A 72,089-nucleotide genomic window follows, 5' to 3' on the forward strand; every position below is an offset into this window, starting at 1 on the left:
CGTTTGCTATGTGTATAATGCATGAACGTGAACTGGGGAAAAGAAATATACACTGATGAGCCAAAACACTGCTTAAGAGCTTGATTATTCGTCTTTGGAACGAATTACATCACTATTTCTGAACATCACGGACTCGACAGTTTGTTGGTAACTTTGTGGAGGTACTATGACGGTACAGTTGTTGTTGTTGTGGTCTTCAGTCCTGAGACTGGTTTGATGCAGCTCTCCATGCTACTCTATGCTGTGCAAGCTTCTTCATCTCCCAGTACTTACTGCAACATACATCCTTCTCAATCTGTTTAGTGTATTCATCTCTTGGTCTCCCTCGACAATTTTTATCACGCTGCCCTCCAATACTAAATCTCTGATCCCTTGATGCATCAGAACATGTCCTACCAACCGATCCCTTCTTCTAGTCAAGTTGTGAAACAAACTTCTCTCTCCCCAATCCTATAAAATACCTCCTCATTAGTTATATGATCTACCCATCTAATCTTCAGCATTATTCTGTAGCATCACATTTCGAAAGCTTCTATTCTCTTCTCGTCCAAGCTATTTATCGTACATTTTTCACTTCCATACATGGCTACACTCCATACAAAAACTTTCAGAAACGACTTCCTGACACTTAAATCTATACTCGATGTTAACAAATTTCTCTTCTTCAGAAACGCTTTCCTTGCCATTGCCAGTCTACATTTTATATCCTCTATACTTCCACCTTTATCCGTTATTTTCCTCCCCAAATAGCAAAACTCATTTACTACTTTAAATGTCTCATTTCCTAATTTAATTCCCTCAGCATCAGCCGACTTAATTCGACTATATTCCATTATCATCGTTTTGCTTTTGTTGATGTTCATCTTATATCCTCCTTTCAAGACATCATCCATTCCGTTCAACTGATCTTCCAAGTCCTTTGCTGTCTCTGACAGAATTACAATGTCATCGGCCAACCTCAAAGTTTTTATTTCTTCTCCATGGATTTTAATACCTACTCCGAATTTTTCTTTTGTTTCCTTCACTGCCTGCCCAATATACAGATTGAATAACATCGGGGAGAGGCTACAACCCTGACTTACTCCCTTCCCAACTACTGCTTCCCTTTCATGTCCCTCTACTCTTATAACTGCCATCTTCTTTCTGTCCAAATTGTATATAACCTTTCGCTCCCTGTATTTTACCCCTGGCACCTTCAGAATTTGAAAGAGAGTATTCCAGTCAATATTGTCAAAAGTTTTCTTTAAGTCTACAAATGCTAGAAACTTAGGTTTGCCTTTCCTCACGTGTTCCAATGTTTCCACGGAATCCAAACTGATCTTCCCCGAGGTCGACTTCTACCAGTTTTTCTATTAGAATTCATGTTAGTATTTTGCAGCTGTGACTTATTAAACTGATAGTTCGTTAGTTTTCACATCTGTCAACACCTGCTTTTTTGGGTCTGGAATTATTATATCCTTCTTGAAGTCTGACGGTATCTCGCTTGTTTCATACATCTTGATCTTCCCAGACTTCGACTCCAATGCTTCCACGGAATCCAAATTGATCTTCCCCGAGCTCGGCTTCTACTAGTTTTTCCATTCGTCTGTAAAGAATTCGCGTTAGTATTTTGCAGCTGTGACTTATTAAACTGATAGTTCGGTAATTTTCACATCTGTCAGCACCTGCTTGCTTTGGGATTGGATTTATTATATTCTTCTTGAAGTCTGAAGTTACTAGATGAAAATTTCTACATGGTGCGCGATTCGCGAAAGCGCGTGGCGCGCTCAGCGCAGAATTTGCAATGGTCGGTGGGACGCCTGTGTCGCCGGGCGGCCACGTGGCCCGCAGCTTGGGGCATTGTATGGTTTTTCGCGCATTACGCGAAAACTATGTAACTTACGGTGAAGAGCGATGCGGCAGTGGATTGTGGTCAGCAGTATTCACCTTCTGAGGATATTGAAAGGGTAATGCAGTATGTAAAGGGGGACGAAAATCGAATAGTCATGGGCGAATGGTTACAGTTGTAGGGGAAGGAGTAGAAGAAAAGGTTACAGGAGAATGTGGGCTTGGGACAAGGAATGAAAGAGGAGAAAGACTAATTGAGTTCTGTAACAAGTTTCGGCTATTAATAGCGATTACGCTGTTCAAGAATCACAAGAGGAGGAGGTATACTTGGAAAAGGCCGGGAGATACGGGAAGATTTCAATTAGATTACATCATGGCCAAATAGAGATTCTGAAATCAGATACTGGATTGTAAGGCGTACCCAGGGGCAGATATAGACTCAGATCACAATATAGTAGTGATTAAGTGTAGGCTAATGTTCAAGACATTAGTCAGGAAGAATCAATACGCAAAGAAGTGGGATACGGAAGTTCTAAGGAATGACAAGATACGTTTGAAGTTCTCTAACTCTATAGATACAGCAATAAGGAATAGCGCAGTAGGCAGTACAGTTGAAGAGGAATAGACGTCTCTAAAAAGGGCCATCACAGAAGTTGGGGAGGAAAACATAGGTACAAAGAAGGTAGCTGCGAAGAAATCATGGGTAACAGAAGAAATACTTCAGTTGATTGATGAAAGGAGGAAGTACAAACATGTTCCAGGAAAATCAGGAATACAGAAATACAAGTCGCTGAGGGATGAAATAAATAGGAAGTGCAGGAAAGCTAAGACGAAATGGCTCCAGGAAAAATGTGAAGACATCGAAAAAGATATGATTGTCGGAAGGAAAGACTGAGCATACAGGAAAGTGAAAACAACCTTTCGTGACATTAAAAGCAACGGTGGTAACATTAAGAGTGCAACAGGAATTCCACTGTTAAATGCAGTGGAGAGAGCAGATAGGTGGAAAGAATACATTGAAAGCCTCTACGAGGGCGATTTGTCTGATGTGATAGAAGAAGAGACAGGAGTCGATTTAGAAGTGATAGGGGATCCAGTATTAGTATCGGAATTTAAAAGAGCTTTGGAGGGCTTACGGTCAAATAAGGCAGAAGGGATAGATAACATTCCATCAGAATTTCTAAAATCATTAGGGGAAGTGGCAACAAAACCACTATTCACGTTGGTGTGTAGAATATATGAGTCTGGCGACATACCATCTTCCTTTCGGAAAAGCATCATCCACACAATTCCGAAGACGGCAAGATCTGACAAGTGCGACAATTATCGCACAATCAGCTTAACAGCTCATGCATCGAAGCTGCTTAGAAGAATAATATACAGAAGAATGGAAAAGAAAATTGAGAATGCGCTAGGTGACGATCAGTTTGGCTTTAGGAAAAGTAAAGGCACGAGAGAGGCAATTCTGACATTACGGCTAATAATGGAAGCAAGGCTAAAGAAAAATCAGGACACGTTCATACGATTTGTCGACCTGAAAAAAGCGTTCTACAATATAAAATGGTGCAAACTGTTCACGATTCTGAAAAAAAGTAGGGGTAAGCTATAGGGAGAGATGGGTCATATACAATATGTACAACAACCAAGATGGAATAATAAGAGTGGACGATCAAGAACGAAGTGCTCGTATTAAGAAGGGTGTAAGACAAGGCTGTAGCCTTTCGCCCCTACTCTTCAATCTGTACATCGAGGAAGCAATGATGGAAATAAAAGGAAGGTTCAGGAGTGGAATTAAAATACAAAGTGAAAGAATGTCAATGATACGATTCGCTGATGACATTGCTATCCTGAGTGAAAGTGAAGAAGAATTAAATGATCTGCTGAACGGAATGAACAGTCTAATGAGTACACATTATGGTTTGAGAGTAAATCGGAGAAAGACGAAGGTAATGAGAAGTAGTAGAAATGAGAACAGCGAGAAAGTTAACATCAGGATTGATGGTCACGAAGTCAATGAAGTTAAGGAATTCTGCTACCTACGCGGTAAAATAATCAATGACGGACGGAGCAAGGAAGACATAAAAAGCAGACTCGCTATGGCAAAAAAGGCATTTGTGGCCAAGAGAAGTCTACTAATATCAAATACCGGTCTTAATTTGAGGAACAAATTTCTGAGGATATACGTCTGGAGCACAGCATTGTATGGTAGTGAAACATGGACTGTGTGAAAACCGGAAAAGAAGAAAATCGAAGCATTTGAGATGTGGTGCTATAGACGAATGTTGAAAATTATGTGGACTGATAAGGTAAGGAATGAAGAGGTTCTACGCAGAATCGGCGAGGAAAGGAATATGTGGAAAACACTGGACAGGATGATAGGACATCTGCTAAGACATGAGGGAATGGCTTCAATGGTACTAGAGAGAGCTGTAGAGGGCAAAAACTGTAGAGGAAGATAGAGATTGGAATACAGCAAGCAAATAATTGAGGACGTAGGTTGCAAGTGCTACTCTGAGATGAAGAGGTTAGCACAGGAAAGGAATTCGTGGTTGGCCGCATCAAACCAGTCAAGAGACTGACGACCAAATTAAAAAAAAAAAAAAAGAAAAAGAAAAAAAAGGAGATTTTGTACAGCGCAATGTGTATATCGCTATAGATTACGTCTAAAAACGGTGCTATATGCATTTCTATGTTAAAACTTTGCAGCACAGATGTCAACAAACAAATTTGCGCTAAGTGCAGAAATTTTGCAAAAACTGAAACTTGATTTACGGGTTTTAGAATAATCCTAGTGATTAATGTAACATAGTAAATAAGGTGTACTTTTTAGCGCTGTTCCGATGGTGTGCTTATTTCTGTCGAGGAATGTATGTATCAAAATTTGTAACCTTAACTTGTGAGATTGGTACTTGCATAACCAGGGGGTTGATGCCCGAGCCTATATAAGCGAGCGGCCATCATCTCTCGTTGGCCAGTCGTTTCGGAGGGTGGGTGGCGAGTGAGCTCCACTTGAGAGTGCCCCATCTGGTCGTTTGAGAATTTCTTCTCCCGCCGATTTATTTCGACAAAGAGTATTGTTTAATAGTGCAAGGGTGCAAGCGTATATTTAGTGAACTGGAAGTGCTACGATTATTTGTGTGAGTGCGAATTACGAGGTGTACATTGGCGTAAGTGAACATATGGTGATTTGTGATTTCGCTCCAAAACTGCTAGAACAAAGAGGACATTGGGGCTTGTGTTTGTGTTAGAATTATTGGAATAAATTTCGTTTATAGCAGCATACATTACTACTATTGGTGGCACGGAGGCAAATTATTATTAAAGTAAAACTGTAAACCATCACACCAGAGCTAATTTCATTGTGTGGAAGAAAAGGACAACGCCAATAAATGGTGATTGAATTGTGTCGTGAAAAACTGATTTTGCTATAATAATCGCCAAATTTTTGTTCCCTAGCATAAATTGTACTCGTGTCTGAGTGAGTAATCAATTCAAAACTTATAACAAATGCGAGGGTGTGGAACAGTGTACTAATGCACCAGGTATGGATATCATCCCCTGAGACTTACGTGAGAGCCAAAATTTGCAATAACATTTTAAACAACATTTGTATATGCACATTTCGTGTGAAAACGCTTCAACCGTACATCTTCTTTATTTACCGCCCCGTCGCAGTACGTTACGTTAGATAACTTCTCGCAGTTCATATAGTGTGCGTAGATAACGGGCCACTGATTTGCGTAAGCGGTGGTAGCGCACGATACCGACCCTGATGGGTTCCATAGTATTTACATGAGCCAAACTTGCTCGCCGATACATGAAACTGAGTTCACGATAATGCTCTACAAACCACAGTAGCCTGTTCTGGCTCAGAGGCACAGACAATTTCACTACTGAAAGTGTCATTGCCGTCAGAGAGAACATCAAGCATGTAGGAATGCAGATGGTCTGTGTGTCAGAATGTCTCCCACAGCACACTGCTGTGGAGCTCCATGTTCAACAATGTACGGTGAATGAAGTGCTCCGAAACACTTGTGCGTGCACCAGCATTCTGCATAATGTATCCTACATTTCAGAGCAGACATGCATCCAAGACTCGTGGACGTCCAACCATTTAGCGCCTGCTGCTTGTTCCACTGTGTTTCTACCTCTTCCAATAGGTACTCATGACAGTAGCACGTTAACATTCCGCCAGTATAAATTATCTGTCCCTTTGGAAGTCACATCTGGAAGCTGAAGAGATCTGTAGAGATTGAATAGGAGTCCATTCTTTTCACCCACCTGTCATCTTCTGAAGTTGTGTCAAAAATGGCTCTGAGCACTATGGGACTTCGGTCATCAGTCCCCTAGAACTTACTACGCTGTCAGTTGAAACCTGTGATTATGCTTTCTGCGGGATGCCACTGGCTCAGATTAGTCTCTGTATCTGCAGAGGGCAAGATCTGTAGTACTGACAATGATGGTAGGCAACACGTCTCATTAATGTATTTCGTTTGGTTATTATTCAAATATTCACACATTTACGTTATCTTTTACTTGATATAGGGTGTAGAAAAATTTCCACTACCGGTCACAGTAGAAGGTTATTTATTTGTCACACAGCCGGTTTCGAGCTTGCGCCCACCTTCAGGTGTTTATACATTCATGTACATGTTTATATGCTAGAGATGACTGTATAAATACAAAAATATTATTTGCTGGTGACTAAAGAGTTACAAGTGGGACAATTGTAAGTGGCAAGGCAACATTTGTCGAAAATATATCTGTACTTACATAAAGATGAAGCATCATTATTATAGTTACGCTGTGGTGACCGTTTTTCCACTTAGTTACATACTTATTATCATTTTCACGTCCATATTTCAGTTTGACAAACTGCAGGATTCACTATTACGATGTGCACTCGTGAAATACACTGTGGGCATGTAGGCTGTGGTCAAAGAAACTATATGCAGCAAGCGTAAAGATGTTGCTCATACAGAAACGTGTAGGTTATGGTCAAAGAACTTAGCCACAGGAAGTACAAGGGTGTTTCACGTATAGCAACTTGAAAAGCTATTATAGTCTGCGAAGTTTGTTGATACACATTATGAAATTTTTTGATCCACATTTTTGTTGGAGAACTTAGAGCTATATAACTTGTATAGTAACTTTTCCACCCAAATTTCGAAATATGATACACGTTTCGGCTCTCCGGTACGCGATAGACTGAGTTGAGTAAGTTACGCCCGATATAGGGTACAACATGTTGGGTTCTGAAGAACAACGGAAACAGAGTGACTTAAATATTCACATCTAAGTAACGCACGATACTGAGATACGTGTCGGACCATCTAGAATGCCCGAAACGGAGTGACCAACGCAGCCGAAGTACTTCGCCTCCCGGGCGCTCCAAAGTGACACGAAGGTGTCCAAAGCACTTCGGTTGCAATATCGTTACACTTATGTTTCTCAAAACTAGTGAAATTTGATAAACAAAAACGATAGACGTAGGGTAACCATGAGAGAATGTCATACTAAAAACTGGGTTAAATACAATGGAAAGTACATTAATAATTAATAAGAGAATGTAGGCGTTTTGGCGCTTGGCACACGGACGTGCCGGCCAAACAGAAGCAAGTTGAGTACTCTCGCTCGGGATTGGTACGTACTGCACCATCTGTCTCTCGTACCTCTCTCCACGATAACTGTGTGCTACTTCAAGTGTATCAAACCGCATCAAGGCGAGATACTAGCAAAATAAAACACTGGTGGCCACACCCACAGTGGAACTCGTGGTCCCAGCGGCCAATAGCGGCGCCCCGGTTGTGTATTTAAGCGCCTGCCTCTCGCTCAGCCAGTGAGTCTAAACGTTGCGTGAGTCTTGACATGTTGTTGTTGTTGTTGTGACCTTCAGTCCTGGGACTGGTTTGATATAGCTCTCCATGCGACTCTATCCTGTGCAAGCTTCTTCATCTCCCATTACCTATTGCAGCCTACATCCTTCTAAATCTGCTTAGTGTATTCATCTCTTGGTTTCCCCCTGCGATTTTTACCTTCCACGCTGCCCTCCAATACTAAATTGGTGATCCCTTGACGCCACAGAACATGTCCTACCAACCGATCCCTTCTTCTGGTCAAGTTGTGCCACAAACTTCTCTTTTCCACAATCATATTCAATACTTCCTCATTAGTTATGTGATCTACCCATCTAATCTTCAGCATTCTTCTGTAGCACCACATTTCGAAAGCTTCTATTCTCTTCTTGTCCAAATTATTTATCGTCCATGTTTCACTTCCATACATGGCTACACTCCATACAAATACTTTCAGAAATGACTTCCTGACACTTAAATCTATACTCAATGTTAACAAATCTCTCTTCTTCAGAAACGCTTTCCTCTCTATTTCGACCATCATCAGTTATTTTGCTCCCCAAATAGCAGAACTCGTTTACTACTTTAAGTGTCTCACTTCCTAATCTAATTCCCGCAGCATCACCCGACTTAATTCGACTACATTCCATTATCCTCGTTTTGCTTTTGTTGATATTCATCTTATACCATCCTTTCAAGACACTGTTCATTCCGTTCAATTGCTCTTCCAATTCCTTTGCTGTCTCTGACAGACTTGCAATGTCATCGGCGAACCTCAAAGTTTTTGTTTCTTCTCTATGGATTTTAATACCTACTACGAACTTTTCTTTTGTTTCCTTTACTGCTTGTTCAATATACAGATTTAATAACATCGGGGAGAGGTTACAACACTCCCTTTCCAACCACTGCTTCCCTTTCATGTCCCTCGACTCTTATAACTGCCATCTGGTTTCTGTACAAATTGTAAATAGCTTTTCACTCCCTGTATTTTACCCCTGCCACTTTTAGAATTTGAAAGAGAGTATTCCAGTCAACTTTGTCAAAAACTTTCTCTAAGTCTACAAATGCTAGAAACGTAGGTTTGCCTTTCCTTAATCTTTCTTCTAAGAGAAGTCGTAAGGTCAGTATTGCCTCACGTGTTCCAGTATTTCTACGGAATCCAAACTGATCTTCCCCGAGGTCGGCTTCTACCAGTTTTTCTATTCGTCTGTAAAGAAGTCGTGTTAGTATTTTGCAGCTGTGGCTAATTAAACTGATAGTTCGGTAATTTTCACATCTGTCAACGCCTGCTTTCTTTGGGATTGGAATTATTATATTCTTTTTGAATTCTGAGGGTATTTCGCCTGTTTCATACATCTTGCTCACCAGATGGTAGAGTTTTGTCAGGACTGGCTCTCCCAAGTCTGTCAGTAGTGCTAATGGAATGTTGTTTACTCCGGGGGCCTTGTTTCAACTCAGGTCTTTCAGTGCTCAGTCAGACTCTTCACGCAGTATCGTATCTCCCATTTCATCTTCATCTACATCCTCTTCCATTTCCATAATATTCTCTTCAAGTGCATCGCCCTTGTATAGCCCCCTATATAGTCCTTCCACCTTTCTGCTTAGCCTTCTTTGGTTTAGAAGAGTGTTTCCATCAATGGTCTTCATATCCATGCAAGTGGTTCTCCTTTCTCCAATGGTCTCTTTAATTTTCCTTTAGGCATTATCTATCTTACCCCTAGTGAGATAAGCCTCTACATCCTTACATTTGTCCTCTAGCCATCCCTGCTTAGCCATTTTGCACTTCCTGTCGATCTCATTTTTGAGACGTTTGTATTCCTTTTTGCCTGCTTCATGTACTGCATTTTTATATTTTCTCCTTTCATCAATTAAATTCAATATTTCTTCTCTTACCCAAGGATTTCTACTAGCCCTCGTCTTTTTACCTACTTGATCCTCTGCTGCCTTCACTACTTCATCCCTCAAAGCTACCCATTGTTCTTCTAGTGTATTTCTTTCCCCCATACCTGTCAATTGTTCCCTTATGCTCTCACTGAACTCTGTAAAACCTCTGGTTCCTTTAGTTTATCCAGGTCCCATCTCCTTAAATTCCCACCTTTTTGCAGTTTCTTCAGTTTTAATCTACAGGTCATAACCAATAGATTGTGGTCAGAGTCCACATCTGCCCCTGGAAATGCCTTACAATTTAAGACCTGGTTCCTAAATCTCTGTTTTACCATTATATAATCTGTCTGATACCTTTTAGTATCTCCATGCTTCTTCCATGAATACAGCCGTCTTTTATGGTTCTTAAACCAAGTGTTACCTATGATTAAGTTGTGCTCTGTACAAAATTCTACCAGGCAGCTTCCTCTTTCATTTCTTTGCCCCAGTCCATATTCACCTACTACGTTTCCTTCTCTCCCTTTTCCTACTACCGAATTCCAGTCATCCATGACTATTAAATTTTCATTTCCCTTCACTATCTGAATAATTTCTTTTATTTGATCATACATTTCTTCAGTTTCTTCGTCATCTGCATAGTTGGCGTATAAACTTGTACTACAGTAGTAGGTGTGGGTTTCGTATCTATCTTGGCCACAATAATGCTTTCACTATGCTGTTTGTAGTAGGTTACCCGCATTCCTATTTTCCTATTCATTATTAAACCTACTCCTGCATTACGCCTATTTGATTTTGTGTTTATAGCCCTGTAGTCACCTGACCAGAAGTCTTGTTCCTCCTGCCACCGAACATCACTACTTCCCACTATATCTAACTTTAACCTATCCATTTCCCTTTTTAGATTTTCTAACCTGCCTGCCCGATTAAGGGATCCGACGTTCCACGCTCCGATCCGTAGAACGCCAGTTTTGTTTCTCCTGATAACGACATCCTCTTGAATAGTCTTGACATATCGCCTCGAAAACAGACAGCGTGTTTACAGTTCCTTGTTTTCATTACTAGCGGACGTCTCGGATTCGTTTGGTTGTCTCTGTCACCCCGTTGCTTCTTGCGTGTTGTCGTCGGAAGCTCTCTCTCTCGATCGTCCGTCGTTGTTTCGTGTCCGTCCTTTCCGTTTGTTTGTTCGCAGGCCGCTCTCCGTTTGTTCCCACCGCGCTTTCTCGGCCACCCCGCAATCGTTCCGGTCACGGTTACAACACTTCTCTCAATGGAGTTACCCATTTGCAGCCCATATCTTCGGTAGTGTGTTCCCCCGTCCATGCCTACTCCTCATGCATACTTTCGTTTGTGTCCGCAGCGCCACCAGGTGACAACGAACGTCGCGGTGGGCAGTGGTTCAAATGGCTCTGAGCACTATGGGACTTAACATCTGAGATCAATAGCCCACTACAACTTATAACTACTTGAATCTAACTAACCTAAGGACATCACACACGTCCATGCCCGAGGCAGGATTCGAACTTGCGACCGTAGCAGCAACGCGGTTCCAGACTGAAGCGCGTAGAACCGCTCGGCCACTTGCGGCCGGCCGTGACTGTCCATTCTGTGGATATATACGTATGTGACACACGGTTAGCACTTCCATCTGCCGACTCTCAAACAGAGTCTGCCACAGTGCCAATGCGTCTCTAGATTTTCTAAGACGTGCGTGCAGCGATAACAAATTTGTCACTCTCCGTGCATTATCTGTTCCTCATTTGCTGTCCTGCTTTCGGCCCGGCGACATTCAAACATGTTATCAACTTTTACGTACAACGAGACAGTCTACGAAGACGTAATCTAAAATGATATTTTTACAGAAGTGTAAAAAAGACGAGGGATGTTTGACAAAAGTATCAATGATCGCTCGGGCATAAATATGAAAATTAAAGGATTGGAAGAAATCAGACGAATAATATTTTAAAGTGCTTGCGACAGTTCGTGTTCAAATGGGTCAGACAATCTCATATTTGCATTTTTATAAGTTAATACTAGTACAATGGGGAACAATAGATGGTTGGTTGGTTTGTGGGATTGAAGGGACGAGACTGCTATGGTCATCGGTCCCCGAAATAATGGATCAAAACTTTCAATATTTATTCCAAAATACTGAAAAAAATTATTTCAATTTTGTCGAAGTTTACAAAACATTCTGTGTAACTTTCCACTTACTATACTACCACACCTAATGGGGGTGCCAAATATTCTTTTTCATGAAAGTTTCATCTACGTTTCATCAGTGTGCAAATATTGACCGTCTCTTAAATGACGATAGAATTTCAAAAAAAAATCTTTAGTGACTGTCAGCCTTCATGAGCACACTCTACCTCGACAACATGATGTGACTGTATTCGCATCCCTTAGCGTACGGCGCTAGGCGTCGTTCAACAGCGCCGCTAGGAGGGTAGGCGCACAACATGCCTCCGAGCAGTCACGGCAGCTGGCCTGCAGGGCAACGATTTCAATTTATTTTTAACATCAAAGTGTAAGAGACGCCGGATTGATATTTTATGACATTTATGTGCAAATGCTGTATTCGACATAGTTGCGGAATTTCCAGGCTGGAAAAAGCTATGGGTTTTGCGCCTTTTATTGGGTCGTGAATGCCTTGCTTTTGGTTGTGCAAATACCTGTACGACAGATGTCGCTTAGAGGTCAGCAACTGAGCACACCGCGGAGTCTGGTTCACCCTGTGTCAGCTTTTCATCAGACAGGTACACTCCAGTGTTTGTTACTGTGTGGAGTGGACAGTAAATGGAGCGCTATTCCTGAGAGGAAAAAGAAGACATGCACTGTGTTTACTGGGTAGCGGATGGAAATGTTCACGCTGCCCGACTTTTGTACGTTCCGTGGTTTCCTAATCCACGCACATTTTCTGCCACCCGCAGGTTGCTACGAGAGACAGGCTCCCTTGACGTACGTTTTCCTCTGGCACGTTCTCGTAATGGTAGGCCTATTTCTAAACCGGAAGTATTCATATACTGTTACAGGTGCGAAAGCCTGACGGATGCGGTCGTCAACGCACAGTACTTGCCCCAGGGCTGGAAAACACACCCTCAACAAGCTTGCTGCGTGTTGCACGAAGAATGGGCGCAAGCCATCCCACAATTGAGCGTGTGTAGCACGAAGACGACTTGCACCCCTACCGCCTTCAGAAGATTCACGCCCTTAACCCAGACGATATTTCACGTCAAACTGAACTATGTCAGTGGTGTTTGCAAATGTGCACCAATCATCCGGACTTCCTCAACCGTGTACTTTTTACGGATGAGGCATTCTTTACACGGGAATGGGTGTTCAACAACCGCAATCAACACGTATGGGCACGGGAAAATCCCAACTCCACCTTTGTTCGCTTCGTTGTCGATATTTGAGCCGGTTTGGCACGCAACAAACTAGTCGACCCATACATCTTCCCCCGGCGACTGATCGCAAACAGGTACTTAATTTTCTTACGAGAAACACAGAGTTGTTGGGACGTGTTCAATTCGACAGCGAATGTGATACCAACACGGTGGTGTACCTGCACACTTCGCATATGCAATGCGAGTGCATTTGGAGGAAACCTTTGGTGAGAACTGTATAGGGTGTGACATGGCCTGCACATTCCCCCGACTTGACGCCCAGTGATCTTTCTTCTTCTGGGGCCACCTGAAATCTGTTGCGAATGAAACACCCTTTTGAGACTGATGAAGAGCTGATAGCGCGCATTATGGCAGCCTCTGATGTTAATTTCACTTTGTCAGGAGTGTCAAAAATGGTTCAAATGGCTCTGAGCACTATGGGACTCAACTGCTGTGGTTATTAGTCCCCTAGAACTTAGAACTACTTAAACCTAACTAACCTAAGGACATCACACACATCCATGCCCGAGGCAGGATTCGAACCTGCGACCGTAGCAATCGCACGGTTCCGGACTGCGCGCCTAGAACCGCGAGACCACCGCGGCCGGCTCAGGAGTGTCACTTCAGCGTTGTTGCACGGCGTGCATTCAAGCAGGAGGACGTAATTTTGAGCACTTTTCGTAATTGTTTTCAAATGAAGGTTATAAAACGTAACCTCAACTTCTCATTTACCTCGATGTCACAAATCCACTGGAAATGTTGCCCTGCAGACAGCTCGGATGGCACGTTCTGTGTCTACCCGCATGGCGGTGGCCCGAGGAACTGTTCAATGACGTCTGGCGGCGTATAGTGAGCGATGAGGACGTGGGCTGCTATGTGATGTATGCTTGTTATCGACCATTGTACCAGCCGTCTCATTTTGTATACTGATTTCAGAAACACACTGTATAAACTTACGGAGACAGTAAAGTTTTAAGATAAGCTTAGTTTAATTGATTTTTGTGAATTCGGCCGTTAGCTGTACTGTATAAACTTACGGAGACAGTAAAGTTTTAAGATAAGCTTAGTTTTAATTGATTTTTGTGAATTCGGCCGTGAGCTGTATACTTCATTGAGAAAGCAGGATGCAGGGGAGGTAGATTTGTCATTGCGGCCTGAGGGGACGAGATAGTAGGAATTTTTTTTTCTTTCTATCTTTCATCGCTGACAACTCATGATCGTAGCTGCTTCGTACTGGTCAGCTGCTACCGTATACTATACGTTTAAAATGGAAGTAACATGGATCCGTGAATGCGCATTATAGAGGTAATCATTTAAAAATGCGGTACAATGACAATGTTGTATGCATACTAAATTAAATAAAGGCTCTTATAATACAACATAGAGACTTTAATTTACAGATCCCTCTTGATCACAAAAACTTTTACATTTTACTATTACCGGTCTCGGCTACTGCCATGTTCAAGTCATCAAATATTATGATGTAGTATCAATATCAAACTAAAAATGTAGGTACATAGTAACTGAGCAGTGCTATTAGTCAACTAACTACCCACTCGCACACAAAACACAACAACCCTTACTCAGGTAATTATAGTGTCACAGGGGGTCGACATTGGGGGCAGCTATCTGATACATAGAACAGTTGACGCTAAGTGTGCCGACTTTGGCGCCGGAGACAAACTTATCACTTCCGTTGCTGTCACTAGTTTACTGTGGGCTCACAACAAACAGACAAATGCAGGTTACTAATGACTAACAGGATCGGTACGAATGAGACACGAGGTGCAGACCCACAACCTCAATATTCGCCCTTGGACAAGAAAGTTTGACGACCACTGGCCATAAGGCGTAGCGCCACTGTATAATTTTCAAAAAATCATTTTCAACTGACTGGAAAGGTGCTTTGAACCTTGCAAAATATTAGGCAAAATGTCTAATCGCTGAAAAAAATATTGTTCTATGGAATTCCGAGCTCCTTCTCTAGCGCCTCGGATGAACCGTAACGGCCTGCCCAAGCTACCTCGATATCCCCTGTAGTGTTTCGGTACAGCTATAAGCATTTCACAACAATAATACGTTAGTCTGGCTCAAACAAGCGTCAGTACCTGTACGACGGAAACCATTCCTTCGCTTGAAAACTTGATTTTTCCCGCTTTACATCTTTGGACGCTGAAAGCGAGAGGCCACTGTTTCGCGAGCTAGGCTCCTTGTCCAGTTCAAATGTCAGCTCGTCTCTTCCACAGCCAGTGTAAACTCCCGGCTGCCTCTCGGTCAAGAACTTCTTCTTAGATCGAACTGTAAGTACTGCATTTTTTCCAGTCAGTACACACTTTAATTTTATTAATGTATTATACACCTAATATGTTTTAGAACAGTTAGTTTAATTCTGGAGACGACGCTCATAGTAGCGTCGAAACCTGTTCAATTTTGAGGACTTATTTGTTCTAATTTATTAGTTATGTTTACTAATAGAAACTGTAGGCTTGCTGTTCCTATTTTGTGTTAAAGTTTTTCCTATCTACTCCATTTTTATTTGTTTACTGTTAATTTTTTTTTACTTTTTCAATGCATTACCACCACACTGTCAAAGATGTTGCTTACTGTATGTTTCTTCTTCAGTCTAGACGTGTTACTTCTCTTCCAAACATTGTAAATTCTTTGTGACAGTATATGTCTGAAGATGGGCTTGTAAGCCAATAACCGGTTCAGACAATAAATTAATACTGTAGAACAAATGAAAATTGGTGCTTTTCACTTACTATTTGATTTTTTTATTTGAAAATTTAACCGCGGCTTTGAAATAACATTCCAAAGTTAACCACATGGCAGACTTTCGATTAGTTAATTTAAACAATAGTTATTAGCCAGTGACTGTTCTTTTTTGGTGAAAATTGAATGACTTCATTCCAACAGCCGTCACTTACACAAACATTAACACTTCTAAAAATCCTCTAAGTAGTTCACTAGATGCACTCATGTTAATTACAAGGATTTTTTTCTTTCTTCCAGATTCAGATTGGCAGCAGTCATAACGGTGCTTTGGAAAAATTGTTGCATTGTCACTATTTTCTAATTTTTCCGTTAAATTTTTTTTTAATATACTTCAATGAATGTCAAATAAGTACGTCAAGTATTATTTTTGTACCACATTTCCTTCCGCCCAAAAGAAATTGTCAACGAAATTCGTCCTTTGGCTGTTGTGGTGGCGTCACACCTTAAGGTATGCATGTTAGTGACAATGTTTACTAGAACGTTTTTCCTTGTTTTGGTCCATATTGACACATCTAAAAGTTTGTCGGTGCAGTTCTAGTCACCCTGGATGATTCAATTCTCAGTACTCAGCTGCACCAATTCCCCACGCATGGGGTGGAGAATCGCGCGTAATGCCATCTTCGTGATATTTACAGTTGAACTTAATTGTATTGTTTCTTACATTTCAGTTTACACTGATAAGACAGAACATTGCCCACCGCGATGTTGAATGTCGAGTAGTGATGTGGGTAAACAGAGCAAACTAGGGCAGGGGCTAAACCTAGCAAAGATATGGGTTGCATTTGCGGACATCCATTCACATAAGCGACTTTGACAAAGGGCGGCTTATTATTACTCATAGCCTGAGGACGAGTATCACGAAAACGGCCAGCTGGAAGAATGTTTACTTTCTACCCACCGTAAGCATCTACGGAAAGAGGTAGAAGGAGAGTGATACTGGCATTAGGGGATAAATGGTTGGACGTCCATGGCTCTTCACAGAACGTGGGGTTAGTATGTTTTTTTTTCATGTAAAGCAGGATAGATGGTGATCTTTGGCATCTCTGCCGAAAGAGCACAACGCTGGTGCACGTACAAGTTCTTCGAAGCACACCGTTCATCGTACATTGTTGAACATGGAGCTCCGCAGCAGACCACCCCCACGTGCTCACATATTCACTCACTGACGTCTTCGTTACGATTGCAGTGGGTACAGGACCAAAGGGATTCCACTGTCGATTGATTGAAACGGGCCGGCTCTTCGGGTGAATCACATTTTTGCTCCACTAGGTCGGTGCTCGTCTCCACAAATGCCGTCATCGAAGTGAACGGTGGCTCGAAACTTGTAGCGCGCAGGTTCCAAGGTCGGTGGGAGCTGTATTATGCTATGGGAGACATTGTCCTGCGCTTACATAGGACCCGCGGTAGTAATCGAAGACACTCTGGCAGCAGAGAGCAATCTGCAGCCCTTAGTGCTTGAAGTCTTCCCCGATATCGATGTCATCTTTCAGCTGTATAATTGTCCGTGCGTCGGAGGCAGAACCGCACTACAGTGGTTTGAGGAACATTATAGCGAATTCCCGTTAATATTTCGAAGACTAAATTCGCCCTTTGTAAACCGTATGGAACCTACCTGGGTCACTATCGGTTGCCGTCACCGCGTATGCAAATCAGCGGTGCGTTCTTTAGGACCTGTGCGTAGTCATTTAATGCCACATATCAGCACAAATCTGCCAACAAACTGTGAGATCACTGATACTTCCAAAGACGGGAAAACACACTTCTAAGCATGTGGCCATAATGCTTTGCTTCGTCAGTGTATTTAGAATTGCATAAATAAAGAGAAATCTTAAATACAATTTGTTTTATGATACTTGTGATAAAGGTGTCGAAGCAATAACTTTTTTTTAATTGTGCGTCATTCGTCAACTTTGAGTCTTTCTTTACTCCCGTGCCGCCAGGCTGGAGCCTCGGCTGCAGCTGCCCGTAACTGTGCAGGAGACCCGCCTCTGCGGCACGTGGGCGACCCTCTCCAGAACAGCCGGCCAAGTTACGCTATCACGCCGCGCCAGAGAGGGCGAAGCTCTCCCGACGAGATCCCCGCTAAGTGCGTTTCGGGAAAGCGAGGCGGACTTTAGCGCTGCTTCGTTAGCCGAGTTGGGCGCGCCCTGGCGGCTACAACGGCAGACAGGCGCCAGCCCCTATTCTGTGTCGCTTAAACCGATCGGAGGGGAAGGTTAGCCTCGGTAGTGACGTCAATTTCGGTTCTTTATCCGAAGTTGCTATTCTGTAAGCTTCTAGACCTGTTACCTATCCCTGCTCCTTCCGATTTTCCGAGAGCTGTTCCGAGAGGTGGTTAGGTTTCAGTACGCCCATTCCCTTCGACACGGTGTGATTTGTTATAGCTATAATTTGTTGTTTTAGAATTATGGAGTGGTTTTAGTTTCGGATTTAGGGAGTATGTTTTACTGAGAAATCGCCAGTAGGCAGTAGAGTAGAAAGTTATTTCATAATAGACTATTTTCCTTTGTTAGAAATATTGTTTGTATTGTTGTTACTGTGAATGGTTATGACATAAAAAAACCACTGTCAGTCAATATTCTCAGAAACTACCTGTTATGTTCACGTAATTAGGAGTTTAAAAAATCATTACATTTCAAAAGGTCGGATCTGCATGCATATATTACACGAGTCTTAGCTGAAATTACTAGTGACTTCGCGTTGTTTTTCTCGCAAATGGTTTATTTACTAACTATCGAAACGCATTTAAAACATTTAAGTAACAATGTAAAGGAATTTTGCAAAGGCTGATAGTGGAAAACATCCAAAATTTTGTGCATTTACGGCTTTTGCCCACATCATTCGACAACGAACTCAGTCTGACTCTCTCTCAATTACAATTACCAGTAGCAAAGCACTCGGAACATACGAGTTATATAACGCGAGCGATTACGGAAACGAATTTCAGTGACAAAGGTTTGCGTCCCGATGGGTATGAAGTTAATTTTTTCCTCTTCATGTTTGTAACACATTCTGAGACTTCGCTATTTGTGAAAATATGTTATTTTTCTGAAATATTCGTTGTTATTTGCGTGTAAGAAAGGGCTTTCAAGCTTTCTCAGTAATGAGTACCTTTAATTTCGTACCTCCCATATATTTAGGATACGGCTCAAGTGTGAAACAAGCGACAGTGACATTTTATATTGTTTCATGTTACAAATAATTCATCATTTTTTTCCGAATACGAAGTGATTTCCGCGTATGTGGTTGAACAGGAATCGAAGAGCGGAACTTAAAATAACTGCGAATGGAACTAGAAGCAATCACCTTCACACTCTTGTTCTTCAAAAATACTTAACAACAGTATACACAGACGAAACATCCTCTCCATAATATTTGTAGACCACACCACAATATATGAATCGTTCTGATTCATCAGATGTGTGTTCGCCGCGTGGAGTGGCCGCGGGGTTTGAGGCGCCATGTCACGGATTGCGGCCCCTCCCGTAGGAGGTTGAGTCTTCTGTGGAGCATGGGTGCGTATGCTGGTCTTAGCATAAGTTACTTTAAGTAATGTGTAAGTCTAGGGATCTCTGACCTCAGCAATTTGGTCCCTTAGGAATTCACACACATTCGAACGTTTGATGCATGTTACAAACTACGACGAACTTCAAAAGCTGCACTAGGCACAAGTTCCCGAAAAGGCGTTTTTCAAATTTTGTTCTGAAGACCAAAATCGTTGATGAATCATATATAGAACTAGGTTACTTCATCATTTGGAACTATCGGAGTGAATTATAACCACATTGCCGAACTGTTCTAGGCGCTACAGTCTGGAACCGTGCGACCGCTACGGACGAAGGTTCGAATCCTACCTGGGGCATAGATGTGTGTGATTTCCTTAGCCTAGTTATGTTTAAGTTGTGCTAAGTTCTAGGGGACTGATGACCGACGTTGTGTCCCATAGCGCTCAGAGCCATTTGAAGCAGTTATTACCACATTATATGCATCTTCTGTTCTTCGACACTCTGTTGTTGTTGTTGTTGTTGTGGTCTTCAGTCCTGAGACTGGTTTGATGCATCTCTCAATGCTACTCTATTCAGTGCTAGCTTCTTCATCTCCCAGTACTTACTGCAACATACTTCCTTCTGAATCTGCTTAGTGTATTCATCTATTGGTCTCCCTCTACGGTTTTTACCCTCCACGCTGTCCTCCAATGCTAAATTTGTGATCGCTTGATGCCTCAGAACATGTCCTACCAATCGGACCCTTCTTCCTGTCAAGTTGTGTCACAAACTCCTCCCGACTCCTATTCAATGCCCCTCATTAGTTATGTGATCTACCCATCTAATCTTCAGCATTCTTCTGTAGCGCCACATATCGAAAGCTTCTATTCTCGTCTTGTCCAAACTATTTATCGTCCATGTTTCACTTCCATACATGCCTACACTCCATACAAATACTTTCAGAAACGACTTCCTCACACTTAAATCTATACTAGATGTTAATAAATTTCTCTTCTTCAGAAACGCTTTCCTTGCCATTGCCAATCTACATTTTATATCCTGTCTACTTCGACCATCATCAGTTATTTTTCTCCCCAAATAGCAAAACTCATTTACTACTTTTAGTGTCTCATTTGGTAATCTAATTCCCGCAGCATCACCCTATTTAATACGACTAAATTCCATTATCCTCGTTTTGATTTTGTTGATGTTCATCTTATATCCTTCTTTCAAGACACTGTCCATTTCGTTCAACTACTCTTCCAAGGCCTTTGCTGTCTCTGACAGAATTACAATGTCATCGGCGAACCTCAAAGCTTTTATTTCTTCTCCATGGATTTTAATACTTACTCCGTATTTTTCTTGTTTCCTTTACTGCTTGCTCAATATACAGATTGAATAACATCGGGGATAGGCTACAACCCTGTCTCACTCCCTTCCCAACCACCGCTTCCCTTTCGTGCGCCTTTGAAAGAGAGTATTCCAGTCAACATTGTCAAAAGCTTTCTCTAAGTCTACAAATGCTAGAAACGTAGGTTGCCTTTCCTTAATCTACTTTCTAAGATAAGTCGCAGGGTCAGTATTGCTCACGTGTTCCAACATTTCTACAGCATCCAAACTGATCTTCCCCAACGTCGGTTTTTACCAGTTTTTCCATTCGTCTGTAAAGAATTCGCGTTATGTTTTGCGGCTGTGACTTAGTAAACTGATAGTTCGGTAGTTTGCACATCTGTCAACACCTGCTTTCTTTGGTATTGGAATTATTATATTCTTCTTGAATTCTGAGGGTATTTCGCCTGTCTCACACATCTTGCTAACCAGATGGTAGAGTTTTGTAAGGACTGGCTCTCCGAAGGCTATCAGTAGTTCCAATGGAATGTTGTCTACTCCCGGGGCCTTGTTTCGACTTAGGTCTTTCAGTGCTCTGTCAATTCACGCAGCATCGTATCTCCCATTTCATCTACATCCTCTTCCATTTCCCTAATATTTTCCTCAAGTACATCGCCCTTGTATAGACCTTCTATATACTTCTTCCACATTCCTGCTTTCCCTTCTTTGCTTAGAACAGGGTTTCCATCTGAGCTCTTGATATCCATACAAGTGGTTCTATTAAACAATTTTTCGAGTGTTTTTTTCTATGGGTGTATATATACAATGTGATACCACACACCATTCCTAACTCGTATTCTGAAACGTAAAATCCAAAGCAAGAAGTCCACTTGAATGAGAATAAAATGACGTTCTGTGACATTTATGACAGTTTGAAGAACACAGTTAGATAACGTATCGTTATTATATAAGCATTCAAACAGTTGGTCATCAATATCTGAGCAGTACTACGTACTCTAAACACGATTTTTGGTACTGCAAAGACTAGCGTGTTTGTGTCAGCTGCTAGTGGCTTCGAGTTCGTGCCGCTCTGCGCTCTGCAGTGCGCATGTACTGATCTACAGCCGCTTGCTTTTCATTTGTTGGCGCTAGGAGAACTGACAACAGCGCCTTGGATCATTAGAATCGTGCGGCATCGCCTCCAATAAATAACGTGGTGCTGTTCTTCAAAGCCAGCCGGTGTGGCCGAGCGGTTCTAGGCGCTTTAGTCTGGAACCGCGCTACAGCTACGGTCGCAGGTTCGAATCCTGCCTCGGGCATGGACGTGTGTGATGTCCTTAGGTTAGTTAGGTTCAAGCGGTTCTAAATTCTAGGGGACTGATGACCTCAGATGTCCCATAGTGCTCGGAGCCATTTGAATCATTTTTTCTTCTTCGAAAACAAGATTGCTCGGTGCTCTCACCTCCCGGTTTGATCGGCGAAGCGGGCGAAAGATACGGAGGAATTCCTTGCGGAGTGGGGGTGTTGCTGTGTACGTAAAAACGGTATTCCATTTGAATCCATAGCCGTATCACGCCACTGCACTTAGCAGATATATGAATGTTGTGCAGGGGCAGTTGAATTTAGTGAAACTCTACTTCTAAATGTTGTTTTTTATATGTCCCCTAACACTGACTTTAGAGCATTCTTGCTCAAGCTTACAACGGTTCTTGATTCACTTTGTAGGGAGTACCACAAATTAGTTATATGTGGTGACTTCAATACAAATTTTGTATATGATAGTGCAAGAAAGATAATGTTGGAAGATCTCCTACATTCATACGATCTGATGCAGACTGTGTTTTTTCCAACTAGTGTGTAGGGGAAAAGAGCACAGCCATAGACAATATTTTTATTCATTATTCATTACAAGATAGGCATTCTGTTAGCAAATGCGGGAATGGTCTTTCAGACCATGATGAACCAATTTCAGCATTAAAAAGCTTTTGTAGTCAAACAAATGTCACATATAATTACACACTATGTAGGAAAGTTAATCCAACAGCAATAGAGACTTTTTTAAACCTCGTCAAGGAACAAGAGTTTCAGGATGTTTATAGTGCCAATAACATAGAGGACAAATATTATGCTTTCCTTAACACATTTCTCATGCTCTTTTGTAGATGCTTTCCATTAGAACGTTCTAATCGCGGCACTAGAAGTAACAGGAGGCCCGGGTGGCTGACTAAAGGGATATCATGTAGAACAAACTAGGAATTATATCAAAATGTTAGGAGAAGTCACAATCAAGCTACATTTCTGTTACTGATAAGTCAGGGATATGTACAGTATTTAAAAATCATTTTCTGAGCATTACTGGTGAATTAAATAAAAATTTAGAACCTACAGGGAATCATAGAACTTGCTTCGAAAATGCCTTTCTGTGATTCATGTCTGAAATACTCCTCTGTGATATAGACGACGGGGAGATTGAGTCAATTATCATATCAATGATCAGTAAATACTCTCATGGATATGATGGAGTGCCCAGGAGAATATTAAAGTACTGTGCTGCACATGTTAGCCCCGTATTTAGCGATATTTGTAATTTTTCCTTTAGCAATGGTCAGTTTCCTGAACGATTAACCCTAGCATTACCAACGTATTTTTTGTTACATGTAGTACCAACGGGGGGGGGGGGGGGGGGGGGGGCGGGGGGCCTCAAAGGCCCATAAAGAATATCACAATTTATTTTATTATAAATCAAGTTTATTTACTTCTGATACCTCTAATAACAATTCAAAATGCTTATACATTGTTTTTGTATACTCTATAATAAAAGATGTTATTACAATAGGAATAAAATGAACAAATCACGAGATTCAGTTTATATATTTTTTGGAGTAATGTTTCAAAATAGTGTTTTCTTATAAAAACGACTTTTTTAATTCGATACACTACATGAAGCAAACAAAATTTACTGTCTCATTCTGCAACGCATTTTTCATACAACACTGTCTTGCTGCAGTGTTTCCCACAGACGTGTTTGTGGCACTGAGAGCAGGTAACAGTTGACTTTCCCAGCTTGTTGTACTTGATCTTTTTAGATGCAGCTTCTTGGCAGCATAGGTGGCACCGTCCACGTGTTCCTGGTTCTGCTGTTGAGGATTATGGTTCTACAGAGCAGCTGAGCTTCCGTTGTGTGATGCTTTCCATTGCCATTATTACTGGCTTCTGAAGTCCATACAAATTTTGTGCCCGTTTATCTACTTGAGATCTTATTAGTTCGAGACCTAAGTTAGTGATAAAAACCCTTCTGCGGTTTAGCAAATTCTTTTTCCAATTCGGAAAGTTGAGGAGGAAGAGTGAATATGCATTTATTGCTGCTATGTCAATGAGTGTGTAGAAGAGGGACAAAGGCCATCTTCTTGTTCCTCTCTTTGTGCTGTAGTGTCTTGCCATCTGGTCTATGGTGTCCACACCTCCCTTTGTAGAATTATAAAAAAGATTTATGTTAGTCTTTTTTGAGTCTTCATTCAACACCCCTTCTGAGTGATAAGTTGAAAGCATCAACAGCAGTCGCTTTGGCTTCTCGCGGACTAGCGTTGATGCAAGAGTAACTGGTGGCCTCTGTGTGTGAGGGTCAGTATAAGCAAAGATGGAAGAGTGTAAACTGCGGCCAGTTGTAGTCTTCAGCTCTTCAGGTATGTGTCGTCTGTTAGACTGTAGGGTGCCAACAAGTGTGAGGTGAAAATCATTCCATACAGTCTCAGCAAGCTCCACTGAAGTATAGTACCGATCTGTGGTAACATTACGGCCTGATTTTTCAATAGGTTTTATTAGTCTCTTTACAATTTCCATCGGTCCATTTGAATGCTGTGTATTTCCTGACTTGCCTGTATAGATGTTCATGCTGATCACATATCTAGTCTCAGAATCAGACAGCATTCGAAATAGAATGCCGTATTTTCCAGGTTTTTCTTTTAGAAACACCTTGAATGGACAGCGACCACGGAACAAAGACAACATCTCATCCACTGTTGTATGTAGACCAGGAATGAAACAATGGAAGTGAAGAATTGAAGCTTTCAAAAATTTCCCTCATTGGAGCAAACTTGTCAGTCTGGCGACAGATTTCTCTTGTGTTCTTATCATCAAACCTCAATATTTTAGTCAATTCGAAAAATCGGGTCCGACTCATTGATCCATAGTACACTTGTCGGCCCTGAAGCAAAGACCATAAATCTTGGACAGGTATCTTATTGTCATGATTTGAACCCATGATTAGCAAGAGTCCTATATAACAAAATAACTCATCTTCATCTGTGTGCTGAATACCTAGTCGAGAAGCCTCTTCATTTGAGTGTAATTTAATTAGTTTCATAATTTGAGGTGTAAAAAAGAGCTCTATAGCCTCTTTCGGAGACGCAATTCTTCCTTGTTGTTCTAGCCCCATTCTTTCTCGCACTATATTTTGTACATAACGCCGATATTGTCGAGATGGCTTCGTAATATACTCTCGTCCACTTTTTGCAATGAATTTATAACATTCCGTATCATTATCATCTGGTGGATTGGCTTCAACCTCATCTTCATTCTCAGACGATGAATCAGTTCTAATTTCTTCCAATCATCATCCACTTCACTTTCCTCTAAATCTGATTCGCTCAAAACTTCTTCTAGCACTCTTTCAATGGAACTATCACGTAAACGTTGTCTACTCATGTTGCTGGTTCAACAGCAGCAGAAACACTGAAAATAACAATGGTCCGCTTCATAATAATATGTCTGAAGGCAACAATGCCAAAATTCGTTTCATGGTAAGAATTTGAAACGAAAGACTCAACCTATCCTTGCTATTACCAACGGGTGGGCTTCTAAGGCCCACAGAGAATTAAATCAAATAAATGAATTTTAATTACATTTTTATTCCGAAATTCTGTAATGACTCAATAGTACATTCAATAACGAACAATTACCTTTGCTTTCAAGTTCATATATCAAAGGGTGTGGATACAACATAGAAAAACTGAGTCAGTGGGCCTACGAGGCCCCCCCGTTGGTAATGCTAGGGTTAAGGTAGTCAGTAGTAAAGCCGCTTTTTGAAAAGGGAGAAAAGGATACGTAGAATGAGATTTTCACTCTGCAGCGGAGTGTGCACTGATATGAAACTTCCTGGCAGATTAAAACTGCGTGCCCGACCGAGACTCGAACTCGGGACCTTTGCCTTTAGCGGGCAAGTGCTCTACCATCTGAGCTACCAAAGCACGACTCACGCCCGGTCCTCACAGCTTTACTTCTGCCAGTACCTCGTCTCCTACCTTCCGAACTTTACAGAAGCTCTCCTGCGAACCTTGCAGAACTAGCACTCCTGAATGAAAGGATACTGCGGAGACATGGCTTAGCCACAGCCTGCGGGAAGGTTTCCAGAATGAGATTTTCAGTCTGCAGCGGAGTGTGCGCTGATATGAAACTTCCTGGCAGATTGAAACTGTGTGCCCGACCGAGATTCGAACTCGGGACATTTGCCTTTCGCGGGCAAGTGCTCTAATATCTGAGCCTTTAGAAGCTGTTTAACAACTCATTCATTTCATTCATTCCGTGTCCGGTCTGCATTTCCAGAAGGTAGCAACTCCGATGGCTTTGTTGTTATTCGGTTTTTGCGTAGTGAAGGTGTGAAGCCTATTGAAATTCATCGACGGATAAAGGTTCAGTACGGTGATGCTTGTTTGTCACAGTAGCGGATGGAGTAGGAAGTTCGCAAATGGTGTGACTTCAGAGGAAGATGCTCCTAGTCCAGATCAGGCACAACGAGTTGCGACTCCACAGAACACTGCAGCAGTTGAAGCCATAGTGAAGGAAAACCGTCGAGTGACACCATGACATTGCACAGTGTTTACAGATTAGTCATGTTTCAGCACACCACATTGTGCATAATGTGCTCCAGTTTCACAAAGTGTCTTCAAGATGGGTACCACGGCAGCTGACTCCTAAAATGAGAGAACGACGTGTTGCTGCTTGTGAAGAACTTCTTTGGCGCTTTAACGAGAAGGTGATGGCTTCCTTTTAAGAATCGTTACTGGGGACGAAACGTGGGTTCACTTCCACCAACCAGAAACGAAGAGAGCGAGCAAGGAATGGCACCATTCCTCATCACCAAACCAAAGAAGTTTCGAACAGAACCTATCAGCAGCAAAGTTTATGCTGACTCTTTTGGAACGAAAAATGCGTCATTTTGGAGCATTACATGTCTAGAGGGACCACTGTCACCAGTGTATCATATACATATCTCCCAAAAAATCATCTGCGGCCTGCAATCAAATCAAAGCGACGTGGATTACTGTCAGCAGGTGTTCTTTTCCAACATGACAAGCAAGGCCCACACTGCCCTTATAACAGTTGCAACAATCACAGACCTGCATTTTGAGTGTCTTCCTCATCCACCATACTTACCAGACCTCGCCCCAAGTGATTTCCATATATTTAGACGACTCAAAGACGGAATGGGAGGAAAGAAGTTCCGTTCTGATGAAAAGGTACGCCACGTGGTGCATGAATGGCTGCGCGGACTACCAAAAGTATTTTTTCTAAAGCAATTTTTGCACTTTGTAAGCGCTGGAGAACTTGCATTGAGCATGGGGGAGATTGGGTTGAAAAGTGATACAGCTTTGCACCACTTCTGCAGAATAAATAATATTTAAAAATATTTAAGGTTTTAATTTGACTCACCCTCGTATATTTTTTGATTTAACTAAGGCGTTTGACTGATTTCTCCAGAAGCTGGGCAATTACAGAATACGGGGGTAACTCAAAAATTGATTCACCTCTTACCTTAGCAACAGACAGCAACAGGTCATTATTCATAATAATGACTCTTGAGTGGGGTACGGACAAGTAGGGTGTGCCCCAAGGATCAGTGTTGGGGCCACCACTGTTCCTAAGTTGTGTAAATGATATGCCCTCTAGTATTACAGGTAGCTCTAAAATATTTCTGTTTGCTGACGACACTACCTTGGTAGTAAAGGATGTTGTGTGCAACACTGGTCCTGTTTCAAAATAGTGCAGTTCATGACCAAATTTCATGGCTTGCAGAAAATAAACTAACGCTAAATCACAGTAAGAGGCAATTTTTACAGTTTCGAACTCACAATTCAACAAAACCTGACGTTTTAATTTCACAGAATGGGCATATGATGGTGAAACTCAACAGTTCCAATTTCTATGTGTTCATGTAGACAGGAAACTGTCGTGGAAAGGCGATGTTCAGGATCTTGTTCAAAGACTTCACGCTGTCATTTTTACTAGTGAGCGATCGTTCGACACGAAAATTAGTCTACTTTGGTTATTTTTATTTGCTTATGCCTTGTGATATTATATTCTAAACGTGTATTTTTGACACAGGAACGGGCGGCACGGGCAATAAGTGGTGTAGGTTCACGAAACTCTTTTCGATCCCTGTTCACGAGGCTCGCTATTTTGACATTGGTCTATCAATACATACATTTTTACTGTCATCTTTTGTGAACAATATTATCTTATTCCCAAGAATAAGTAAATACTCGGCAGAAATCCCACCAGCACATTAAATCTTGTGCAGATAGGTGTGCAGTATGCTGCTGAATCCATTTTCAACAAGCTACCGCTCGAATTCAAATATCTTAGCAGTAATCCACGCGCTTTCAAACTGAAGAGTGTCCTCACGGGTCACTCCTTCTCCTCTGTGGAGGAGTTCCTTGAAAAATTAAGCTTATTCTTGTTGTATTGTTAATTGCGTTAAACTTACAACTTGACTTTTTTGGGTTCATAAACATTTTAGTTTTATCTGTTATTACTTTTATGTTATAATTCCATGTACTGACATGTTCCATGACCTTGGAGATTTGCTCCTCAATTTGTTCCTATGGAACTTGACTTGTAAATAAATAATCCTCAGGTGAGGTTCTGATCTGGCGACCTGTGGGTGCGACAGGGGGTCTAGCAGGGGAGGTCGTGGTTCATCTGGCGGTGACTGGCTAACGTTATCAATTCATAAGGCATGTAACATGGACCGAGAGATGTTTCTATGGTTGCGATATCCAGTGATCCTATGCGGCAGGAGCTATACTAGTATGTCGAGTAATGCAGAAGATCGTCAAATCAGCGGCACTTTCGTTGCAATTTTGGCAGCAACTGTCCTTCCCTGACAAGGCCTTGCTGTAGTGGTAGCACTGGTTCCCTCATATCACTGAAATTAAGCACATGAAATGTATTTGAAGCTGCTCTTATGTAAAACCATCAGCTGTGAAAGCGAATGAAGGCAATGAAAATTTGTGCCGGACTAGGATTCCCGCTTATCGCGAGGGATCGCGTTACCATTCGGCTATCCGGACACTACTCACAGCCAATCCCAGACTTCCACATATTGTCAAACGCATGTCTACAATGTATTGCTGTACATCCAATATGTACATTCTTCTACAGGGGAGACATTTAACTTGAAAGTCACTTGCCCGATGTCGGCGGACAAATACTATATTGCAATGACTGCGTAACTCAAAACTACAATGTAAATGCACGCATGTGCCAAGGAATTTTGCATTTGTAATTCGAATAACTCATGAATTGTAGAATCGTATTTATTCGCCGACACCGAGTGAGCAACTTTCAAGTTAAAGGTCTCCCCTCTTCGAAAATATACGTAATGGACGTACAAGTAAAGGTAATGGACACATAGTTGACGACATATGGAAGGTTAGGTCTGGCAGTGAGTCATGCTCGGTTAGCCAATTCGTCAGGCGACCGCTCACAACAAGCGGGAAATCTGGGTTCGAGTCGCAGTCTGGTACAAATTTTCACTGTCGTCATTCCATTATACAGCTGGTGATTATCCATATTAGCAACTATAAATACATTTAATGCAAATGCATGCATGTACGCCGGATTTTAGCATCATAATTCCGAATAACACAAGCACAGTTGGTATTGGCTAGCACTAGGGTGGCTGATCATCCAGGTCTGCCCAGTGTTGTTGGTTAAAGTGGGGTGACCTTACTTGATTGAGAAGTCTCAGGTCCGGTCACTAAAACTGACGACGGACGGGGACGTGGTGTGCTGACCACATGACCATCCATACCGGAATCCAGTGACACCAACCGACTGTGGATGACACGGTGGTCGGTGGGTACCATAGGGCCTTCCGAGGCTTGTTCTGACGGAGATAGAGACTGCTGCCTTTCTTTACTTTTTAACTGATACCCTGTAAACTTCAATCTTGGGAAATACATGAGGTTTATAGAAATAAATAAGTTTCTCTCTAACAAAATGCTGTTTAACTGGCAACACCTTTCGGGTTCGCTGGCTCACTCATTAATTGTGTTGTCCAGAAACGAACACCCGATGAGATATGGACCTTATTTTTTGTGCTGAGCAATGTCTAGTATTCCGGTTCAGTACAAACGAGATGGCACAGTAAATTGGGGCATTACATACTCGTGGGAAAATGTAAATACTCCAGCAATCAGAGCCGTGAGGCATTAGTATCTCTTCAGTACCAGTGTATGGGGATGGACAGTCGGTGAAAGACGCGTATAGACTTACACTTTAGCAAACACATAGACAGGTGCTGCGTATCGCCCATTTCTACTCGATAAATTACCAGCACTATTGCAGAACTCTAGCCTAGCAGTAACACAACAACTGTAGTTTATGCACGCCAGAACACCATGCCGTTTTCTGCGGGTCGTGCGACAGTACCTTGCCGCAACGTTTCATGGTCGATGGATTGAACTAGGGCATCAGATACCATGACGTCTCCGTTCACCGGACCTCAATCCGTTAGATTTCTGTCAATGGGAACATTTAATGGTCTCGGTGCTTGCTCAATCCATTGACAATGTACAGACATTACAGGAGGATGTGACCAATGCGTGTGATGCAGTCCCAGTGGACCCAGTTGTATTGTAGAAAAGCGTTATTCTATATAACAAAGGTACGCATGGTTTGTCCGAGCGTGCCGCTAGAACTCTTCAATCCATTCTCGAAACACTGTTGGGGTTGTATGTTACGGTAGTCCTCCTTGCCTCATCCGTGTCGAAGATTTCTGTTTGGAAAGGCAGGAGTCGAGTCTGAACTTATTATTGTCAAAAGTGTCAAAAGAGGTCATCACACCAATGGACTTCTTATGGGAAAATTGTGAAGCAGCTGGGAATCTAGTGCCGAAGTGACCGAGACTTGCCATGAAGGTTTTGCAGAGTGTTTATGGGACCAAACTGCTGAGGTCATTGGTCCATAAGTCTATACACAATCTACTTTAAGTAACTTACGCTATGGACATCACGCACACCCATGCCCGAGGGAGGACTCGAGCCTCCGACTGGGAGAGCCGTGACACGGTGCCTAAGATCACGCGGCTACCCCGGGCGGCGAGATGTTGCAAATCTACATCTACATCGATATCTACATCTACATTCATAACCTGCAAGCCACCGTAAGGTTTGTGACGAAGTGTACCCTGTACTAGTTATTACCTTACCTGTTTCACATGAAAATAGAGCACTCACTCCGTCTTCAGGCCACGAGTGGCCTACCGCGACCATCCGACCGCCGTGTCATCCTCAGAGGAGGATGCGGATAAGAGGGGCGTGGGTCAGCACACCGCTCTCCCGGTCGTTATCATGGTATTCTTGACCGAAGCCGCTACTATTCGGTCAAGTAGCTCCTCAATTGGCATCACGAGGCTGAGCGCACCCCGAAAAATGGCAACAGCGCATGGCGGCTGTATCGTCACCCATCCAAGTGTCGGCAACGCGCAAGAGCGCTTAACTTCGGTGATCTCACGGGAACCGGTGTATCCACTGCGGCAAGGACGTTGCCCACTCGAAAATATAACGTGGAAAAAACGAGTGCATATATCCCTCCGTACGAACCGTACTATCTCTAATCTTGTCTCCTTGGTCCTTAAGCGTAATGCACGGTGGCGGCAGTAGGATCGTTATGCAGTCAGCCTCAAATGCCGGTACTCCACCGCCGGCCGCGGTGGTCTCGCGGTTCTAGGCGCGCAGTCCGGAACCGTGTGACTGCTACGGTCGCAGGTTCGAATCCTGCCTCGGGCATGGATGTGTGTGATGTCCTTAGGTTAGTTAGGTTTAAGTAGTTCTAAGTTCTAGGGGACTAATGACCACAGCAGTTGAGTCTCATAGTGCTCAGAGGCATTTTGAATCGGTACTCCACCTTTTCTCAGTATTGCTCCGCGAGAATGTTTCGTTCCCTCCAACGACTTTCATTTGAGTTCCCGAAGCACCTCCGTTATACTTGCGTGTTGTTCGAATCTACTGCTAACATATCTAGCAGCCGTCCTTGGAACTACTTCCAAGTCTTCCTGTAATCCGGTTGTCGGCCTGCTTAGCTGAGTGGTAATGTATTTGACTACCATGCAGCGGACCCACGTTCTATTTCCGTCCCGGTTGCAGCTTTTCTCCGCTCGTGGACTGGGTGTTGTGTTGCCCTCATTATCCTTTCGTCACCATCACCGACCCACAGGTCTCTCAATATGATACCTCCTGAAATAAAACTTGCAACACTGCGGCCGAACTTTCACGGATGAATTCTGTTGCGCAACAATGCCACAGACTCATTTCATTTTTTCTTTTTGAATCCGACTTGGCGCGGATCCCAAACAGTCTAACAATACGGAACAGCGAGTCGCATTAGTGTTCTATATGCCGTCTTCTTCAAAGATGAACCACACTTTTCTAAAATTCTTCCAATAAACCGGAGCGGACCATTCTCCTTTCCTACAACGATAATTACATACTCATTCCATTTCACACTGCATCGCAACATTACGCATCGACATTTAACCGACGTGACACTGTCAAACAGCACAATACTAAATGCTGCACTCTAACTTTATGCGTTTTTTTTCTTTAATCGTCTGCATTAACTTGCGTTTTTCATCATTTATTATTCCAAACAGAAATTTTGTCTAAGTGATCTAGTATATCCCTGCAGTCACCGTCACAGGCGATACCATCCCATGCACCACAGCAGCATCAGTTGACAGTGCATGACTGCTGCTTACCCTGTCCGCCAGATCATTTATGTATACAGGAAATAACAGTGGCCTATCACACTTCCGTGGGGCGCATATAACGATACTCTCGACTCTGATGAACAATCGCCGTCGAGGACTGGGAATTCCTAAGAAGACTTCGCGCCACTCATGTTATCTGGGAACCTATTCCGTATACTTGTACCTTCGGTAAGAGTAAAATGGTCACCGCTACGTCGATACAGTGCTGCACTCGATTTACCAGCATTACCACTTGTGGGAGAGCAGCAACAGCGTTTTCATTGTTATGCTGTAGCTCTTCCAGTGTGTATCACCTGAGCCTCCGCGGGAAGAGACATCAAGCAGGCAAGGTGACGAGGAGATTGCGCTGCCTCTGCTGGTTACCCTCTCCGACAGATTATAAGGCGGTGTGTATTATTGCACCATCTTGCTGCAAATGTCATTGCAGTCGGTCCTCCACAGTGTGTCGATCCACCTACGGATTAAAAAATTTCTGGACATATCTGTTAGCGTTAGGAGTTTGGTGAAAGTAACGTGTTATGATGCGGACACCAGTAACTGAGTGTCGAACATCAGCCTTGTGCAACGACTGGGACATTTCTGGCGCGCAGCAGCACCAGTTGTGCGGGTTCACATACCCTGATAGGCTCAACGAGGCGTCGTCTTAAGATACGAGAAATTGAGGATACAAAAGTCATGATCCCAGCTCACTAAAACCACTGAAAGTTCTTCTGGAAGCTTTAATTCATGCACAACAGCAATCTTGTAAGAGTGGGAATGCAGGTCGTTTTCATGGTTCCCTATCTCAATCGGTAAAAAGGGGACCCTTATACGAGGATCACTCTGATGTCTGTTTGACTGTTAAAAACATTTTCTTTGAATGTGGTAGACGTAACAAGTTGAAATTTTTGTTATATTGATGTCACGTGGCAGTGTAAAAAGATTGAAGCCCCTAAGCCAAAGTGATATGTCAATTTATGTCACATTTTTTAATATTCCCAAACTCTAGGCACCAAAACTTATAGGGAATTTCGATTTGACCTAGAATCAGGAAATTTGGCAGACAGGAAGGATTCACTGTGAAGAGAAAGATCCGAAAATTGTTAATTTTTTATTATATGAAACGAAAATAATATTTGTTTAGTAATTTGTTCACCGACATTAAACATGGAATTAAACCCACCGTCACTAGTTTTACATTCAGGCTGACCGGATCGTAAGAAGTAAAATTGGAACGTCGGCGAGGAATGACTTTTACTCATGTGTAGCGTTTCGGACTTTATTGATCATCAGATATTCAGAAGTGATTAGTGCACGTACATATAATGTTCCGGGTTGTATGTGAAACAGACATTCCTAGACTAGTCTGGACGCCATACCTACGGTAATGGCGAACATTTTAGATCGTAGGATTAGAAGTATAAGTGCGGGGGAGGGGGGGTTACGTCCTAAACAAATACTACCGGATAGTTTGATGTGCCTAATTAGTAGAACACGTTATCATGTAGCAGCAACAGTTCAAGCAGTTTTTTGAGCATTTTCCTTACACTACGGCCAAAAAAGAGTCCTAATTCTTGGTAATAATCGCCGTTGGTCATGCTAAAGACTTCATAACTCATCACCAGTAACAAGGAATACCCAATAGACGAACTATGCAAAAATGCAGAAACGGTCATCTCTTTGACTCCTACACACGCCTTCTCAACGTTGCCTACTGAATGCAAATGTCGCAAGCAAGCTTAAATGCTCGCATGTCATCACATATGCCAATGACAGAGATGTTCTGAAGGTTGGTCGTCATTCATTCCGGAACGACATTTCTTGAAACAGGAAAACCGTTTTCCGACGTGATTTGTCCGACATCACTCGCCCCAGCTGCCTCCACCGACAGAACCCTAGTGCACGTTAGTGATCTTCTTTCTCCCCCTGTAGTTGTTTAGGTACAACCTGTCTAAGAACACGCCTGATCTGCGCAGATCATTAGCACACATTCCGCTTGTCGCATTGCTTCCAGAACAACGGGCAGTATCCTGAAGCGACATAACGTTAAACATGTATTTCGTACATCCCGTAACATGGTGCCACTACTAGGCTCAGTGAAGCCTTCGCAAATCAGTAGTCTGCCAAATTCCTTGGCAGTGAGGCAAAGCATACGCTGGGCAAACTGTACTCGCGGTAGATGAGGGATGCCGTGAACATAGACGCCACACTGAATTACAGCCAGCAGTATTAACGTTGGCCGTATTGTGCATTACAACAACACCAAAAATTTTGTCTTCCACCTTGTGGAATTGTGTAATTAAAGAGGCACCTGAAATAAGAGCCCAAGATTGTCGAATTAACAAAAATATCGCCCTATAACTGAATCAGACGTGGAACTTTGCTCAGAGCCAAGAAAAAGAACAGCATACCCGTTTAGTGAAGTCCGCATCTTCATACAGTTGTTGACCTATATCACTTACACCAGTGAATATTTTGACTCTAATGATAATACTTGACTCGTCACAGTTTTTTTCTAGAACCAAAGCATATGAAAGCAAGGTGTAAAAAACAAGTACTTGTTTTGAAAATAGAGAGGTTATATGTGCAACACTTTTGGACCCCATAAAATCAATATTCTCATAGAAACCTCTACCACTGCAGAGTGAGAGAGAATGTTCTATACTTAATGTAGTCTTGCTTGTACAGTAGCAAACAGTTAATTACGATAAATAATGAAAAGTCAGTATGCCTTCAAGCTGTAAAAGATGGATAGCAGGCACTTTTCTTAGACCTTCCCTTTTCGTTCTTTACATAAATTGTTTAACGGTAGCTGTGCCATATCCAGAGGACACAAAACTTATCATACGTGATACTAATCTTGCTATTGTGCAACACAGCATAGCAGTAGCGATCGAGAGACGTCCTCCTCGCTCCGACACAAATGTACTGCAGAAATGATAGTAAAACTGAGAACGTTGTGTGCAGCTTGACTGCTGCCAATCATGATAACAAAACAGTCAAACTATTAGAATTTCACACGGACCTGAAACTCAGTTAGAATATCCACACAAGGAAATTATGTAACAGACTAACACATAGCATCTGCCTGCTGTACAAGCTGAGGAGCTGTGTTAGTACAGAATTTTTATTATATCCACAGTTTTCATTCTTCCGCAACCACGTAAGTTCTTTTTTTTTATTATTTGATCCTTGAGTGTGTACGCAATTTAGCCATCGACAGCACATAGTGACAATGTACACATAATTGAATAAACAAATACAGAAATGCATATTTACAAGAATAAAAAGCTTAACTGTTACAGTTTTGTACATAATGTTTTAAAAATTGAATTCAATTGGAAGAGTTGGAAAATAATTAAAAGTACCTTGGCTTACGCAGTCGCCTTACATGAAGCCCCATGGGCAACGCCAGTGCCACTGTGGACAACAGCAAACTGTAGCCTTACATTCACACCAATTCTGAAATATCTTCATCAGCAAGACATATTTGTAATTTACGTACACCATTAAAACCTACAGATTGTAACCAGTACGCTTGATGAAGTTAACTATCACTTTATATAGACGAACGTCTTTAGTACACAAAAGAGAAGAAGCTGATTGAGGAAGATAGTAGCCCATACTAAGCAATGTCTTTAGAAGACCAACCGTTCACGGTCAAATTTGGGGCACGTAAATAAGATGTGGTTGACATCAGCTTCCGACTCAGGGTCACACTCACATGTTGGTGAACTGTAAACGTTGATCCGATGTAGATGTCGTGGGAAAGAGGCATGATTGAAGCGGAGTCTTATGATGGTAGAACACGTGGATCGGTCCAGATGTGTCCTCATGAACCACGGCTGTGAAGGAATCCGAGGTTGTAGCACTGCGTAATAACCGCCTTTTGTCTGTTGAGAAACGTTCCACATTTCCTGCCATTGTTGTCTTGCGTGATCCTTGACTTCACGTAAGTAGTCTGTTTAAGGAATGTGAAGATCCAGGACGGTGCCTAAGGTTGCCGCTTGTTTGGCTAATGCATCAACTTCATCATTACAGAGGATACCAGAGTGGGAAGGTATCCACAACAAATGGATCGTCCGGCTCGTGGGTGTGCTGCGAATATATTCAGATATCACATCCAAGATATAACTGTTCGTTGTTTTGTTCCATCGACTGTACTGAATGTTTTTAAGAACGCTTTGCGAGACAGATACTATCAATATCTTGAGGAAGGAAGTGCTAGAGACAGATTTAAGTGCTTCCAAAACTTCCACTGTCTTCGCCGTAAAAACAGAAGTGCTCGTAGGCAGTTTGAAGGTTTTGCGGATCTGGATCTGAGTGCAGAAGAAAGCACATCCTGTACACTCTTCTTGCGGAATTTTGGAGCCATCGGTATTGACACAGAGAAAACCCGGCCATTGTGCTTGAACGAGACGGTTGAAGCCAACGTTGACATTAGTACTGTCCAGCCAGGTGGTACTTAAATAATGGACTCGGATCTGGGAGCAGAGCGTTTGAAGATCATATTCAAAAACAGGTAGATGCGCTGAACGCCGTATAGAATGTATGACAGGTGACCAAGTGTCAAAGCTGGCACTTGGTAACGGTGGATCGGATGTGGGGCGCCCAGCTTAACCGAGAGTCAAAAATCATCCCCAGAAATCGAACGTTAGATTTTATTTGGAAGGTGTACTCGCCACAGGTAATGTGATCTTCAGTGCGAGCTGTCGTCGACTTGGAGAAGGGAACGACTTCCGATTTCTGAGCCGAGATCTCCAGCCCATTGATAGAGAGCCACTCATCGATTGTGCGATGGTTGTGGTTAATGCCGTTTTGGCCTGAAGATATGAGGCAGCAGAAGAATAAACACATATATTATCAGCATACTGTAGGATTTTTGTTATTCCATTATGGGGCAGCTCTCTAGGCACTAAATTAGTGTTTACATGGCAAAAGAAAGCTACAAGTTGCATTGGAGGAATCTGTCCTTGTGAATTATTTAGAGATTATTGGAAACAATCAAAAAAATGTTCAAATGTGTGTGAATTCCTAAGTGACCAAATTGCTGAGGTCATCAGTCCCTAAACTTACACACTGCTTAAACTAACTTTCGCTAAGAATAAAACATACACCCATGCCCGAGGGAGGACTCAAACCTCCGGCGGGAGGGCCCGCGCAATCCGTGACATGGCGCCCTTAACCGCGTGGCCACTCCGCGCGGCGGAAACAAACATGATGACAGTATCTAGCCTGTATACCTAGAACTGCCGTGTCTTTGTTACAGAAAACCTAAGTAGGTTTGGATGGACAGCACATGTCAGAGCTCTCACACCAGTTCCACCTACCACCGTAGTTGTCGCAGGGACACCGACTGTAGCTGCTGAGTCATGGAGGAGAGGTACAGCGTTCATCAGGGCCCACACGAACACAACAATGAATCTGTGTACGGAAATATCGGGGTGTATTTACGACGCGACCCGTCCGGACACAAGATAATACTGCATGTTAGAAATACGCTGGAAAAACATAAGAACGTTGAAATAAAATCAGTGATTCAGTCTTTACATATTTCATAATACTTCGTGATCTAGGGGGCACGATTATTGGTTTTCCTGCGATTGGTTGATGGAAGAAATTTACTGCAGCTGAAGACTTTGCATGTCAGCTGCTATTCTAAGGGTGAATTCTTATCCTTCTGTACTGCCATCGACTGCAGTCTGCTTTGGAATTCAGTGACTTGTGCGTGTGAGTTAATGTACAGTTTTTGAAATCAATAAATTTGGTCTAAAGATAATTAACAATATAGGTGCTGCAAGATTATTCCTTGCCCACAATGGCAGAGAAGAAGAGACGTCTCACAGATTATCACTGGATGAATTAGTTGGTGTCGATGATGATAGGAGTGCAACACCTGTTACCACAGATGCAGAGGTTTCTGAGATATCTTTGAAGTCAAACGGTAGCTTGATGATGATGATGAAGTCCCATACACCGAGGAGAGTAGGGGACGATGCGGGAGACCGCACCGACGTACTAGGCAAGGTCTTGGCGGAGGTGGTTTGCCGTTGCTTTCCTCCGACCGTAATGGAGATGAACAACGATGATGAAGAGGACACAACAACACCCAGTCATCTCGGGCTGGAAAAATCCGTGACCGCGCCGGGAATCGAATCCGGGACACCGAACGCATGAAGCGAGAACGCTACGCAAGAAGGTATCACCGATGAAGGTAAGAACGAGGAATTTGTCAATGGAAACACCATTGCAGTTGTAGTCTCCACTGGTACAGAAATACAGAACGTTAGTAAAAGTATCGCCGCTGTTTAGAATATCATTCGAATGACGAAATAAATACATCAAGGTGACACCGAACCAAGTTGTCGAACATTTGACGCTTACAAAGGCAGCAATAACACATTTTTCCCAAAAAATGGTTCAAATGGATCTGAGCACTATACGACTTAACATCGGAGGTCATCAGTCCCGTAGAACTTAGAACTACTTAAACATAACTAACCTGAGGACATCACACATATCCATGCCCGAGGCAGGATTCGAACCTGCGACCATAGCGGTCACGCGGTTGCAGACTGAAGCGCCTAGAACCGCACAGCCACACCGACCGGTACATTTTTCCCAAAACACAACAATATATGGCATTTTGACCGTCAGAATACAGTAGGAATGGAAAATGCAAAAGTTAATTTTAAAAGGAAGTGGAATTACTTTAAGTAAATTCGACGAGATCTAAAACACTTTTCTTTCAATTTGGCATGTATCGCTCCAATGGTAATTTTTTAATCACGGAAAGGTATTTGGGTCCATCCAATTTGTTGGAAATGTTTTGACTATAATTAAAACACCGAAACTGAAATGTCAGATATAATCGATTCATCTTTTTATAATGGGACAACCTATATTTGCTCACCGTGATGTCCGCATTTTAGTGGCTTGAATATAGAGCTCCTCTAGTTCTGATCACTTTTCTTCCGTGAAAAGGAGTTAGTATGACGTCAGAGGGCCTTTTGTTTTCCAAGTTTCTGTAGAATTTCCACTGGAGGGTCGCGAGGATTACACGTCTTTGTTTACGTGCTGCCATTGTGCCGTTTATAGGCGGCGTAAAACCTTTCCGAGGAACTTGGCGAAGTTTCGCAGCGGCGCCGGAGAGAGCGGAGTTAGGCACACAGAGAAGGCGTCGGCTACAGTCGCTGCTGGCAACGCAGACGGGAGCCCTGTTTATGGATCGGCTCGCCCGCGGCCTCTGACGCCGATGCCGGCTGCGGAGGGCGTCATCACGTGACGCGGAATTGTCCGGACTTCGGAGCTGAGACTCTGGAGGAACTGCGCCACCTCCCGGCTCATTGGAGCCAGGGTCGGACAGGCTGCCGCAGCTGACGGCTCCGGGCTCCAGCGAGCTCCAGTGCTGGAAGAACCGACTGGTCATCCGCAGCGTCAGCCCAGAGAGCTCAGAGAAGGCGCCGGCATCTGAATCTTACTAAAACGGACCGGCCCCACCTGCATATCTGCGAACGTGTGTTGGGCTAGATTCGAGCGGAGCAGAGAACGAAAGAATAAGCTCTATCAAACTACACGAAAGACTGAATGAGATTTTCACTCTGCAGCGGAGTGTGCGCTGATATGAAACCTCCTGGCAGATTAAAACTGTGTGCCCGACCGAGACTCGAACTCGGGACCTTTGCCTTTCGCAGGCAAGTGCTCTACCATCTGAGCTACCGAAGCACGACGCACGCCCGGTACTCGCAGCTTTACTTCTGCCAGTATCTCGTCTCCTAACTTCCACACTTTACAGAAGCTCTCCTGCGAACCTAGCAGAACTAGCACTCCTGTGTCATATTTAACAAAATGACTTACCTGAACACTACTCGCACAGTGCTATCTGAACCTGGCGTCCCTATGTACGGTAACTGATTCATAAACTCTGCCAGAACTGTCCTTACAGGTGTGATGGCTCCTTTTGTTATCGCCTTTGTATATAAATTGTTCTAGTGTCTTATACACCAAATTAGCTTTTGTGCAACTTACCAGTGACAATAAAGGCCAGCATTTAGTATGATTCACAGCGTAAAAATAGAATTCAGTTGTCCTCACAGAATGCCGGACCACATCGCGAGAAAATTATGTTTGTAAACTATTGATTGAAACGGGCCGCTATGCGGTACAAGGACTAATGACATACGAAAACGAAAATCGCTACAAATATGTCAACATAAAATCACGTTGAATGTGGTTGACAAATATATCAAAAGGTTGCATTTAATTCTTTCATTACCAACTTGGACTAAAACTGAAACACCGCCCGAACAAGCCACGAAGGCCGAACGGTACGGACAGGCTGCCGTGCCATCCTAAGACCCATATGCGTCACTGGATGCGGATATGGAGGAGCATGTGGTCACCACACGGGTTTCCCGGCCGAAAGTCAGTTTACGAGACCGACCATTATGGAATAGGCAAAGCACATTCTAAGTTTTATATGCCACTTATAGATTTTTCACGAATCTTAATCAACGCATCATCTTCAAGTTGAAGCAAAAAAACTATATCGAGGTAGTTTGACTTCTTAAATCGATTGTGGTTTTACAGTCGCTTCAGAATGGTGTTTTACAGGAGCTGGTTTACATGTAGTGCCCTCATATTTGTTGGATTAGTTCACTAGAGCTATCCTACAGAGAATGTGTAATGTCACTGCGAATAAAAGGTGGTTACGAATTCGAGCAAATGTTAGAAAAGTTGGTGATAATTTCTAATAGGCAAACGAAATGTGAAACCTTGGATTAGACGAACAAAATCTCATGAAGTAGATGTAATCAATAAGACTAATATGTAAGCAATATTACCCAAAGTGTCTGTCATCTTACACCAGAACCAAATTTTACTAAGCGAAAATGTCGGTTATGACGATTGAAGAGCCTACCGTCTGAAGCAATGGAATGTTCGATTTGCTTAAAAAAAGAAGAATTTGAGTTACGATTGGCGATGCGAAGGTAACAGAGATCGATTTTTCCGGACGAATCTCTTATAAATCAGTTTGCTCTTCATCATTACTTAATTTTGATCCAAATCATTATCTAGTAAGGGGTGCACCTTACAATCCAATATCTAATTTATGAATCTCAGTTTCACCACGATGGAATCCAGCTAGAATCTTCCCGTGTCTCAAGGCCTTTTCCAAGTATACCTCAGCCTCTTGTAGTGTTCGAATTACCAGCTTAAATTTATTGCCAAACTGAGATAGCCTACTTCCTCTGGCATTCTTACGACAGAACCGAAATCCTCCCGTAGCTATATCATTTATGGTTCCCCTATTACCGCATTCCAGTTCCTCAAATATTATCATATACCTTTACATAATGTACGTGATTAGCCATTGTAAAGGATCTATTTAGCTATCAGGCACTCACAGTTTCAGATGTGTGAAGCAGACTGCGGACCTTCGAAGACAGGTCCAAGCATCTGAGTTGATCTAGTCTGTAAGAGAAATGCAAAAATTAGTTCTATTACATGTTTAGCAGCTCACTGAAAATCACGAGAAATAACATTAAATTTACATCTACATACATAGTAATGCACCATTAGGTGCCTGACGAAGGGTACCTTGCACCATTGCCGTTCGCCCATTTACTGTCCAATTCACAGAAACAATTGTATGCAGGGATATTCAAAAGTAACTGCACGGTCTTGAAGGTTCTAATGCATGCATCAAAATAAACGTAAAATATCAAGTAACGTTTTGTCCGAAATCGCATTATTTCTGATTTATGCAGGGAGTTGTTGTTGTTGTTGTTGTTGCTGTTGTTGTTGTGGTCTTCAGTCCTGAGACTGGTTTGATGCAGCTCTCCATGCTACTCTATCCTGTGCAAGCTTCTTCATCTCCCAGTACTTACTACCACCTACATCCTTCTGAATATGCTTAGTGTATTCATCTCTTGGTCTCCCTCTACGATTTTTACCCTCCACACTGCCCTCCAATGCTAAATTTCTGATCCCTTGATGCCGGTCCCTTCTTCTTGTCAAGTTGTGCCACAAACTCATCCCCAATCCTATTCAATACCCCCTCATTAGTTATGTGATCTACCCATTTAATCTTCAGCATTCTTCTGTAGCACCACATTTCGAAAGCTTCTATTCTCTTCTTGTCCAAACTATTTAACGTCCATGTTTCACTTCCATACTTGGCTAACCTCCATACAAATACTTTCAGAAATGACTTCCTGACACTTAAATCTATACTCGATGTTAACAAATTTCTCTTCTTCAGAAACGCTTTCCTTGCCATTGCCAGTCTACACTTTATCTCCTCTCTACTTCGACCATCATCAGTTATTTTGCTCCCCAAATAGCAAAACTCCTTTACTACTTTAAGTGTCTCATTTCCTAATCTAATTCCTTCAGCATCACCCGACTTAATTCGACTACATTACATTATCCTCGTTTTGATTTTGTTGATGTTCATTTTATATCCTCCTTTCAAGACCCTATCCATTCCGTTCAACTGCTCTTCCAAGTCCTTTGCTGTATCTGACAGAATTATGTCATCGGCGAACCTCAAAGTTTTTATTTCTTCTCCATGGATTTTAATACCTACTCCTAATTTTTCTTTTGTTTCCTTTGCTGCTTGCAGGGAGTATAGATCACAAATGCAATGCAAACAGTACAAAATTAATTCTTCTCAGAAAGCAACGACACGGAGGGACCCGATATTCAACAAAACTACGTACTACACAATTACCCCAGAACATGTTCGATACAATACCCATGTACACGAAGACAATGAGTGCCGTGCCGAACGTCTTACAGCTCTCGGAACGTTTCAGGTTCCCTTCAGCTCATTCTACACAGTTACACAGCAATTCTCAGTTCGATCCATCACTTATCGGTATAAGCGACAGTGACATAATTTCTTGCTCCCGGCCCCCTGACTGAAATGTGCGGAGTCACCGTCGTGCATAATCCGTATGTTGGTTCGTGCAGCGAGTGGGACAACACGAATACGACCACCCAATTCATGTTCCAAAACCTCTCGATGCACTCTGCTAGTCAGTCGCTGTAGAATAACGTGCCGTCCGTGTGGCTGCTTGTCCACTATACCACACCAAATGTTTCTCTGCAGAAGGATATTGGTATCCTCTTACTGAATTTAAGCGAGGGTTCCCACACACTCACACGTTCACCTTTTGAACATTCACGGACCCGCACCGGTAAGGAGGCTCTCATCTGTAAACAGCACTCGATGACCGCGTAGTGGATCAGCAGTTTGGCGCTCAAGAAGCAACTAACAGAAATTCTGAGATCTAGGTTGGTCTACACGTGTCTGCTCCTGTATGTTCTGCAGATAAAAAGGATGAAATTGCTGTTTACGAAGCAGGCGCCATACAGCTAACTGAGGAAGCCCTACAGTAGCACCTATACGAAATGTCTTACGGTCGATCCTTCTCAATGCCCAATCCATCCAGCCCAGGCCGACATAAACCTGCCATATTCCCTTAAACACTTGTCCGCAGCTGTGAAAGTCTGATGGTTTGGTACACTTCCGTTTAGAAACATTTACCTTGCCGTAGTGTTGCTGCTAGTGCATTGTCTTCTGCTGAGCCGTAAAGGACGTGCATACGCTAGTATTCACCGTGCGAGTACGCTATAGTACTGTCCACAACGAGAGCAGTGTATGAACTACCGACAGGATGAATATACGTCTGCTGCCACTATACAACATCAGCGCAATAGAGTACAATGGAGCGCACCGAAATCAAGTAAACGGGGGCATTTCGTGCCAGAATCGATCGAGCATTGTAAACCAGTGTACACAGCAATATCAGTCGATATGCAGGCGAACACCACACGTCAAAATTCTGTACTCTGCCATGATGTAAATGTTACGACAAATGATATTATGCACCATAATGTTTGCTGATGACACCAGCTCGGTAGTGAAGGATCTTGTGTGTAATACTGAAACAGTATCAAATAATGTAGTTCATGAAATAAATTCGTGTCTTGTGGAAAATAATTAGATGCTAAATCGCAGTAAGACTCAGTTTTTACAGTTCCTAACTCACAATTCAACAAGAACCGATATGTTAATCAGACAGAATGGGCATATTAAAAGTAGACGGAACAGTTCAAGTTCCTAGGCGTTCGGATAGATAGTAAGTTGTTGTGGAAAGCCCATGTTCAGGACCTTGTTCAGAAACTAAATGCTTTCTTTACCATTAGAACAGTATCTGAAATATGTAACAGTTCAACACGAAAAGTAGTCTACTTCGCACATTTTCATACGCCTATGTCATATGGTATTATTTTTAGGGGTACTTCATTCTGATTCAAAAAGGGTATTTTTGACTCAAAAACGGGCTGTTCGAGCTATGTGTGGTGAAAGTTCGAGAACCTCTTGTCGACCCCTGTTCAATAGTCTGGGAATTTTGACATTGTCCTCACAGTATATATTTTCTTTAGTATCGTTTGTTGTTAGCAATATTAGCCTATAACCAAGCGTTAGCAGCTTTAACTCATTTAATACTAAGCAGAAATCAAATCTGCATGTGGAATGCACTTCCTTGACTCTTGTGCAGAAAGGAGTGCAGTATTCTGCTGCATCCATTTTCAATAAGCTACTACAAGAACTCAAAAATCTTACCAGTAGCCCAAACACTTTTAAGTGTAAAGGAAGAGTTTCCTCATGGCTCACTCCTTCTATTCTGTCGAGGAGCTCCTGGAAGAGCTGAAAAATTAAGCAAACTCCAGTGTTACATTGTTGATTTTCTTTATTTAAACTTACGAATTGTCGCTTGTATGTGTTTCTTATATTTCATTTCATCTATTTCCACTATCGTGTTACAATTTCATGTATTGTCTCGTTCCATGACCATGGAGACTTCTCCTTAATGTGGTCCCTCGGAACAATAAATAAATAAATAAAAGATAACAGAAACCTGAAATAAGTCAATTTGAGACAAAACTTTATTCAACAATTTACTCCTACTTTGCAGTCCTGAAAATTCGGCTGCTCACCGACCAGCGCAGCACCGCGAACGGCATCGAGAAGGCGCTGGCGCGAGCGCCAATGGAAGGAGCGGGCATCGCCACACCTCCAGAAAGACATTCAGCGCCCCTTGTCAGCGCTGACTTAACCATCCGCCCATTTCTGGCCACCCTAGTTGGTAGCAGCCTTCGGTAGTTTCAGTACTCAGCAACAGGTAGACGATGCCTTGCTTGCGTTTTCTGCGAGTGGCAATACTGGATAAAAGTAACTCCAAGTAGGAGGCATTGGAAGCACATCAAGATACCTCACAACAAGAAGTTAAGTCACGTTTCTCCTCTTTTTAGAAACAGAGGCATTGGAAGCACATCAAGATACCTCACAACAAGAAGTTAAGTCACGTTTCTCCTCTTTTTAGAAATAAACTGTCCTGTTAATTAGAAAGTGTTTTATACAGGTGATTTTGGATTCCTGCCTCCGGTCATCGCACCTTCTCTCCTTCCTTGTTTATGTCGGTGGTGAGTCACACAGTAGCCGACACAATACGATGCTTCGACAAGGTGTGTTTAGCTAATTTTGAATCACCCAGTATAAGCACCTGTACGGTCGCGATTTCTCTCCTCTTGCGCGATGTCGTGATTCTCCTATCGGGAGGTGTGTGGGAATATTTAAAACTGTATCTCTACTCACACACTCCCAACAAGAAGTAATTACGTTCTTTAGCCAGAGCGAAACTGCCTGCGTCTGGGGCATAGTACACTACTGGCCATTAAAATTGCTACACCACGAAGATGACGCGCTACAGACGCGAAATGTAACCGACAGGAACAAAATGTTGTGATATTCAAATGATAAACTTTTCAGAGCATTCACATAAGGTTGGCACCGGTGGCGACACCTACGACGTGCTGACATGAGGAAATTGTCCAACCTATTTCTCATACACAAACAGCAGTTGCCAGGGTTGCCTGGTGAAACGTTGTTGTGATGCCTCGTGTAAGTAGGAGAAATGAGTACCATCACGTTTGCGACTTTCATAAAGGTCGGATTGTAGCCTATCGCGATTGCGGTTTATCGTATCGCGACATTCCTGCTCGCGTCCAATGACTGTTACCAGAATATGGAATCGGTGGGTTCAGGAGGGTAATACGGAACGCTGTGCTGGATCCCAACGGCCTCGTATAACTAGCAGTCGAGATGACAGGCATCTTATCCGTATGGCTGTAACGGATCGTGCAGCCACGTCTTTATCGCTGAGTCAACAGATGGGGACGTTTGAAAGACAATAACCTTCGACGACTTTTGCAGCAGCATGGACTATCAGCTCGGAGACCATGGCTGCGGTTACCCTTGACACTGCATCACAGAGAAGAGCGCCTGCGATGGTGTACTCAACGACGAACCTGGGTGCACGAATGGCAATACGTCATTTTTTTCGAATGAATCCAGGTTCTGTTTACAGCATCATCCGTGTTCGCCGACACTGCGGTGAACGAACATTGGAAGCGTGTATTCGTCATCGCCATACTGGCGTATCACCCGGCGTGATGGTATGGGTGCCATTGGTTACACGTCTCGGTCACCTCTTGTTCGCATTGATGGCACTTTGAACAGTGGACGTTACATTTCAGATGGTGGTTGTGGTTGTTAGTGTTTAACGTCCCGTCGACAACGAGGTCATTAGAGACGGAGCACAAGCTCGGGTTAGGGAAGGATTGGGAAGGAAATCGGCCGTGCCCTTTAAAAAGAACCATCCCGGCATTTGCCTGAAACGATTTAGGGAAATCACGGAAAACCTAAATCAGGATGGCCGGAGACGGGATTGAACCATCGTCCTCCCGAGTGCGAGTCCAGTGTGCTAACCACTGCGCCACCTCGCTCGATCATTTCAGATGTGTTAGGAACCGTGGCTCTACCCTTCATCCGATCCCTGCGAAACCCTACATTTCAGCAGGCTAATGCACGACCGCGTGTTGCAGGTCCTGTATGGGACTTTCTGGATACAGAAAATGTTCGACTGCTGCTCTGGCCAGCACTTTCTCCATATCTCTCACCAACTGAAATTGTCTGGTCAGTAGTGGCCGAGCAACTGGCTCGGCACAATACGCCAGTCACTACTCTTTATGAACTTTGATATCGTGTTGAAGCTGCACGGGCAGCTGTACCTGCACACGCCATCCAAGCTCTGTTTGACTCAATGTCGAGGCCTATCAAGTCCGTTATTACGGCCAGAGGTTTCTCAAGATCTATGCACCCAAATTGCTTGAAAATGTAGTTACATGTCAGTTCTAGTATAATATATTTGTCCAATGAATTCCCGTTTATCGTCTGCTTTTCTTATTGGTGTAGTAGTTTTAATGGGCAGTAGTGTATTTCAGTCCCCAGAATATTCATAATTCGTTATTAATGTACCATCTTCACTGGCATGCACAGTATCATCATCTGAATGCGTTAAAATCGTATCTACGCAAATCTCAGAAATTATCTTTTTCCACGATTGCTCTTAAGAATGACTATTTTGGTCCCGTCACAATTATTTTTCCACGTGAAAACTGTTGATATTAAATTTCAGATCAGTGATCACACTGCCATACTTTCATTAAGACACTTTCAAGCCACCAAAAATAGCGAAAACTGTTGTATCCACTTTCTGAATATATTTTCGAATAATTAATACAAACTGAGCCGTATATATCCCTGGTGAATCTGCAATGTTTCAATTCAAATCAGGATTCAATGCTGAACATAATACAGTGATGCAAAAACATTATTACCATTGCCGACCGCACGCCGAATGGTGCTTTGTCACGTTGCGAGCACGTGACGCGGTAACAAAAGCATGAAAACGGAGCAGACACGGACGGGGGATCACGCTGGCGAACACGTACGCTCTATTTAAGGAAACCCACTGAGATAAGCGAGTTTGACAAAGCCCAAATTATTTATACGCAAAGCCTGTGAACGAGTATCTTGAAACCGACGAACCTGGCCAATACTTCACGTGTTACTGACGTGAGAGTCTTCAAGCAGAGATAAAAGGACACTGAAACTATCACTAGGCGCAGGATGATTGGAGGTCCACGTCTCGCCACAGAACGTGCGGATCGGAGACTTGCTTGCTTTGCAAAGTCGGATAGATTGTGATTCGAGACATTTCTGCCGAAAGAGCACAATGCCGGTGCACGCACAAGTGTTTCGCTGCACACCGTTCATCGTACATTGTTGAAACTGGAGCTCCGCAGCACAACACTCCTACGTGCTCACACGTTGACCCAATGAAATCGCCAATTACGTTTGCAGTGGCCACGGGACTATTGGAATTCAACAGTCGATCAATGAAAATCTGTCGGCTCTTCGGGTGAATCACATTTTTGCCACATTAAGTCGATGGTCGTCTCCACAAACGTTGTTATGGAGGTTAAATTCCGTTCGAAACCTGGAGCGCACCACGGACGCAGGTTAGTGAGAGCAGTATTATGCCAAAGGAGAGACTCCTTCGCTTGCATCAGACCTGCGGTAGTATTCGAAGACACGCTGACAGCTATGAACCATCTACATACCTTCAAGCTTGATGTCTTCCCCGACAGCCGTTTCATTTTTCACCAGTATAATTATCCATGTCTCGCAGCCAAAATCGTGCCACAGTGGTTTGACAAGCATGAAACGTCTCTGTGAAGTCGTTTCGTAAGTCGCTTGTCGAATTCGGCGTAACTTATTCATTTTACTTCATGATTTTAGCTCAATTCATGAATTCTTCCAGAAAGAATGAGCACTCAAATAAGGCCTATTGAATATTATATGTGTCTTTAAGGAATATTGAATATTATATGTGTGTTTTAATGTGGGGTTTTGATTTTGTTTTGTGGGAAACGCTGAGTTGGTCATCGGCTGCTTGTCGTTTGAGGAGAGCACAGGTTGACCAGCTTAGGTTTCCAGTACCTGAACAGAGAGGTTTACCCATCTTAGTCGAAGATTGTGTCGGAGGCTGTTTCTGTGTGTGAGGTAGGTGACGCAGAGCTACCCCACTGGTAGCTTCCGCTGCACGGGGAGGTAGGTAATCTCGAAAGAGAAAGCGGCATTCTTCGGTGAACGCTTGGTGAGTACGGATCGTAGCTCTTAACGGGGGTTTCAGGTGATAGGAAGCCGGTTGAGTTAGGACTTCGTTATGTTTAACTGGTAAAATACTTAAGAACTTTAGCTTAAGTGAAGCGAGTTACTTTTATAATGATTTTATATTTTGTGGAAATTGCTTTTGTCTTTGTGTATCGGTTTTGTGCCACGTGCTTGGTAATTAATGACCCTTGTGGTCCACCAGGGCGCGGCAATAGGCTTTATTTTAACAATTTGCGTGTTTAATCAGCTGCAATTTCTGCAAGACAATCTGTTCCTTCGCGCACCGTGCACAAAGCAGCACAACAGTTTGAGTCAGAATGCACCACGTGCTGTAGTTCGGCCGACTGCACGCAGCAGACGCACTTAGTATGTTAAATAATTATCGCACAGCCTTGTGCATTGGTTAAACCTCTGTAAATAATAGTGCATGCGTAGAATCGTAATGCAAATCTCACTGAGATATTTTTGTGATATTAATGCAAAGGAGGTGATAGTATAATTGTCTCTGACGCCCGTCTTCTCTGTTTCTTCTTGTTGCAGTTAAATTGGGCTCTGTTACATTCTCACGTAATTCTTACTTAAATATTAGGCACCAGTTATGTGTAGTTAGAATGTGCAACCAAATATTTAGTTATAATAAATAATCTACGTGTAAGATAAATTCTTTGGTGTGGAGCTTACCCCCTTACTTCGATTTCCAATCCTGAATTAATCAAGTTGCTTCATGCACGACATGGAGTGCTATTTATCTAGCTGCTTAAAGAAATTTGCGTACTTGTAATTAAATTATTAAAGCTCTATTTTTTTCTAAATGTTTAGGAAGTGCTTGGGCTGGTGTCGTCCCCGAATTTCTGAATTTTTATCATTAATTGCGTGAAAGTAGCAGATAGAAATGCGAATAATGTATATGGCTCGATGAGCAACGTCGTAAACATAGTAATACATTACAAACAATATTGCGAACTCACGAATTTCGCCTGGTGCAACTCAAACGTAAACCAAATGAGTTGCTAGAATGAGATTTTTACTCTGCAGTGGAGTGTGCGCTGATATGAAACTTCCTGGCAGATGAAAACTGTGTGCCGGGCCAAGACTCGAACTCGGGACCTTTGCCTTTCGCGGGCAAGTACTCTTCCAACTGAGCTACCCAAGCACGACTCACGCCCCGTCCTTACAGCTTTATTTCTGCCAGTACCTCGTCTCCTACCTTCCAGACTTGAAGCTCTCCTGCGAACCTTGCAGAACTAGCACTCCTGAAAGAAAGGATATGGCGGGGACATGGCTTAGCCACAGCCTGGGGGATGTTTCCAGAATGAAATTTTCACTCTCCAGTGGAGTGTGCGCTGATATGAAACTTCCTGGTAGATTAAAACTGTGTGTGGGACCGAGACTCGAAATCGGGACCTTTGCCTTTACTAGGCAAGTGCTCTACCAACTGACCTACCCAAGCACGACTACGCCTCGTCCTCACAGCTTTATTTCTGCCAGTACCTCGTCTCCTACCATCCAAACTTTACAGAAGCTCTCCTGCGAAACTTGCAGAACTAGCAGTCCTGAAAGAAAGGATATTTTAAGACATGGCTTAGCCAGAGCCTGAGGGATGTTTCCAGAATGATATTTTGCAGCAGTGCGCAACTTCCAGGAAGTTTCATCTGAGTTGCTATCGGGCGCCATCACCGCGTGAGCAAATCTGCGTCCCATTACTTACGCGAATTACATGACCTGGGGAAGACATCTAATGTCACATAGCTTCATAAACCTACCAACAAACAGTAAGATCCCTGAAACGCAGAACAAGTGATGCATTTCGTTCCGAAGACGGACAAAGAAGCTATTAAGCAGACGGTAATAATGTTTTGTCTCATCGGTGTAAAAGCGGCTAACATTGCGTCATTCGATCAATTATACAGGGGATAGTCTGATTGGTATATTATCTTTTTATTATATTGACAGCATTGTTGTCGTCTCGACTCGACATGGCGTCCAGAGTATTGGTTGCCCCACAGACGGTCATGGAAGTTACTAATTAGAACATTTTTCAGTGAATTCTTCTGCCTTTATTATTTATTAGAGTAAAATTGACGTCCTGACGGTCAACGTAGGAGAATTGTCACAGCGGCAAAAATTTTCAGAATGACGACAACGTGATGTACACAATACACCGGCTCCTAAACAGCCAAAATGTAGGTTTATAAAACCAAGATTCCGCTAAAAGTCCGTTGCTGGGAAGAAAATGTGACGCATTGAAGTTTGCATATACAGAGAAGTTTTTATGACCACAAGTTTATTTCTGCGAGGTGACAATTACAGCTCTATGGGTATCTCTCGTTTGACAAGTAATCACATTCAGATGTTCCGCTTTTGACCTGTGCCCGACGGCTAGGCAGGCAAACCGCCGCACGTTATCAGCAGAACTGTCATTCTCTACTCGCACCCAAGCCAAGGTGTGCCCAGCAAAAGTCTTGCTTGCCTGCCGCCTTCCGATTATACTACCCTACGTATCAGTTTATTCTATACGCTTTCAATTAGTAGGTTAGGAAGTTGATAAAAAGTCCTTTTTTACCCGAAAATCACGAGGCTGAATCAAATACATGTTCATTTTAGGTCATCGTAGACCAGAAAGTTATGGCCTTTATTTTCTTTCCTTCCTGCACTTTTCCGACTTATTTATTTATTTTAGATGCAAACGGTATCCTCTGTAACTTTATCTTCTTTCGACTAGCATTGGCTGTTCTCGATCCGAACCATCATCAGGTCACCTCTAATACTTGTCTCCTGCAATAAACAGAAGCATGTCTGTAAATCGAGATCCTTTTCACCTAAAAACCTGAGCAAGACTATTACAACGAAAATTAATGCTCCAAAACTAGCTGCAATAAGGTAATATATTTCTTTCAATATTTCCGCTTACTGCCATTAGCAAGTAACGTGCAGCTGCATCCATAGTAATATGTTTCTGCAATGTGTTGGTAACTCCGAAAAGTAATATTATTACTAACATCTACATCTACATCTACATTTGTACTCCGCAAGCCACCCAACGGTGTGTGGCGGAGGGCACTTTACGTGCCACTGTCATTACCTCCCTTTCCTGTTCCAGTCGCGTATGGTTCGCGGGAAGGACGACTGTCTGAAAGCCTCCGTGGGCGCTCTAATCTCTCTAATTTTACATTCGTGATCTCCTAGGGAGGTATAAGCAGGGGGAAGCAATATATTCCATACCTCATCCAGAAACGCACCCTCTCGGAACCTGGCGAGCAAGCTACACCGCGATGCAGAGCGCCTCTCTTGCAGAGTCTGCCACTTGAGTTTGTTAAACATCTCCGTAACGCTATCACGGTTACCAAATAACCCTGTGACGAAACGCGCCGCTCTTCTTTGGATCTTCTCTATCTCCTCCGTCAACCCGATCTGGTACGGATCCCACACTGACGAGCAATACTCAAGTATAGGTCGAAGAAGTGTTTTGTAAGCCACCTCCTTTTTTGATGGATATGGCAGAAATGTAAAGTGGTCATCACTTCCATCTGGACGTCACTTGATAATGGCAATAAGTGGAACCATCCAGTGGTGTGAAGTATATAAAGAAATATATTATCTTATTGCAGCTTATATTGGAACCTTTATTTTCATTGTATCTGATTCCGAGGTATACTATTCTGTTGGCCCAACGGAACGAAAAGACTATTATATCGCAGTGCCAACTGAAATAAGATTATGGAACTCTAATTTCTGTAACCTCTGCCCTATATGACTCATATTGTGTATTCCGGATCTGCTGAATTCATTTCAACTGGCCAAAAGACTTCATCCTGCAAACCCCAAACGCATTTTAGCAACCATGAAGTTCGTGTTACGTTAAGCTAAAAAAAATATGTCTGAAAGAAAAAAAGAAGGCTTGCCCATACTAAGCTTTCTTCGCACTACGTTGCGTAAAATCAGACTGTGCTTTTTTAATATGGACTCACCGACATTTTTTTTTTTTTTTTGCTTTTTCAATTAATGTTTGCTCTACATCATTTAGAAAGCTCGTGTACTGCTAAGTGACGTCAAGCCAACAGTACAGATTTCCACACATTTGTCAGTCTCTTTGTCCTCTTCCAAAATATTTATGAAATGAGGAAACCTCTGGTCAAATTTACAAACGTGCAACCGATTTGAGGTCCCCGACTGAGTGTTTAGCAACATTTTACTCAATTTGCATTGCGGGACACGTACTGATTTATTGGAAGCTGCCTAATTAACATATGAAAACACTTCCACTGCTGTATTTGGACTCAGTTTCGTGTCTAGTATACATTCCCCAATCCTTAAATCGTCCTCAATCTCCTTTAACTTTGGTTCACATCTTTGCTCCCACCGTTATGGTAACTGAGCTGCAGTGAAACCATCTAAGCAGACATATACCTGACAATTCTGTAGTTACGTAGTATTGACAGCGCTACCTGTTGTTAGGTGCAACAGGCTAAACGGGACCTGTGAAGTTTGCCAGGCTTGCGGAAATCCGTAATGCTTCAACCACTGTGCTTCACTACATGTGGACTCTTGTGTCTCCGTTGCGACAGACTGAGCCGCCTTAATGGCTGCGACGGAGACAGGGGTAGGCAGGTTCGTTGGCGAAATTGTACACCCTTCAGATTTCGAACCACTGCTGATAAAACGTAGGCGGAAAGAAGTTTGGAAACATGGTTACTTCCGTGCAGTGGTTTCTTTTCATTTGAAGCAGACTGATTTGTCAGCACAAATATTAACTCTCGTTCGATCTGTTTGGCTGGCGATTTGCTGATGGAGTTGATGGGCACTTGTGTCGTGTTCCAGAGAGAGGATAGAGAGAGAGAGAGAGAGAGAGAGAGAGAGAGTGTCGATGAAGAGAGGTGAGGGGAAGTGTGGATCGCGCGACACACACACACACACACACACACACACACACACGAGACTCGCCTCGCATCCGGCCAGTTACGTGCCGGTCAGTGTTTAAAGTCGCTGCGCGCCGACGCGACGTGTGAAAACAAACGCGGCGTTTTATCGCCCGGCGTCGCGCCGCTGAGCGCCGCTCCGCTTCCGCGGTGGCGACCGGCAGGAACGTGAAAAGAGCCAATGTGCGCCGGGCACGTTCCTCTCTGGGCTGCGGGTCAGCTTACAGCTTCATACGAGAGCCGATTTACTGGTCTGGCAAATGTCCATAAAAAGACCGCTAAATTCTTAAATTAGCGTCTGGGGTTTCGCGTGGTTCTCTAATGCTTTTGTTCAAAATATCTGTTAGCTTAACTGCTCAGGCCAAACTGTTTTTATAAAAACAACAAAAGAGAAACTTGTACAAATATTTTTGTTATTATTATTATTGTTCCAATTTGGCTAACTCAAGGCAACGTGAAATACACTACCGGCCATTAAAATTACTACACCAAGAAGAAATGCAGATAATAAACGGCTACTCAATGAACAAATAGATTATACTAGAACTGACATGTGATTACATTATCACGCAATTTGTGAGCATAAATCCTGAGAAATCAGTACCCAGAACAACCACCTCTGGCCGTAATAACGACCTTGATGCGCCTGGAAATTGAGACAAACAGAGCTTGGATGGCGTGTGCAGGTACAGCTGCCCGTGCAGCTTCAACACGATATCAAAGTTCATCAAGAGTAGTGACTGGCATATTGTGCCGAGCCAGTTGCTCGGCCACTACTGACCAAACAATTTCAGTTGGTGAGAGGTATGGAGAAAGTGCTGGCCAGAGCAGCAGTCGAACATTTTCTGTATCCAGAAAGGCCCATACAGGACCTGCAACACGCGGTCGTGCATTAGCCTGCTGAAATGTAGGGTTTCGCAGGGATCGGATGAAGGGTAGAGCCACGGGTCCTAACACATCTGAAATGTAATGTCCACTGTTCAAAGTGCCATCAATGCGAACAAGAGGTGACCGAAACGTGTAACCAATGGCACCCATACCATCACGCCGGGTGATACGCCAGTATGGCGATGACGAATACACGCTTCCAATGTGCGTTGACTGCAATGTGGGTGAACATGGATGATGCTGTAAACAGAACTTGGATTCATCCGAAAAAATGACGTTTTGCCGTCCGTGCACCAAGGTTCGTCGTTGAGTTCACCATCGCAGGCGCTCCTGTCTGTGATGCAGCGCCAAAGGTAACCGCAACCATGGTCTCCGAGCTGATAGTCCATGCTGCTGCAAACGTCGTCGAACTGTTCGTGCAGAAGGTTATTGTCTTGCAAACGTCCCCATCTGTTGACTCAGGGATCAAGACGTGGCTGCACGATCTGTTTCAGCCATACGGATAACATGCCTGTCATCTCGACTGCTAGTCATACGAGGCCGTTGGGATCCAGCACGGCGTTCCGTATTACCCTCTCGGAACCCACCGATTCCATATTCTGGTAACAGTCATTGGATCTCGACCAACGTGAGCAGCAATGTCGCGATACGATAAACCGCAGTCGCGATAGGCTACAATCCGACCTTTATCAAAGTCGGAAACGTGATGGTATGCATTTCCTCTTCTGACACGAGGCATTACAACAACGTTTCACGAGGCAACGCCGGTCAACTGCTGTTTGTGTATGAGAAATCTGTAGGAAAATTTCCTCGTGTCAGCACGTTGTAGGTGTCACCACCGGCGCCAGCCTTGCGTGAATGCTCTGAAAAGCTAATCATTTGCATATCACAGCATCTTCTCCCTGTCGGTTACATTTCTCGTCTGTAGCACGTCATCTTCGTGGTGTAGCAATTTTAATGTCCAGTAGTGTAGTTAGTTTATTAAAGGAAACTCTTTTCCTTTACTGATTTCCAAATTCTCTATCTTTGTTGCTCTCTGTCGTTCATTTTTTTTTTTGCTATCCATGTCTTACCATTTTTTGCTTCCTCCTACACATCTTTGACTATTTATATTTTTTCCTGAATTCATTTTTGTTCTCTAGGTCTTCCTCTGTTATTCCCAACTCCTGTAGATCATTATTAACTTCTTTAAACAATGAAGTCTTGACTTTGGAATTTCGTCAAAACAAATGTATTTTTCATCAGCCTCTTGTTATCAATTCTTTTCAAATCTGATACTCCATTTTCTTATTGTATCCACACAGTCCAGTCTCATTAATCTGATAACCGAATATATTCGACGGCAACGAGTTATAACCACTCACATACGGTAGGTGGCAGCCTACGAAGTGTCAGACTCAGAAAAGAACATATGACCATCAGTACCCTTGTCTAAGCACATACTGAGTTCAACTTGCTGAGAGCGTGGCTGAATTTAGAATGCAACCTAACTCGAATCGATGGACTTTCCGGCCACCTCGTGACGTCATTTGCCAATGTTACACAGGCTTAGGACCCTTTAACAATCAAAGGCAGAGAATCACCGCGGAGTTAGTTGAAAATCAGAGTGCGGCTCATCATCTGCTAGCAATGTGCTACAGAGCTGGAGCGAAGTATTCTCCATCGCAGCCGATGGAGAAGCCTTCCCTCCCGCCGCTCCTGGCTACAACGCCTCTTCTTTGCTCTTTTTCCTCCTTTTCTTTCGACCATTCTTTACATTATCAAATGGCAGCGAATCTTGCGAAAGCCTACCAACTGGAGATCTCCTAGGGAGCCAGCATCCTGCCTTCCATACAAACTGACTTCTGGAACTGAGGAGGAGAAAGAAAATTTGTCCCACTCCCTGCCCCTTCTGATATCTCAAGCAATGGCATTTGATGCACGGCTCATGCACATACGGTCCTCACTCTCACACTACAGTCTTATTTCAGTAGCTCAATCATGTAAACTCTTTCAAAATTTTAGCCACAATTAAACGCTTGGTGGAACCAGTAAGGTGTCTGCCAAATCCAACACCTTCCATGAAAACCCTGACATGATAAGCAAATCCAGTAGTATGTCACATAGCTCCGAATAAATCGTGACATTAAATTAACCAAAGTAATACGAGTAACGAGTGAGCAAATGGAATACCACAGACTAACACAAGAATGCCTAAATGCATGTCATACCTTTCCACCGTGAGACAGACGCAGTTCCGAGGTGAGAAACGAGAACAGAAGCCAAGAGCAGAACCGTGTTAAGCTAGAAGGACCTACGATAAGGGACGGACTGGACACTCACGTCGCCAGTTAACCACTAGGACAACGCCAGCTGCAAGTTTTAGCGTGAGACTTTTTCGCGTCTTTATTACGTCAAGGACCACCCCCCCCCCCCCCCAGCCCACGTTAAAAGCTAGAGCTCTCCAGAAAAACAGTATAGTTCTTACGATAACACAAAAAGGGCCACGCCACCCGCAAGTTTTCGCGTCTCTGTTACGTTGCAAACTTTAAAAACATTGCCCCACCACGAAAAGTATAACGTTTCTCATTGGATAGACAGAATTTTTGTAGGCGGAGCTTAAGTTTAACATTGAGACCCTGATTGGTGAGATGAAAACACAGCCAGATAGGTTTTTTTTAACCAACTTCGGTAAATTGTAGTAAGGAGAAGTTAGGAGAAGAGTTGCTTCCGAGATGGCGAGATGAGCGGCGTTCTGCTGCGGGCCGCCGCCCTGACGCTGCCTAAACACCGACAAGGTAATGAACGCACGCGATGCCGCATTTTTGAGCGCATAAGGCTTCACTCAGAACTGCAGAAGTCTCATATGTTACACCCCCTTTTTGCGTAATACTAGTGTCGACCGTAAATTAAAGCTCATGGTGTCCACATTTTCCACTTCAAGTAAAAATCTGAAACGCGATGATTTTTCTGTTACATAGTTATTGAGAAGCCACATCAGCCACTGCAATTTACGACAAGTTAGATAGATAATTAAGGATAATTGAGGGTCACTGTAGATCATTTTGATAGTTTTCTCTTTTGTGAAACTTAATTTAAACCTAGATTATAGATGTGATATGGCATAGGTCATCCTTCGATCCATTGTAGAACTTGGAAACCCATTCAGGGAATATTCGTTCACATTTTTGTTGAACGCAGTTGGTTTTTACCATCCTGTATTAAAACACTTCCTTTTATCAATAGTGCAATTTATAAACAATGTTTTGTGAGTAGAATAAAATTTCCAATGGTAAACTTAACTGCTTCTTCGAATTTATTTTACCAGCTAACTAAAAATAGGAAAGCCTTGAACCCCTTCCACTAAATTTAGTTAGTAATAAGATTCTTTTACAGGGAGTGCAGTGGAGCTGGCGCAGAAATCAGTAAGTATTTGGTTATATCACCGCTAGTGTCACTGAACCCTTCTGAACTCTACATGTCATGTGTGGTCTGGCCTCTCTTTACCAGCAACAGGTCCCAGGTTCAAACTAGTCGATTCCCTAAAAAAGACGCTCAGAGCGTCGTTGCGCGAAAGTGGTAGGGAGACACGATATAGAACAATAAGGCACCACCATGAATGTTAGAAACCTTGATGTAGAAGTGAGCTCCTTGGAAAGTGTGTCTTCGACTGCTTTTCTGAATGCAGTTTTCAGACATCGAGCCACTCATGTCCCACTGACCGTGACACCGTGGCGTGGAACGCTGAGCAATAAGTACTACTTACTTTTGTAACCACTGCTATTAACTTTAATTATCTGCATCGTCTTACACATCACTTGGAATTAGGTTTAACTTAATAGTCAGAATGGCTTGACTGGATTATTACTTATAGTATGGAGTTGTTTTAGGAAAAACTGGTCTACCACAGCTTGTGGAAAAAATTGATACAGCATTCAATATTAACTATTATTTATATACCTGTAGTTAGCGCACAAATTGATTTACTTATTAATAATTAGCAAAATGCGACACTCAACTGCAGTTTTATTGTAATTATTAAATATAGCTATAACAAAAAATTCCATCACTATACAACTGGCACGGAACGTTGAGCCTCAACAAGTTCTATCACTCTTATACCTCGTTGTACGAGTTCAGCGGCCTCTGCTGCAAAGTATTCAGTAGCTTTTGTTAGTTTCTGTAGTGCATTTATTCAAATACCGTTGTATGCAGACACTATTCGAGAAAATGTGTAATTGTCTGTAGTTTCAAAAAAACTAACAGTCCAGGCAAGAAAAAGATACTGCGAACTTGGTCCAGAAAAAGTGTGGAAATTTCGTCATGTAATTAGCTAAACTAGAGACTTGTATGCAAATGTGATAATTAAAGTAGAACTGTATTAATGAAACATTGCTAGTGTTTACTTAAGAGATGAACTAGTTAAATTTGTTTATATTCGTAATTAAGTGAAGGTTCTTCTGTTTTCATGAAACGAATAAAAATCAAAGAAGTAAACCTACAGGAACCAATGAAGACAGTGTACCAGGTATGATTCTTAAAAGTCTGTACGAGTAGACTGAGATGGCCAAATAACTGACCAGAAATGGGTTGTACTGTGAGCTATTGAGTTCTACCTCTTAATCACTGGAAGCGCTTGAGATGACGTCCTGTAAGGTGCTTTGTAGTGTGGCTACTGACTGCATATATGCAAATACTGCATGGGTGTAATAATATCTCGAACCAGGCGCCGCGAAGTAATAGAATACGGAAGTCACTGTGGCGGCAGTGGCTGGTTGACGCGTCGGATGCCGTCGCCGCTGCGAGCAGCAGGCACGTGCCGCCACGGTTCCCCAGTGAGCAGCACCGCAGCGGTATTCACGCCTAGCCGCTGCAATGACGGCGCTCCGCTACGTGATGCGTATGCGTGCTGCCGAGTATGGGACAATCGACGCTACATTCACAGTAAATTACGTCACTGTTGTGACCTACGACATGTATCACATTCATGACTATCGGCAAAATCACGCCTTATTCAACAAGAATCGCACTCTAATTCTACATTGAGAAAATATAGTTCTATCTGTTCTAGCGGCAGTGCTAGACAAGATCATCATTAATGATGACGTAGCATACTATTTGCTATACAGCAAAACAACACTAGTCTTGCAAGACGATTTTTGGGTACGTAATTATTTAATAACAACCATAACTAAACTCGAGCAAAATTGAATACGATTAGACAACGAGATCTCATTGCTGAAGCCTAAAAATTCTACCAAAGTCGTTCCTTTGGTCCTGAGTTACGATATTTTTCTTCCTAACAGCATGACACGTCCTGACAAAATGCAATCTTCAGTGACGTCACAACAATCACGATTATCGTCCACATGAAACTTAATCTTACTGTTATTCAAATACCTAGATATGTCGTTAGTCTGCCAAACGTGTGTGGAACAATGGTTGGTGGGTCCATTGTGATGAAACTGAGGATCGTGTATGTGTATGCTGGACACATAAATGACTCACTACTTAGCATCAGACGGTTCATTACAGTAGGAACAGACCCACCAGGAAAAAGGGCCACTTAATATTCCTTCAAAATAGAGGAAAGTAGTGATAGTCACCTCCTTCCCCCTTCTCTTCCTACCACAGTTTCATAAGCTTAGAGCTAATTATGTACGGCTGAATGACTTGTCTGGCGTAATGTTAATACCTACGTACCACTGCAGAGACTTACGATTAAAATTTAAAGAACACCGGTAGATAACTGAATATTAAGTCCATTGTAATGTAACTTTAAGCAGTGCACATTAGGAAATTTCTCAGGAGGTATGACGTAATCGATAATCATCACCGTAATTCAGTGAAATATTTATGAATTATATACGCAAACGTTCCTCCTCAACCGAACTACCTATTGGTGAAAAGTTTTTTCAAAATACTTACAGTCGCTCCTGCGATTAAAGTAAAGCCGGCCTCTGTGGCCGAGCGGTTCCAGGCTCTTCAGTCCGCAACCGCGTGACCGCTACGGTCGCAGGTTTAATTCTGCCTCGGGCATGGATGTTTGTGATGTCCTCACGCTAGTTAGGTTTAAGTAGTTCTAAGTTCTAGGGGACTAATGACCTCAGATGTTAAGTCCCATAGTGGTCATAGCCATTTGAACCATTTTTGACTAAAGTAAGAAAGAAACACGGCGGGCGACTTTAACTTGTAATACGAATAAATATTCGAGATAATTCTATTTTCGTTACTCTTCTTTATACTTCCTACACATTGTCTTCTAGACTCCCAAGTCAATTTATGATGTGTGACGGTAATTCTGTCTTTAAAGAAGTTTTCACTTGTACATGGATGGATAACGTAAGTCAATCCCAGTTTCTCTACGTTTATGTACAAGCTATGTCATAAATTACAGTACTGTGTTCTTCAACAAAAGTAAAAAGAAACTTGGCGATTAATTCTCGTGGCGACAGAGTGTCAATCCTAAGCGCCCAGGTTCGATTCCCGGCTGGGTTGGAGATTTTCTCTGCTCAGGGACTGGGTGTTGTGTTGTGTAAATCATCATTTCATCCCCATCGACTCGCAAGTCGCTGAAGTGGCGTCAAATCGAAAGACTTGCACCCAGCAATCGGTCTACCCGACGGGAGGCCCTAGTCACACGATTAAAAATAAAAATAAAATATTATGTCCTCTGCAGTGCACTGCAATTAGCACTTGAATTTACTTCGAAAATCCGCGCGGAATTAGCCTAGCGGTCTTAGGCGCTGCAGTCCTGGACTGTGCGGCTGGTCCCGGCGAAGGTTCAAGTGTGTGTTTGTCTTTAGGATAATTTAGGTTAAGCAGTGTGTAAGCTTAGGGACTGATGACCTTAGCAGTTAAGTCTCATAAGATATCATACACATTTGAACAGCTCCTATCGGAGCGCAGAAGAGCCGAATACGCTCCTGCTTAAAAGACTCTCACTGAAAAGTAAGTCTGCCTCCTCACCAGTTTTACTATATGCAAAGTAGCACACATCATATGTATTTGTAACTGGCGGCTGAATGTGCATGTTTTCCTAAAATATGCACTATATGTTGGCCAGAAAGATGATGTCATATATCACTACTTTAATAGGGGAAGTCTCTACACTCTAGAGACGTTGTATCTCTTTGCATTGTAAGTTTTTCCATAGTCAGGAGCATGGTGTACAATAGCAGAAACTGGTACGGACGCAGTATGATTATAAAAATTCTCTCTAAAGCAGAAATGACTGACACTGAAATTGACTAATATCCTGTACAATTGCTACGGCATTCTACAGAAGACTACTAGGATTTGGATTCGGATGAAACGCTTAATTTTTTGTTATCAGAATCTCTTCTCTTTGTGCGTCCAGGTACCGTTTGGGCGAAGAGTTTACATCTTCATCCGCTAAAAAGAACCTGATTTTTAAGCTCTAATTTATAAGTATGAAAAAGAGCTGTTCGAGTTTGATCCCATATAAATGCTAGTGATACGGATGTAAATTTCAAAATTCCGCATGAGAAGTCTGTGGTGAAGAAGACAGTAGTTTTAATGGACTATTTGTTAATGATGACAGAGACTACCCTGCACAGCATCACTGTACTTAATTAGAACTGACAGTCGTTTGGAACCCATGTTACACGTATCTGATTCCGTTGCACTGCATAATTACTGGGGTATTTTATTTTATTTATTTATTTGGTTTGTCTTCATACACAAATTATATTTAGATAGCGGTCTGAAGTTTGTATTCATGTATTTGGCATGAAAGACAGTAGTTTTAATGGAACATTTGTTAATGGGGGGGATGGAGTACCACACAACATCACTCTACTTTACAGGCATTGACTGCTGTTTTGAGACTACGATACAGCATTTCGCAAATGACTGTTTTAATACTTTGCATTCTACATTTATTGCATGCAATACCTGGTGGTATACTTCTCTGTATTGAATGCTCGTTGACCTTACAATGACTGGTTCACCAAAATAAACATAGCACATCTCCATCTGAATGCTCCCTCTATCTTAAACAAAATAATACCACCGATCTCATCTCACTCTACTGCAGCGTGTGCCACTTCCTGCAGACCATGTGTGGGCATGACACTACGGTGTTTTAGAAATATGCTGTGCGATGAATCCCAAGCTGTTAATTGTAGTGTAGCAACACCAAGAGAATGAGTAATGATGTACTAGCACTGCTGCTGTCGGAGATCGAAGAGCTGAGACAGAATATGTCATACTTAGCCATCAGTTGCCCCTCGGTACACAGGATGAAGAAAAATTCGGACACTCCGACTTTGCACCACGATTACTCTACCATAATAATACAAAAATGTCTGTCACAAAATTTCGTTCTGCACATGTTTCTGGCAGTAAACGGACGTTAAAGACTGGCAGTCTGGCGTCACAGTAATCACATATACTGTAACTACCTCTGCCAGCACGTCGGAGTAGCACCGCGCAGCTGGAGTAGTGTATAGCGTTTTGGGTTAGCATGCGAGACATTGAATGTTTCTTTTTGGGTGGAGCGTATCTGTTTTTATCTGTCAATTTCATTCAATCACATACTTCTATAGCACACGCCGTTTATTAAGTCACACGTATCCTATTACTTACATAGTACAGTGTTTTGTAATGGTGAGCATAACAAAAACTTTGTCAGACAAATCATAAACAGACACTTGAATCAAATGATGTCATAGGACAGAATAACTACAAAAATAATATCAATTTCGAGTTGTGAAAGATGACTGCACATTTAAATAACTGATCATCTACTATTCACTTAGCTAGATGCACTACGTCTGCTCAGGTATAACATATCAGCAACCAGTGAAAGTAATAGTTGCCATATTAATTAGGAAATGACGTTTACAAAAAAGATAATAATAATATTTTGTCCTCAGAGCAAATTCTCAAAGCGAGCCTCTTGCACGTGAAAAACGTTGCGTGACCCTCTGGACCATACAGCCCTGGACTTTTCGCAACATGGCTGCATCCACAGATACAAGATCTGCATGAACATGTACTATCAGTTTTTCCACGTGTGTCGTCTGAATGAAATACAGATGCTCCGTCAAGCTTCGGAAGAGGTGGAAAGCCAGGGTATTTAGGAGACCATACTACTGGACCTCCCCGTCCAAGCCATTTCACTGCAAATGTTCTGTCTAAATACTGTGGATACAACACACACTACGTCAGGAACAGGGTTCAATGGTGGAGTCACCATGCATTGTGGCCAGGACAGTGTTCTAAGATGAATTCGCCCGGGGTGGCGACTGAAGGTGAATTCACCAGCCGTAGATCTATGGAGATCCCTCGTGAGAAACCAATACACACATGTACAGAAAAACAGCGCAAGTGTTATAGGTCTCTGAAATTCTACTACACTTACAAGTAAAATTTAGAAACAAGGTCTGAATTGACATCATGATAGTATGAGCAGAAATGTCAGCATCTTGGAACTCTATAGAATGTGAACGTCTGAGTTTGTTGGGGAGATATTGGTGGTTCGAAGTATTTATTTTGCACGATACTTGTAACCTGCGCTCAAGGGAGGTACACCCACTTCATTTCCTCAACCATAATGACTATGCAATTCGACGCCTGACTTGTGGGAGATCTGGCTAGCTCACTCCAAATACAGAACATATCATGCGAGACTGGCATTTTTCAAGCGGTGGTCTTTAGCTATTAAACAGCACCCGAACAAACTAAATGAAGCACGAATTTACCACGAAAATTTGAATTTACCACTGATTTTGATGTCTTCACCAACAGAGGGTACGAAGGGGATGGGGTAGTATGGGGCAGAGGATGATTAACATGTAGGATAACCACAAAAATAAATAGAAAGTTAAATTCTTCCACTTCAGCAACTCAGCACAAACTGAGTTTTTTGTCATCAATTTCCAAGTAGGAAGAGAGAGGGAAAGTGGTGGACAGGAGGGGAAAAGTGGGGAATAGGTTTTTCCACAGGGGGAAGAGGGAGCGACCCTGTGATAGTATGTAGATTTCCCATAGAGAGAGAGGGCAGTCGCCCCTATCGGCTGAGTATTTCCCAGAGGGGAGGTAGAGGGTTGCCTTCATGAATAGTTTGAAACTGTCCTTACTCTTCCTTTACCCCACTACTAAAGCGATCGACAGTTGCTTTTTGCATAGAATTAAAGAAGTATTCAGGTTGTACCAAGAAAATTCGTTCAACACATATCTAAAGAACATCGAAACAAATATGTTTAGAAACTTCCTGGCAGATTAAAACTGTGTGCCGGACTGAGACTCGAACTCGGGACCTTTGCCTTTCACGGGCAAGTGCTCTACGAACTGAGCCGGCCGCGGTGGTCTCGCGGTTCTAGGCGCGCAGTCCGGAACCGTGCGACTGCTACGGTCGCAGTTTCGAATCCTGCCTCGGGCATTGATGTGTGTGATGTCCTTAGGTTAGTTAGGTTTAAGTATTTCTAAGTTCTAGGGGACTGATGACCTCAGCAGTTAAGTCCCATAGTGCTCAGAGCCATTTGAACCATCAGTCCGGCACACAGTTTTAATCTGCCAGGAAGTTTCATATCAGCGCACATTCCGCTGCAAAGTGAAAATCTCATTCTGGAAATATGCTTCGGTAAGTAACACATGGTCCCCTAGGTCAACATGTAATGTTAGGGAACATTTTGTTAGTGGTAAACTGCAGAGTCAGTGCCACTGACTAATGATGGATACTGACAATATCCTTAAATGTAATGTTTGGAAATGCGTGAATCCACGAGGTACTCGATTATGCACTAATCAACAGCGATTCAGTGATAATATGTGCGCTGGTTTTCATGATGACAAGTTGACTGAACCATACATTCTTTGATCCCGCCTCAACATATGAAGTTATGACATCTTCGTGTAACATGTTTAGTCAGAACTGCTGATGCATGCACTTTTGAATTTTTGAATGTCAGACGAAGGATGACTGGACTACAGCTCATTTCAGCACTGCTGTGAGGAGCCATCTGAGAGCCACCTTCAGGGATTTATGCATCGGCTAAGATGGGGATGTATGAAGCAGCTGGTGTGAGAAACCGCTGTGGAAACGGAAGAAGACCTCGTCGTTAGAACTGCCGTCTCTGCTGGCACCACAGCAAACATGACAGAAACCTTTGAACGAACATGACAGTCTTTAGGCTGACAATGTACTGCGAGCAGGCAGACCAATGGTCGGGCATTCGAGCATTTCCTGTGAATGTTTTAGTTTGCTAAACTACCTCCTGTGTAAATCGTGCGCAGAAACAGAAATTTCCGTCAAGGGCCATTTGTACCGTAATTAAGTACAGTGTGTTAAAAAAACTCCTTAGTTTTAATGTGTCCTAGAATATGTACAAAGTGACACACACTGTTCTCCAGGCTTGGCTCCCCCGCAGTAGGCAGCTCTGCTTGGCCTTGGCATGGCGCTCGCCCGGGTTTTTTCCCCCTCAGTTCAGTCCTTGCGTGCGTTCAGTGCAGTGCAGTGCAACTCGACAACAATTTGTAAGTTTACTGCGAGATGTTGGCCGAGTATGTCTTTCCTAAAATGAACGATATTGAGGCGGAAAAGGGACTTGCATTTTTCCAACAATTTGGCAACCCACCTGATTACAGTAACCATTTGCGTGCGGCTCTTGACACTCGCTTTCCAGGAAGGCGGATAGGCAGGGCTGGCCCAGTACCTTGGCCACCACGAGGCCCTGACTTATCCCCAATGGACTTCATCTTTTGCGACCACACAAAAAATGTTGTGCACAGTGAAGAGATCAGAGACATGAATCATTTACGGGAAAGCATCGTCGCGGTGGTTGGGACAGTTACATCTGAAATGTTGGTGAAGACCTGGCGAGAAGTCGAATATAGTCTGGACGTGTGCAGGGCAACAAGTGGATCCCACGTTGACGTCTACTGACATTAAACAAAACTTGAAGGAATTCTCTTTCATGATCTTTACTCATTGATGTAATTTTTCATTAATTTCTCCATTAAAATTATACTTAAAACTAGGGAGTTATTTTTTCAATCACCCTATATATTTGTTTTGGTGATCTCTACCACCCGTTTTAATCTAAACTACTGGTCTCATAACACCCTGTAGGCAGGCAGATTAGTTCTGCGTGTAAACTGATTTCACACTAAGTCATGGGTCGTGGGTATGGTGAAAAGCACGATGATATAGATGTCTTTTCAGTAGATGTCTTCTGTTGTAATGCTGAGCAAATTATGGCCTTAAGTGTTTTATTGTGTAGCACGACATGAGGATAGAATAACTTGCTATATCCATAAGGTACAATACTGGAAAGTGACGAAGAAGTCGTGTTCTCTTATTTACTTGCTCATGAATCCAGGAAATATTAAAGCCTTTAGGCCCTGTCTTACGACTAAACAGATATTCTACTTTTCTTTAAATGCAGATATTGTGATAATCATGATACTATTTACGTCCAATATGCAGCGTTTAGAAATGACAAAGCATCTTGTCACCATATTTCGGTTGACAATTGTTCAGCCATCTTCACTGGAGGCTGCTGTTTTACGGTGTCAGTTTAATAGCAAAATTTGGTGCGGAGGCGCAATCGCCTTGGCGGCCGTCAGCAGAAGCGTCCTCTATCGAAATCCGTGTCCTCTGCAAATAATGTTCCATCTGTGAAGCGCAGGCTCATGCGAAAAGGTGAAAACTACACGTTCACTCTGTCGAAATGCACTCTCGAGGCGCCAAAGTCAAACGTCAGATTCTCCAGGTCGTCGGTAAACAGAAACGAGAAGAGCGCTAACCTGCGTCAGTGACCAGAGGACTACTTTAAGCTGATTTTTCCTAAGGTTCCTGCGTACTGATAGAAAAAATTTTATTCGTAATATGTCTGACGTTTGTTCTTAGCGCTGAGAGCTCGCGTTCGGACGCGTAGTTTCACTTACTCATGCACTTGCGCAGCATATGGAGCAGTATTTGCAGATGGCGCGGATTTCGATAGAGGACGCTTCTGTGAGGGGCAACATTGCGAGTGCATCTCCGCGCCAGTGTTTCCTATAAAGCCGTTGTTCACAGCAACGTGACGTAGATGTGTCTTGCTCGCCCCGTGCTAAAAGAACAGTAGATATCTACATCATACAGTATTATTATGTGTGTATAGCGCTCAAACATTCGTGGAATTTCTCGTAGTTGTTTTATTTTCATATGAGCTAGCCTGTTGACTGAAACAGACGCACATATTGTCGACGTAGCACTTAGATGACCTGCACGTCACTGCCGGCAGACGGAACTTACGTAAGAATCGCATCTGGCGCTGATGAGACTTCAGGCACAGCCACATGTTCAGCTACGTCGGCTGCAGACTTCACACCGGAATAACCATCCTGACACGTCAGTTAAGGAACGTGAATTGTACCTTTTTTAGACTGAAGTCAGCTGATAGGTATTCCTGCTTAAGGGAAGTCTCTCTAACAAAGAAACCACTTTCTACAAAGCTTAGGTATCCGATTAATGAGGGAATTAGTATATTTCATCAAAATATACAGGGTATTAGAGATAAAGTCAGGGAACTGCTTATAGATGTTGACTCTGACATTATTGGTATGTCTGAACACTCCTTAAATAAGGAGACAATTCAGAGGCTTCCTTTACCAAGATACAGGTTGGCTGGCAGCTTTTCTAGGAGCTCTTTGCGGTGTGGGGCAGTAGCCATGTATGTGAAAAGCGGTATTCCATTTGAGTCAATTGATGTTTCAAAGTACTGCACTGAAAAGGTGTTTGAATGTTGTGCACGTGTGGTTAAATTTAGTGGAGCTAAACTTCTTACTGTTGTTATTTATAGATCCCCAGACTCCGAGTTCACGACATTTTTGCTAAAGCTAGAGGAGGTTCTTGGTTCACTTTATAGGAAATACACAAAGTTAGTTATATGTGGTGACTTCAATATTAATTGTATAAGTGATTGTGCAAGGAAATGGATGCTGGTAGACCTCCTTAATTCATATAATCTTATGCAAACCGTATTCTTTCCAATGAGAGTGCAAGGGAACAGTAGAACAACCACAGACAATATTTTTGTTCATCCCTCTTTACTAAAAGGGCATTCTGTTAGCAAAAAGGTGAATGGCCTTTCAGATCATGATGCACAAAAAGATTTTTGTGCTGCATCACGTGTTAAATATAGTCATCAGCTGTTTAAGAAAGCAGATTCAGTTGCTGTAGAGCATTTGTAAACCTCATCAAGGAACAAAAGTGGCAAGATGTTTATACCGCTGATACAGTAGACGATAAATATAATGCTTTTATCAAGACATTTCTCATGCTCTTTGAAAGTTGCTTTCCGTTAGAACGTTCAAAACAGGGTACTAGCACAAACAGGCAGCCTGGGTGGCTGACTAGAGGGATAAGAATATCTTGTAGAACAAAGTGGCAATTATACCAAAACGTTAGAAACAGTCACAATCTAAATGCAGCAACTTAGAAACAGTATTGTAAGGTGCTTAAAAAAGGTATTAGAAAGGCAAAAAGTACTGCTGATGACACCTGCTTGGTAGTGAAGGATCTTGTGTGTAATATTGAAACATTATCAAATAATGCAGTTCATGAAATAAGTTCGTGGCTTGTGGATAATAATTTGATGCTAAATCACAGTAAGAGTTTTTACAGTTTCTAACTCACAATTCAACAAGAACTGATATTTTAATCAAGCAGAATGGGCATATTATAAGCGAGACAGAACAGTTCAAGTTCCTAGGCGTTCGGTTAGATAGTAAGATGTTGTGGAAAGTCCATGTTCAGGATCTTGTTCAGAAACTAAATGCCGCTTTATTTACCATTAGAACAGTATCTGAAATAAGTGACATTTCAACACGAAAAGTAGTCTACTTCGCATATTTTCATACGCTTATGTCATATGGTATTATTTTTTGGGGTAATTCTTCTGATTCACACAGGGTATTTTTGGCTCAAAAACGGGCTGTTCGAGCTATGTGTGGTGTAAGTTCGAAAACCTCTTGTCCACCCCTATTCGATAGTCTGGGAATTTTGACATTGCCCTCACAGTATATATTTTCTTTAATGTCGTTTGTTGTTAGCAATATTAGCTTATTCCCAAGAGTTAGCAGCTTTCACTCAGTTAATACTAGGCAGAAATCAAATCTGCATGTGGAATGCATTTCCTTGACTCTTGTGCAGAAAGGAGTGCAGTATTCTGCTGCATCCATTTTTAATAAGCTACTACAAGAACTCAAAAATCTTACCAGTAGCCCAGACACTTTTAAGTCTAAACTAAAGAGTTTCCTCATGGCTCACTCCTTCTATTCTGTCGAGGGGCTCCTGGAGGAGCTAAGAAATTAAGCAAATTCCAGTGTTACATTCTTGATTTTCTTTATTTAAACTAACGACTTGTCGCCTGAATATGTTTCTTATATTTCATTTTATCTGTTTGTACAATCTACAACTGAATACGTTTCTTATATTTCATTTTATCTGTTTCTACAATCGTGTTACAATTTCATGTATTGACTCGTTCCATGGCCATGGAGACTTCTCCTTAATGTGGTCCCACGGGACAATAAATAAATAAATAAAAGTGGCAATAAACCTGCATACAGTACCGAGTACAAGACACTAGTCACATTTCTGAAAACGGTCGCTAACAGAATCAATCCCTGTCATGATTGTGTACCAAAAACGATGATCGGTAACAACAGGATTTCCACAGTTGCAATTCCGTAGGGTGCGTTACTATTCTTTGTCTAACGCTGTCACTAAACGAAATATTACGATTTTCGGAAGGCAGAAAAGATACGGTCTGTGTAGCCCTTTCGCTGTTTTCATGAAACGTAGACTCCGATTCTCAAGATATAGAAGCCATCTTCATAAAATTCGGTGCTGACAGTGAATATTTGAAAGTGGGGCGTATTTGTAGTCATTCAGCCTATGTTATGAGACTAAAGACACTGCTGTGCCTGATTATATTGGTTGGTACTATAGGCCAATTTCGGCTTATTGCCATCTTCACCTACTGCAATATTTCAAAATTTTCTGTAAATAATGTAACCTCTTATAGAATATTGTTTTGTTCCGTGCATCTGTTGGTCTTGCTATCCATATGACATCAATTTTTCAGTTGCTGTCACACTGTTATAAGTTTGTTCCTTTGATGTTGCTGCAGTTACAGTATATATTAAACTTCTGTTGGAGCAGTTATAAATGTGGTTTTCGTATTAGCAAATAATTGAGGACGTAGGTTGCAAGTGCTACTCTGAGGTGAAGAGGTTAGCACAGGAAAGGAATTCGTGGCGGGCCGCATGAAAAAAAAAAAAAAAAAAAAAAAAAAAAAAAAAAAAAAAAAAAAAACGTGTGCTAGGGGACTGATGACCTCAGTGCTCAGAGCCATAATTAGTTTACCGGGATCCGGTTAATTGTAGTAATGTAAAAACATCACAGAAAATACCGGTGCAATATGTCATTTCTGCCTACAGAAGTTACCATCTAGATTCAAGACGAAAATTTTCAGTTCGTTGGATACATTAGTGCAATTCATTCAAATTCACGCCTTTACCAAAAAAGAATGCTTTATTAAACTGTTTAAGACAACTGTCATATTATGGGCCTGTATGCATACACAACTGCTGCTCTTGTTGTCTTCAGTCCGAATACTGATTTGATGCAGCT

The sequence above is a fragment of the Schistocerca gregaria genome, chromosome 8 (genome assembly GCF_023897955.1).
Source record: "Schistocerca gregaria isolate iqSchGreg1 chromosome 8, iqSchGreg1.2, whole genome shotgun sequence".
NCBI classification, from domain to species: Eukaryota; Metazoa; Arthropoda; class Insecta; order Orthoptera; family Acrididae; genus Schistocerca; species Schistocerca gregaria.